This window comes from Lepisma saccharinum, chromosome 1, assembly GCF_977018435.1.
Source record: "Lepisma saccharinum chromosome 1, izLepSacc3.1, whole genome shotgun sequence".
Taxonomy (NCBI): Eukaryota; Metazoa; Arthropoda; class Insecta; order Zygentoma; family Lepismatidae; genus Lepisma; species Lepisma saccharinum.
Window position 1 is genome coordinate 41,074,453 of NC_139229.1, and position 70,809 is coordinate 41,145,261.

Here is a 70,809-nt window from a genome sequence, read left to right on the forward strand (position 1 = left end):
CCCCATGGAGTCGGCGCCTATACCTGCAGTAGAGGTGTGCGTATCCCGAAAAGTCGGGACCGGGATCGGGAAAGAAAATTTCCGTCCCGATCCTGACTTTCCGACGTTTTGGGATCCCAAGCAGTCTGGAAATTCCGAATAGTCATTTTAAAACGTCGTCAATTCTAGACATTCTCTGCATTGTGGTTTTGTACCAGAAGTGCAAAAACAAGCACTTAAGATGGAAATTACATGTAGAATTCGAGATTTCAAGAGCTTTGGGAAATTTCGAACACATCCCGTCCCGAAAATTTTCCGACTTTTTCGGGAAATTGAGAATTTTCCCCGTCCCGACCCAAAAAATTCTGTACCCCACACCCCTACCCTGCAGTATGGTAAACCTTATCTCCAAATGTAAATAAACTGTCCTTGTCGCCATTGTACTCATAAAAATGAGTATTTTTTCTCTTTAACGACTTTAACTATAATTTACTGGGAAAAGGGTGAATTTGTTTAAAACATGTTTTTTTAAACTCATGTTTAAAACTATGTTTAAAACAAAAAAAACATGTTTTAAACAAAAAAACAGTTTGTTTTGTTCTTTTTAAAAAAAACACAAATTTTGCCAACCCTGCTTCCAGTCCACGACTTGAAGACCGCACTCCAAGACCATACTCGGAAGATCCTCGCTTCAAGTACGGTCTTGCCACATACCAGGCGATGAGGGTCATGAAGAAGAAGAAGAAGCCTTTTATATATAATCCGTGATCAAGGGTTTGGCAACATTGTTAGGGAGGTTATTTAAAATGTTTGAAGTGAGGATTCCATATTTATGTCAATGTCATTTTCCCCATTGATAACGTAATTTTATAATCGTTGGAGAGAAATTTAGACAGGTAAATATTTTAACTTAGATACTTTTATATACATGTTTGTGCCCTGAAAACCTATTTTACCGATGAGGAATTTGAGTGGATAGAATATAGTGTTTGGAAAAGTTCGCCAATGTACTTTTTCTGTTTTCTTTGTATTGCTTTCACAGGCCATTGACCAAATACACGAACCATAGTCAATAACAGCTAGCTGTACAACATACGTTGTAAAATAGGTTTTCAGGGCACAAACATGTATATAAAAGTATCGGTAACAGTAGTATAAGCCGGAGACACATAAAACTCGGTTGTTTTCAAATAAAAATCATTGCTACTTACCTCATATGCATAGCGGAAGATTTTTCAAGCTGGCCATAACTTTTTCCCATGAAAAACACGTTACTTTTAACATTATTTATTGGTCGTTGCTAATTCGGCGGGCAAATCTTGACTCACGTTGTCTATCGTCAGCTGATGTGCAGTGTTTCCAAACTTATGAACCGATAAATGCCGCACAAACTATTCACAAAAGGTTTTTAAGCGAAAATTGAGGCTAGACTCTACTTTACGTCCTTATCTGCATGGTGATTGCTTCTTTGCGTTCGCGGTGCGCGATCGTGGTGCGGCACCCGGCATCTCTTCGGGTAAGTACCTTTTTCTTTTTACACTTTCTGTTCACGATAGCCCCACTATCCATTCACGGGGTCGAGGTATGCCTACGAGGTTAGGTTAGGCCTGTTAGGTTAGGTTCCATTAGCACTCATTTCACCCCTAAATATGTGCTTCATCATCTAAAAAATACCTCAGTATGTTCAATTGCGCATATCCGGACAACATCGGTTTTTCTCGATTTACTCCTTCAGGAAATTTTTGCTCGCTTTGGGATTTACGTTGTTGAATTCCTTATAAAATAAGCTTTCCAACAATATATGACACGTATTCCTTAGGAAAAGGACGTAAACTAGAATCTTACCTTTTATTGAAAAAAAAAAACCGCTCACACGTCATCTTGTCAAACTTCCGCGTGGTTGCTACACTGTGCTATTTCTTACATTTACAACTACTTACCGTTACTTGTTATTTCGATTCTGTAACACACATTATGGCGACAGTGTACTGGTTCATCGCACGTTGTGCCATTGTTTTGTCGATTTATGCAGTGTTGCATCCTCGTTCACTGGAAAATACCTACCTTCGTGACCGGATTTGAAATAATTCTAATACCTCGCAAACCATTGATGTTAGCCTCACAAACCATTGACGTTAGCCCCACAAACCATTGACGTTAGCCCCAAAAACCATTCACGTTAGCCCCAAAAACTATTTTCCGTAAGGTTAGGTTAGGGAAGCATAGTTAAAAAAGAAATTTAAAAAAAAAATAAAAATACTCGACATGTCATGTTCTAGTGAAAACACTGCGAGTTTGAAACACTGACTACGGGATTACGACCTCTAACACACGAAACATTGTGCTCTCGTGCAGAAAGCAAATGGCGGCAGCAGAAACAGCGTGTCGGACAGATTTCCGCAGAAAACAACATATATTCGCATTAAAATGGATCAAAACTACATTCACGAACTTCCACAACGCTGCAGAAAACTATTTCCGTAAATACTTTCTCCTGTAAATTTGAAGAGATCCGTCACCCCTATACTATAATGTTACCAACATTTCTTTTCAGAACCATGAATTCACAAGTTTTCACTAGCGAACTCTTGCCACTTGTTAATAGAATTCCAATAACAGCAAATGCAACAACTTCTTTTACATTAAACCTTCCGTGTTATGCATGCACGTGTCTTATTATTTGCTAGTTTCATTTCCTATTTTGATATCCTGATGATTTTTTTTCTGTATTCAGGCCTCGACTATTTTCACCAGGTGGTGATAATAGCATACAGGGTTATTTTCACGAGGTGGTGAGAGTAGCATGTAGGGCCTATTTTCACGAGATGCTAGGAACAGCTTATGTGGCTTTTTTGGTAAGAATTAAGATTCGTGTTTAGAAGGCCAAATTTAGTTAGTATACAAAAAATTAACGACATTGGAGACATTCTCTATATTCTTAATTCGCTCTGCTTTTTCCACCAGTAACAGTAATTACCTGAATCATAACATAGTACAACATTATAGTTTATCTTATTTTTATTATAATTTTAATGCTAATAACCCTAAACCTGACCTGCCTAAACTAACAACGAAAGCATTTAGGAATGTAATACGCCTTCTTACTTATGTACCGTAATGGCACATACTAGCACCACTAGTCCATATCAGAACATCTTGTGGTATTTTTTCAAGTACTTGGCCTGCAGGAAAAAAGTACTTGTCTCCTGCACAAAATAAAAAAATGCACACCGATGGAAACTTCATACACATCAACAACTAAAGAATACACACATATATGTCACAGGCCAGGCCAGGTTGTAGACCATGCACATGCAGTTTGAAATCTGGTGAAAATAGTCACTCCGATTAAGAAAAACAGCATGAATATGAGAATAAAATATGCCAGTTATTTATAATGCTCAGTTGCATAATTTAATTGTAATAGAGGCAAAAGTTGTTCCATTAGATGATTAATCATAAAATCGTGTTTAGTAATTTTGTATTTGCATTTTGGTTATATTTTGAAACCCATGCTGGTAACAGTTCCGAATGTTTATTGATATTTTTCAAGTCTAATAGAAGTATTAGGAAGTGCTTTAGAATACTGTAAACGAGTGTGGGAGTAAGTCCGTAGCTTGGAGAAACTAATTAGCACAGTTAAAATCTTCACTAACACTAAGTATTAGTTACTGGAGAAATGATGATTTAAAATTTAGCTTACACATTAGTTTACGATCGACTTTTTATCTGCGGAACGTTCTAGAATACATTTTGTAAAAAAAAATATAGCATCACTTCATTATTTTTGGTTTTCGTCATTTTGCTTTTGCATTTTCAGTTTTTTTATTGAGGTGCTGGTGCGATCTCGCACAAACACTTTTCACTCGTTTCTTTCATCATTTTTAATATTCGTACTTACCGATTATGCATTACAAAAGTTTCTTGAAGGTGAGATTTTGCTCTTGTGAAGAAAATAACTTCAATTTATCACATTAACAGTGATTATTGTTGTTTTTTTTTTTTTTGTAGCTAATCAGTAGTGATTTATTCATTCTAGTTTTTTGGACTTTTAACCACTGTTATTTAAAAGAGATTTACCTACGTTTCGGAGGCAACTTTGTATATAGAGGTCCTTGTGACCGACAGACGCGGTGGAGCCTAGGCCACCAAGAATAATCCTCCAAGGCAACCATTTAGACTCGCTACCCTGAAGACGGAGGCAGATGCAGCCTCCGAAACGTAGGTAAATCTATTTTAAATAACAGTGGTTAAAAGTCCAAAAAACTAGAATGAATAATTATTGTTCTTGCTTTTTTCGCTTGCGTACCACAAGATGGTGGTCAGATCTTGAGTAGCATAGTGAATCATCAGTTGGTAAGCAGTGTTTCCAACCTTGTTAATCGAAAAATGCCTACTTTGGTGTTCCTGATTTCGGATTTTTCCCAGGTTCGAACCTCAAGAATCATTCACGGATAGCCCCACGAACCATTTCTGGCAAGGTTCGGATAGGTTAGGCAAGCATAGTTAAAATTTTGTTCAAAACACAATGCGATGCAGCTTTAAAAAAATATAAAAAAATCTTGCAAAACAACCGCGTGGTTGGAAACACTTCAAGGGGTTTACGTCATGAAACGTATGTGACACCTGGTTACCGGAGAGTGTCGGAAAGATACTTTTCTTGCAAGATACATGAATTTGCGGTCAAATATATTGCACGATGGAAAAAATACATCCATGACCTTTAAACAATCTTATAGAAACTCAATTTTGTAAGTGCTTTCTCCTGTAAAATGAAGAAATTTGTTTGTGCGAGGTCGCACCATTACCTTTATTGATTACATTCAACTTGACGATTTATTTTCCTAACTGTTAATTAAAATACTACATATCTTGAATATATATTTATTATTTAAGCCATGGTTAAGTATATGAAGCACTTTGCAGAACTAATAAATTTAAAGTAAATTATGCTTGTGGCATGTACTCATGAAATATTAGAGTTTCACCCTGATAACAACCAACAAATTTGCTTAATAGCATTGGTGAATTTCTACTAAAACAGTTGTGATTTCCAATGTTACAGTTCATGATTCTGAGTGCTACCGTTACAGTACAGTTATTCTAATTACTTGTTAATATTAAAATGTGCACCATGGATAAATATTGTACACTAATTTGTTTTTGGCTTGCCACATTGTACATAGTTCTCTTATGGTAGTTACATATTTTACAAGTTAATTACAGTCTTAACAGATTTAATTCTATGCTATATGAAACAAAGAAATAAAAAACGTATGGATTAAGTAACTGCACAGGTTCTCAGAAAAAAAAGTTACAAAACACTGCAATTTTCAGCCATAAATTATTATTATTATTTTTTTTCAGTGAAAGTTAGAATTCTGTGAGATTTGTCCTTGTAGCCACTGTCGTTTTGTTTTCCAGCAGGGGCCATGGCCTCTGTGTATGTGGCAAGGGAGAGGGAATCATTCTGCCACAAGGAGCTGCTGTTGAAGGAGCTCGATGCAGAAGGCAGGAGGTTGCTGTGCTTGGTGGGAACGGAGGCCGAGGATTCCTGTGGACTGAGACTCAGAGAGTTTGCCCTGAGTCTCTGCAGGAGTTGCCACTTGCTGAGGAACGACAGGAGCTTACTTCTGAAGACTGAGGATGCATTGGTAGCCATGCAGTTGTGCATAGCTCAAAGGAACAAACAGGTACTTTCTCATAGCTTTTTTTCGTGTTATTTTGTACGATTTTTACACTCTTTTAAAACAAATCTGCATTTCTTCAGTGCTTTTCTGTGGCCTCGTGGCTCCAAATAACTTTTAATTTACTTTTTTCAACTAATTTTAGTGTAAATTACTAACATAACTTGTCTGCATCTTTATCCACAACAGAACATCAATCCAAGTTACGCTCTCAATGTTATTGTTATATACCTAACGTAATTGTTTCAGAGCACCATAAAATATTTTTTGTTTGAAGCAAAATTCATGCACCATATCATTTTTAACTCTTACATGCCCGGGGTGGATTTCCATGGTGTAAGCCTTAACGCTGAGAGCATTTCCAAGCAAGAAATTCACCAAGATTTGAATAATAACCATCCCCCCTACAGCCCTGACCTATCCCTATGCGACTTTCATGTGTTTTTAGCCCACTGCTCGAAACCGACCCACCCACTCATACATACACTTATGTTCGGGACATGCACTCACCACCATACACAGCAGTCATACGCTCATAAATGTTCCCTGGTCTGTTGCCTTCTGCTGGCAAAAACTGTATCACAGATCGCTGAACCTCCTTTGTGGCACCTGACACTGTGAACGCCATGACTCACCTCACTGAATGACTGACTGGCACCTTGGAGGCAAGTTGCACATACACAACCTTCCTTACCTGCCAGTGCTGCCACCTAGCAATGCGGTCTTGCAGACATGTGGCGTACCTCAGCCTGGCCTACATATCCCGTAATTTTCATCGCTATGTCACTTTATTTCACGGCATTATACCGGTTATTTATTGACCATACCAAATAGTTACAAATGGTATGTACCAACATTTTTATCCTATGTATGTTCCACTAATGCTGCAAACATTTGAAAAAATATGTTCCAAAGCAATACAATATGCGCGAGGTTTCATATGGCACTCAAAACATGTAACAATGTCTTCTCATATTTGTGAACAACATAGTTGTTGTTATGAGAAATGCTGAAAATATATTTTTTTTATTCCAAATTAATTTCAAATTGTTCAATAGGTTCTCATTTCTGTACGTTCTATCCTTATTCTTATTTCCTTCTGCATTGCCATACTGGTATATAATAAAAAAAAAAAGGTATCTCCCCCCCCAATATAGTCAGAATAAAATTTCACTTCGCTAATTACTAAGGACATGTAACAATCCAAACATGTATGTCTGAACTTTATCTGAGATGCAGTATCTGTTAGTTACAAATATGTACCAGCTGGACATTGGTGATTATAACTGCTTGGTACATATTTGTACCAGCTGAACATCTAAGAGTTAACATAAACCAGTTGGTGCTCGATGGGACAATTATTAGCTGGAGGTATGCTTGCGTAAGTTTTCCTAGCTGGAAGATACCACCCCCTTCATCTCCCTTCATTTCGAGCCCTGGTTAGGGTTGTTCATTCCACGCTAGTAACTAAAAGCAATGGCCAACATCTTGTCTCTTGGCTGCTACACCGTGGAAAATTATTTACTTATCTATAAACTAAACTACAAGTGAAGTAGGTCAGCTGCAATTGGTAAAATTAAATCAGAATTTTTTTCAACTCTGTGCAATGCAGAGTGTCAGAGGAATGACTGTTGTTTTTGTTTCAGAAAACAGGAGAATATGTTGCCCAGCTGAGTGAAGTGCTTGATCTGTACAAAGCAGTTGTGGAAGTGAAGGCGAAGGGAATTGCTCCCACGGACGAGGAACAGAAACAAGTGTGTGAAGATTACGGCGAGTTCCTGAGGAGTAACAATGTGATTGACGAATGGGACATGCTGACAATGTTGAAGCAGGAGCAAATGGACCAGAATTCAAAGCTGAAGCCTGTGCTGAATGGCTCTGTGTTCGTGCTCTTTGGTTGTCCACGTAAGCCAACGGAGAGGGAAATTCTGGAAGTGCTCTTCCAGCACTGTGATGTTTACGAGGCATGCGTCGCAACCCCCCTGAACTCGAGCCTTCTGGAGAAGGCCAGTGAATGTGCAGAGGGTGAGGTGCTGCTCTCTCTCTCGGAGTGGGGAGAGATCTTCTCCAAGGAAGAGGAGAGTCCACGAGGTACACGCAGAACTTCTTCCGTGTCTGGTGTCTTCTCGGAGAAGCTCTTTGTGGCATATCTTCGCCTGTTGGTGAACTCGAGGGACGAGCTGGCCCTGGCGGTTGCCGTCAGTGGCCCTGGGTGGGAGCTGGACCACGAGGCTTTCACGGCCATCAAGAGAGAGGCCAAGGGGAAGAGCATGCCCATGTTCCAAGTAAGTTCTTCATTTCTGTATTAGTTCATCATGTATACATTCCACTGACTAGAAGAGTATTTTCAAGTTGAGCTGCATGTTGTGATTGTGCAGCTCATAATTCCAGTCGCAACCACAAGGAGGTCCCTAGGAAGGACATGTCAATACTACTGGTAAAAGAGAAGTGAAACGTTTGTCAATGTTCTGCCAAATGATTGCAAATAGTCCATTCAATTCCCATTTCTGTAATTCTTAGATTATTTTAGATTGTTGCCAGTGTGTGATATTTCTACTAAGTTTTCAGAATAATAAAAAAATTGGTGGAATACCTCGTGTATGGGTCATGACAGAACCCTGTTACCAATATGATGTGAATGACTTTAGGTTGCCAGTTTTCTTCTTTTTGTCCATTATTGTTTCAACATCCTCAGGCTTGTATCCTCTTACGACCAGTGCTATTTTTTTTAGGAAGGAGAGATAACAACAGAGTTTGCACTAGTGTGCGCTTGTGAGTAATATACATCTAAATTTCAGACTGTGGTGCACAAAAGGAATACACTGGACGTGATGTAACATCTGCTTGTTACCATGGTTTCAATACTGTTTATTACAGACATTCTTATCTTTGTGCGTAAGAATTGTTACAATAGCAACCATTTTTTCTGGCAGTGTTTGAGGGGAAAATTTGCTGCACATTGTTCAGTTTGGCAGAGTTACTTACCCTGTTGCAGTAGGTTACTTGAAATTGAACATGATGAAGCGAACCAACTTATGTATCCAAGAAAATGGTGGACCCTTCGAACATTTGCTTTAATTTGTAGGGATACCCACATTTCAGGGGTGCAAGGTGTATGTAATTTATTGCATATGTTAGAGACTAACCAACTTTCTCCTCTGTCGTTAAAAGTGACTTAGTGTGATAGCTTGAGGTGAAACACGTCTGTTAGTGACACGTGACAGCAACTGTGTTGCCAGTGTTCCTCGTAATATTGTGAAAACATCGAAGTTGAGCTGCCTTGTGCAATGTTTTTGAAACTTCGTCAAAGTTTTTTGAATATGACTTTTTCTGTCATATTCAATAGATGGCCATCCAAATTGTTCGTTGGTATTGTGAAATGTTGCACTAATTTACTTCAGTGAGTTCTGTGCATCAATACACACGATTTGCAAAAAAAAATCTTGTACTATAGTTGTTAAATTAATGAAAAATATTTTTAATATTTTTTTTTTTTTCCAAGGACCTTACATTTTCCATTTTAATTATTTTTTTCAAAAATTGCAAAATTTAATGTTCATATATTTTGATCTTCATAGAAAACTGGACATAAAGATATTTTTTTACAAAAAAATATTGATATCTAAAACGTAAAAAAACACAGTAGTAATTTTTAGGAATGTTTTGTGACCATGTGACAACCAAAACAGTTTTGTAATCTAGGGTTAAGTTGATCCTTTCAGAACTTGTCCTTTCCCTTGATTCTGTGGTTTTTGCCAGACTGCAAGGTAACTTTCAGAATATTTATCCTAGTTATAATTGTCCTCCAGTTAGGAAGCAATATTGTTTTCTCCTCCCTCATTGACTATGATTAGAGGCATGCATACTTCGTTTTTGATGAAAACATGAAATAACTGACTGTAATGTTCATTTTTCATGTTTCTGAAAGGAGTGAGGTACATTTTCCTACCATGTTTTGTCACGTAATGATGCTAAATGAACTGCAAAATGCGAAATGAACTTGAGAGTTTATTTACAGACATGACACTTTCTGAAGTTTGAATTATCATGTGAGTTATGCAAGTCATGGAAAATTGATTAATTCTGCTGTAAATATTTGAGAGGCAAAGTTGGACCCCTTTATACAGGAATAAACTTAGTTATCTGGTGACTACATAGATGTGTTATTACAAGGGATATTTTTATTTTGTGTATTGAGTGCAGCTTTTAAATCAAATTTAGGATTATATTCACAATTTTAGAACCAAAATGTAATTTTATATACCACTTTGTTCTGCTTTTTCACCGCTATAACACTGCTATATATCCTGTGGTCAGAGTAATAGGGAGGGATTGCCCTCCTCCCTTCATCTTTAAAACATGCAATCAAGCTTCAGTTAGCATGGGAGCAAATCATGATTCCCCTTCAACTTGTCATTTATAATTAGCAGTAAATGTAGGGGAAGACAGCCGTGCTCCCATCTCCAACTGGGGGAATTCCACAGCTACACTTGTTTTCTGACACTTTGTGTGCAATAAACCTTAAACAAGGATACATGATTCATCAGGAACGTAAGTTTTCCTTTATATTGCATTCTTACTAAAAAATGCAAGAAAATAATTTACATCACAGATAATTTTTAACCATTATCTTCTACCTACTGACCTGCCAATTTTGTAAGGATGGTGATATTTAATACAATAGAGATGAGTGATCTTTTTGCATGATCCTTTGGATTTTACATGGTTGTCCTTTTTATTTAATGTTAATTGCATTTTAGCAGCAGTAAAAAAAACAGGGCATCCAGTCGCTATGGTGCCTGAATTTTCAAATTTGGTTCTAAAAGATTTTTTTTAAATTTTGAACACACTCCTGATTGATTATTTATTTATTTAATGTTTTGGAAATTTTAATTGTGGCTTTTCTGGATCATGTGTATCATTAAATCTGAATTATAAATGTGCCATTATAAATTTTTGCACTGTTGCTAGCTGAATTTGAAAATTGCAGTGATATGGTACAGCCTACCATATATGTATTAGAATGTTTTTCATGCTGTTACCAGTATAGAGTTCTTTAGGAAGGTCACATTTCAAAAGGTGTGGTTTTATCTTAACTGGATTCATGGCTTTCTTAGACCATATTTGCAAAAAATTATAATGAATGCTGGCTCTTGAGAAAAAGCATCTGGCGCCTAAATTATTTTCGAGTTTTATCTACCACTGATTTCAAGTGTCACACTTTACAAAATGTCAGGGATGGGGAAATGATAGTTTGTTACAATTCCTATCCTGAGACTAATGTAGTACATTGTGAAATGGTGTTACTTAGGATGGAATAAGGAAAATGGACACAATACGAAGCAGTTTTCACATAAGACACTAATGGATTATAGGGAGTGAACATTTTAATTGTTCATCGTTTCAACACAGTGCCCTGCATCTCTTTTAACATTCCTGCAAAATGCTCTTTAATAATATGTATGTACTCAGTCAAAACAATGAGTAATTAAAATTAAAATTTTATTCTTATTAGCTGTTCTATGAACCTCACTGCATGCTGCTGATATAAATGGTGCAGATGTGGACTATAAGTTGTCTTCCTCCTTTCAGAGCGTGCTATCTTATGTTCTGAAGAATCGACTGGGAGGAAAAGGCTATGCTCCAGATGCCGACTGTCCTCTCCTGCCATACACAAAGCCCCTGGGGGAGTTCGTGGATTTAATTCAGAAGTTGCAGGCTGTCATCGAGGAAGTCAATGACTCCTGGTGAGTCAAATTCTCTTAAACTCTTCTGCATGTAGGTTTCTATGGATGAGCACTTTCCAGGTGCACTTTTAAAACTTGCCATGAAATAAAAAAAAATCATAGCTCGAAGAACTAATTGTTGTAGCGAGATGGTTTTTTCCCCCAAAATGACAGAATTTTTAGCAGAGGTGAAAATGAAACATTGTACCTTCCAATAATGAAAGTTAAAGGAAGAACATGAAGAAAAATCAAACTTACAAAAAAAGAAAAATAAATTGCAGAATTTCAGGAAACTGTAATTTTCAGGTCATTTTGAAAATTGGACGTTTCCCACCAGGTCCCTAATTGTCGCACATTGTGAAAAAGTTCATTTGTTCCTGTTATTACGTGTAAAAGTAAAATATTTCATCAAAAAGCAGTGGCTGAAGTATGATACCCTATTTATAAGTTCTATCTCATGATGGTGGTGTGGAAAAATTATAATATATATTTTGTGATTCCAGTGTGTCATACCCTCGTATGTATAAAATTAACAAAAACGACAGAACTGAAATATTATGTGTAGTGGTGGGATATATCCAGATATACAGGGTGTCTACAAATGATTAAGCATTTTCAAATATTATTTGTAACTGTAGTATTAGATGTAAATTTGTTCGAATGTGATGTTAGAGGACAAGTACAAGGCACGTACTGAAAGTCATGAGCCTTTTTCGATTACTCTCAGGCTTGACCATTTCAGTTAAAACCATACTTCAGGCAGATACAGTCATCTGTATGAACCACATGCTGACACATGCGCACCTTCGCTGTCAGTAGGAGAAAAATGGCATCCACAGACAGTTCGTTTCGTCAACGTACTGTTGTGGAATTTCTTGTTAGTGAAAATGTTGGAGCTGCAGAAATTCATCAACTTTTACATAAATTCTATGGATATGCTTGCATGGGTTCCAGTACAGTGAAAAGGTGGGTAAAACATTTTAGAGATGGTAACACAGACATTGTTGATAAGCCTCACAGTAGGAGACCGAAAACAGCTTCCACGCCCAACAACAAAGACCGAATCCAAGGAGGATAACTGTTCGAGAAATTTCATATCATCTGAACATTGGACACAGTGCTATACAGGACATCATAAAGACTTGGTTATCACAAGATTTGTTCAAGATGGGTGCCACAGCTTCTGACAAATGACCATAAACAAACACGTTCGACCATCTGCTCCCCATACAGCTGGGTGCACAGTACAGAAAATTGAAAAAAGAGCTTGGAATTAATGTCCCACCCTCCCTACAGCCCCGTCCAACTTTTACTTGTTTGTTCCGTTGAAGAACAGCTTTTGGGGTACCAAGTTTGACGACAATGATGAGGTGAAGGATGAGGTTCACCTGTGGTTACATCGTGCTGAAACGCACTTCTATAAGAGTGGCATTTTTTAGCTGCCACTACGGTGGCGCAAATGAGTTGACCGATCTGGATGTTATGTGGAAAAGTAACAATAAGGTCCAAATTATGTATTATCATAGGTAGAATAAAAATAGTGATTTCTGACTTTGAGTAATAACACTTGTCTCATTACTTTCAGTTCATACCTTGTATTTCACAAAGTTTTGTTTCCTATTGCAAGTGTTGTACATTTCCACCTCCTGCCTCTAGAGTGCAGCAGTAGTTACGATGGCAACAAACAGCAAGAAAGCATACGCTCATCCTCCCAATTTCATGCAAGTCTCTCGGTGACAACTGTTCGATGACGATTTAGAACGAAGTTCAGTAATTATCCACCCAGTGCAAACTCCATATGGTGTATATCGATAGTGTGAACAGTTCACAGCTACACGATGTCTCTCTTAAAGCAAAATCAATGGATTATAAAGTTGATATTCGCAGAATTCCAAAGGGGGAACAAATCGAATACTTGTAGTGTGTCAAGAACTTGTTGAGTTTCTCTACAAAACTGTGAACTTACTTCTGATACATTCAATAATACACGCACGGTAACATCATGAAACGGCTCCAATCGTTTGTAGACACCCTGTATATCCCATTCATCTTAAGTGCAATACAAGTGGTGGCATGATTCATTCAATTAGGGACACACAGGAGATGTACTATAGAGAAGTTTCAGCGAAAAATGCAGGCTCAACCGGGACTCAAGCCAGTCTGGTCTCGCCTGATTTTTTGTGCCCTTGGGGTGAAGGGTAAACTCACCTGCCGCAGTGGGGATCTGGTGGGTTGGGGAGGTGATAAGTATGGGGCAGGTCTTGCACCTGGGTTTATTACAACTGTAAGCTGGGGTGTGGAAGTGTTTTGGACCAAGATGTTCTTAAGGTTGGGGGGGGGGGGGGCGATGGAAGACGACCCTAGGTTTATCCCGAAAGATGTCCCTGGTGTCAGAATCACTGTGTAGGATGGGAAGGAGGGAGTGGAGGGTATGTCTGATTTTCTTAATGTCGAGGTGGTATTGGGTGATCAGAGCTGGAGGGTTGGTTTTGGGTTGTTTGGTGCTGTAGTGGGAGGTGGCTCTTGTGATTTGTTTGTTGATGAGGGTAGAGGGGTAGCCACGTTTGGTTTCGGCTTGCTGGAGGCGTAGGTTGTAGTTTTGGCAGGATGAGTTAAGGCATTGGCCTCTGAGGGCTAGGGAAAATGGGATGGCTTTTTTGGTGTGGTAGGGGTGTGAGCTGGAATAGTGGAGATACTGGAGGTGGTTGGTTGGTTTGATGTATATGTATGTTTCCAAGTGGTGTCCCACGATGTGGATGTCCATATCTAGGAAGGTCACTTGGTCTTTGGAGTGCAACCAGGTGAATTTGAGGGTGGTGTAGTCGTTCAGTTGGTTTAGGAATGTAGTGTCCAGAGGAGGAAAATGTCATCTATGAATCTCAGTCAGAGGAGTGGTTTCAGTTGTTGGGAATCAAGGAATTCCTGTTCCAGCCTGCCCATGAACAAGTTGGCATAAGAGTTAGCCATACGGGTGCCCATTGCTGTGCCACGTATCTGCAGGTAATGCTGGTCTATAAAAATTGTGAACAAAAAAACACACACACACACTTAAACTGGAATCCAAACCACTGTGTGCCTCCACCAGGTATTAAACTGAGAATTCCTTGATTGCAAGGAGACAATGATACCATTATCCCATCAGGGAGGCCCTACTCAATTAATAACTTGCACGATGATGATAACATGTTCAGTGAGATGAAGGCTACCAAATGCAACTTTAAAATGTGATATATTAATATTCTTAAAACTTATCAATATGATTTGTATTTTGTAATAATAGGCTCTCTCAAATGTTTAATTTTTGCAATATTTACTCTTTTACATGCAAACTGGTAAAATTTGCAAGTTTGTATAGAAAGTGCATATTGTGCCACATTCATATTATTTGAAGAATTTACAAGCATGAAAAATGTGGTTGTGATGTGTCATTAAGTACAACAAAAATATTTTGTTGCATTAATTTATATTTTTGACATCACATTAGCGAAAAATCAAGGTTGCTGTTTATAGGATGTGCAAAGTACGTACAAGAATAGTTGAGTAGACCGGGTGTGATTTGGCCCGTACGAAACCAAATACGTTGTACATTCTGACTTGTACTTCCTTTAACAGTACAGCCGCTAAGAAAATCATCTCCATAGTGAAGAGGCAGCTGCTGAGTGCAAAGGAAACTCTGGTTAAAAGGGAGTCTGTGGAGCAAACAGCAGAAGGATTTGCTTCCATGGCAGAGGACGTGAGTAGCTCACTCAAGACAGAATCCTCTGGGAGCCCCAACAGAGATGTTTCGTCTGGCGGCACGATCTGTGGCCATTTCACAAAGAAGGTACGTGATGCGTTAGGTACATATGGTTAATTAGGTGAAAAATTGCTATGCTTGGGTCTTTTGGCTTTGAGTTGAAGAATGGCGATTCTTGATTCCAGAGTTTAAGACTGTTTAAGTCTAACCTAAGTAAGAGTCACTGCAGATGCTTCAAGTAATGCTGAATTAATCGTCTCATCCAAATAGGGAACTGAAGGGCTCATCCTTCTTGCTTGTATTGGGTGGAGAGGAGGGTGGTTTAAACTTACACAAGATGAAACTTACTTGTTTGTGCATGATCTTGTACTTATTGCCATTGCTGTTTTGGTCCTTCACTTCACAAGACATACTGACCTTGTTACCGAGACGTATTTGGTCATGGAGTATCCATTTCTAGCCAAGCAAGGGGAACGGTTTCATACTGCCACTTTTTTGGAGAACAGGCGAAAGCTACCAGAGAAACAAATTGTCCTCCAACTCCTTTCTTCAAAGGTAAGGCCTGACTGCTTCTGCTCTTCGATGGACTACAGTTTCGTAGATTGTGAAGAAAGAAGTGCAGCTGTGCAGAAACTGGTTATAAAAGTTAGGAACAGAGACCATCACATCAGTTCTCTTGAGGAGATTATATTCGTAGACATTTATTGTTATTTCAAGAGAGAACATCCAAGTATTTTAAGGCTTCTGCTGTCACTGTCAGTGTTAATTCTTTGTTTGAAGTTGAAGAAATGACTACGAATACAAGAATTGAATGGCAAGAAAGACTGTTTTTGTGCAGGAACTGAAAATTAAATATAGTATGTCCACATGAGGCCTCACTTCCAAAAGCTGAACTGATGACTAGAGACACATATTTTTGGTAAATAAAAGAGAAAAATTTTGGTACAAAAACTGTCAATTTCGGGTTCAAAAGCAGTAAATAAAATAAAATTTCAGTATTACAGCAGTGAAAAATCAGATCAAAAGTAACATATAAAATGACATTTTGGTTTTAAAATTGTGAATATAATCCTAAATTTAATTTAAAACTGCACTTATTACACAAAATAAACATGTTTTTTGTTTGTTGGTATGCATATCAAGGTATGACATACTGAAATTACTAAACAACATATCCATTGTTACTATTATTAACAAGTGGAGATTAAAGAAGGTTTTTGTTTGTTTGTTGCCACTCGTAATATTATGTAATAGATTTATAAAGAAAGGGCTATAAGTCTTGAACCACCACTTTCTTCTGAAAATTTTCAATTATAAATGTGAGGCAATCCATGTCAAAGTGCCCCTGAATCTCAATTTTTAAAAGTAAGTGCAATGCTGTGACTTCATCCTATCTTGTGAGTGAACAATCTAAAATTGCCATTGTATGAAAATTCAAGTATTATACATAATTAAGTTGGAAGGTATTTTACATTTTGTTAATTTATTTTAACTTTTTTATTTATTTTTGATTTATATTGTGCCCCACCCATGACACAACAATCAATTAATTTCTCATTTTAACTGTTACATTTCCCCCTCAACTCCACTAGAATATTCAAAGGTCAATTATCTTCTCTTTCACTGTCTTAAATAATTTATTTTTCATCATTTGGCAATTCAATTAAAATCAATATCTTATTAAGTAATCAAGCAGTGTTTCGTCTGTTCCACCTGTGACACAAAATTGTCCACTTGTAACTATAAATCCGGGAAAGTATTTTAAGGGTAGTTATGTTTAATCAACAGTGTTAGTTTCATATTTCATTACACAGAAACTGTAAGAAAATTGTTGCTGAAGTATCAGTAGAATAGTCACTTTAATATTAAATATATAAACAAATGAAAATTATATTAAAGAGGAAATAAAAAGTAGGCTTAATTCAGGAAATGCATGTTACTTCTCTCTTCATAAACTATTGTCTTCTCATTTAATATCTAAGAAACTAAAAGTTAAAATATACAAAACAGTAATTTTGCCTGTAGTATTATATGGGTGTGAAACTTGGTCCCTTACATTGAAAGAGGAACATAAATTGAGAGTATTTGAAAATAAGATCCTTAGGAAAATCTTTGGACCTAAAAGGGATGAGGAGACAGGTGAGTGGAGAAGGTTACATAATTTAGAACTACATAATTTGTATTCATGTCCAGATATTATTAGAATAATAAAATCAAGAAGACTTAGGTGGGCAGGCCATGTGGCACGAATGGGAGAGGAAAGAGGAGTTTACAGGATTCTTGTTGGGAAACCTGATGGTAAGAGACCTGTAGGAAGGCCAAGACGAAGATGGAGGGACAACGTTGAGATGGACCTAAGGGAAATCGGTAGAGATGGAAAAGAGTATATAGAACTTGCTCAAGATAGGGAAAGATGGAAGGCCTGTGTTGCTGCAGCCATGAACCTTCGGGTTTAAGAAGGCTAGGGAGTTAGTTAGTTAGTTAGTTAATATTAAAAATATTGAGTGCTTGTCCCACCTGTGCAATAATGAGTAAAAAGCAACACTTTAACAATGTGCAACAATGCACATTTCCGCTTAATGTTTTTACAGCAATTTTAAAAACTGCACCCTGGAAAAATGACCCCTGCAAGTTTTCACGCTTCTCTGCGTTCATTTTAAGGCAGAAACGAGGCGAGGCTTGCATTGCACTCAAAACACAATCCACCATGTTGATACATCATGTATGCGTAGCTAGGTTTATCATCTGGTCTTTGAGCGTTCAGTTTACGTGTAGCCTACGGAGAGACAACGTGTTCAACAGTTTAACGATCTGTGCAGATTAAAATAATGGAAGAAAGAACAATAGTGGATGGGAAATTATGTTATGAAATTATTATTCTTCTTTTATTCTCCCTGCTGCCCACGTTCAAGATAAATGAAAGAGGTCTCCCGAGTGTAGGTTCTCCGGTCATGCGAAAAATTTTCCTTCTGAAATTGGATGTTGAACAAATTTTCAAAAATAAATTTTAAGCTTATATTTATCGAAATTTAACCTGTAGTGCAAAATAAGAATGAGATAAAAATACTGTATTCATTTTTTTCATTTTCTTCACTTTATTTAAAAAGCCTGTTATACTTTTCTTTCCAGGCAATTTCAGTTTGTTTCCTATCTGTGTGGTCAGTCATTATAAATTGTGATAAAATATTTTTGTACAGATAAGAAAAAAATATAATATAGAAGATTACATCAGTTGCACAGAAAATGTCAATATTTAGAATATGTATGATGATTACAATGAAGTAATGTGTATGAGATCACATACTAAAATGGTACGATATATTTTCAATTTTTTACTGCGAAATAGCTGCTCATTTCATTAGCCGAGCTTGTTTGTTTGGTCGGCTCATAACTCCACCAGTAGGGATGGTTTCGAGACAAGACGAGACATGGCAGTCTCAATCTCATTGACAGTACTCTCAACATTGTTTCACAGAGCACCTGCAAGAGGAAATAAGACACCTACGCACAGCTTTCAGACAGAATGGATACAGTGAAGGCATTATCAACAAGACACTAAAGAAAGTAACACACAAGAACAACCAACAAACAAACCCGGATCCACCTGATGACCAAGAAGACATCAAGATAGCCATCGTCCCATACACCAGCAATCTCTCTGCAGTCATCAACCGCATTCTCTGAAAGCACAACATCAAGACCATCCACAAACCGCCATCGAAAGTCAGAAGCCGACTTCGAAACCCCAAGACGACCTAGGATAGAAGTCACCCGGGGTTACCGTATCGCCTGTGCCTGCGGTAAAGCCTACATTGGACAAACTGGGAGGACAATCGAACAGCGCTGCAAAGAACACGCCAGCTACGTAAAGAATTTTCATCTGGAAAAATCAGGGTTAGCAGAACATTCAATCCAGGAGGGCCATAGAATTGACTTCACAACCACCGAGATCATCAAATTACTGGGACCGTCTCATCAAAGAAGCAATAGCCATACACGGGGAAAAAGACAACCTCAACAGGGACACGGGACTTGAACTGGACCCAGCCTGGTTAGCGATAGTCGACTGGGAGCACGGACGTCAGAGAAACGCCACCTGATTGGCCGGCCACCTACACTGGACCCCTCCCACACCAAATACATATAACATCACCCTGACTTATCTCTGCACTTCATTTCCTGAAGGTGAGAGTGACGTTAGCTCTCGAAAGCCCGGAAGCCTTTCCGGAAATCACCTGGCTGATTGCCCGAGAAAACCTTTTCAAAATGATTAACAATGTTTTAAGTTTTTCATGCAGTTATCGGCTGTAATTTGCCTTCATCATCATGTAAAGAGTCCGTGTGTTGGCCAATTACGACATGACTGCTTTTATTTGAAGGAGCCAGCATATGGAGGCAATTTAGTCCAAAATAGATCAGTCAACATGGTAAAGCACTCTAGTGCATTGTTTCTCAACTGCCGGGCCGCGACCAGATACTGTGCCCTCGTATCAACTATACTGAATGATAGAGAGATGACAGGAAGAAGAAGAAGACTTTGCATTTATAGCATGTTATTGAGTTGTTGTCATAGTAACCGTGTGTTAGATGTATGAGAATGGCTTCCACGCATTAGAGTTATGTTGTTATAATTTAAACCTACGTGTTTTGTATGTCTTGTGTAAGTTTAGATAAGGAATTACACACACAACACAAGGCTAACATCTATGGTGCAGTCATACAGGATATTCTTGATGATTCTTTGTGAGTAGAAGTATGGATGAAGACCTCACGAAGAGTACGCGACGACCATCATTCAAGCATAGGTTTATGCAGTGAGAAATTGTATTGTCTTGATCAATTTCTATGGTAAGAAACCAAGATTACACAGTTTGTGTATCGTTTACAATAATTGTACAATGTGTATCTTTTACAATAATTGTACAAGAGCAAGGTTTTAAATCAATGCGATATGGCTTGTATCTACAATATTGTGATATTAAGTTTTCATAATGAATATATTTGGTATGAATTTTTTCTCTGAGTTCCAGTCAGGTTTGGAAGAATTTGAAGATTATTTAACGAGGTTTGAACAGTCTTGTTTGGCTCATGATGTTAATGAAGCTAGAAAAGTACCCATACTGATAGCAGTTATAGGGTCTGAAATTTTCAAAGTCCTTCCACCTGAACCAGTCAAACAGCAAATGTATTCAACCTTCAGGGATAATCTGCTTAAACATTATAGCCAGAGAATAAACAAATTTGTGGGACGTTTTAAGTTCAGGCAGTGCACACAAGAAAGTGGAGAGTGTGCAACACAATTTATGGTATGTGCAACAAGCACTTAAATGTAGTTTTGGCCAGTATTTACAGGAAGCGATTGTAGAGCAAATAATTCTAGGCGTTCGGTCTGAGGCCATTAGAAAGAAATTACTACTGTCTGAGCCTACATTGACTCCAGCAAAATGTCAAGATATTGTGCTTCAAATGGAATTAATTGAACAGGAAACACAAATGTTCGTACATTGTGAAAAGGAGTGTAGTCCTAACATAGTTGCATTTGCTGGGACACAGAAATTTAAACCAGGTTTCCAGTTCTCACAAGCACAGAAAAAGAACTTTGTTAATCCTCAGGATAGAAGTTATAAAAGCACCGAAGAATGTGATAGATGCTGCAGAAGGCATGATCCTGGACATTGTCCAGCAAGAAATTCTATATGTTCATTGTCATTCAAGGTCATTGGCATGTAAAATAAAAGTTTAGAAAAAATAATGGTGGAGTTATGAGTAAGACAATTACCTCAGATCAAACTTCTATGTCCAATATTAAACCTTTAGATGCTTATGTTGGTGAACAAAGCATACATAACGAATTTCATGGCTTGTCTTTATTACACTCTGAAGTTAGAGATTCTCATCCGCCAGAAGATAGCCCTTGCACTTTTTCATCAAGCACAGGTAATTCACAAGGTCAAGATGCAACACTCACTCCTACAGATGCAAGGAGAGTTAGTTGCAAGCCAAAAGCACAAGCTATAGCTGGCAGTAATGTTTTTGTGTCACCAGAACCGTGCGTAGTTCATCTGTGTATTGATAAACGAATTGTACAATGTAAAGACGTCCTTCAAACAATTGTTTCCACGTCGGCGAACACAATTTACATCACTAACATTACGAGGCGTAAATAATGATACGTTAAAGTTGAAAGGCCAAGCCTTGGTTGATTTATCATTGAATGATATATTGTATAAATTACCTGTTATTCTATGTGAAGAACTGTGTTATCTGTTGATTGGACGTTCATGGCTTGACAATATTCATTCAGGTTGGAGAAAATTGTTAACACAATGTAACACTGTGTCGGCAAACGCGGGCTCTGAATGAAACAATAACGCAGATATTAGTACTAAAATAACAGAAAGTGAAGGTTTGAGAATGTATAATTTATTATCTAGCAAATATGCTAAAGTTTTTGATGGTGATCTGTCAAAGCCGATCACACCATTTATAGTTGATATTAGGGATGGCCAAACGGATCCGGATCCGGATCCAAAATTTACTGATCTGGATCCGGATCCGAATCTGGATCCGGGTCTAAAAGTTTGGGATCTGGATCCAGATCCGAAAGTTCCAGATCCGGATCCGAGAGTTTCGTATCTCAATCCCATTATAATATTACCACACCTTAAAAGGTATTATGATCTTCGATTAGAAAGAAATTTTTCAAGTGTTGTTCCTAAAATACTTTGCTACGAAACGCCTAACACACTCGTACACAAAAATAATCTTACTTGTTTAACATTAAATGTCAGAGGTGATTTTGTAAATGCCATTGAAACGAATATGTATTCATTCGAATGCATTGGAAATGAAAACACACATAAATGTGAGACATTCCATTCCAGGATGAAACCTTTAACACATATAACAAGATAGAAATGTTATACAAAAATTATACAATTGTTCTACAGTTACAGTTTTACAAATTAAAATAAAACATTATAATATATGCAGTGTTATATAATTACAAAGTGTAAGACTAACAAGGGAGGTTATCTAAGTGTCCCCCTCCGATTTCCATGAAACTTGGCAGGCGTATAGTAGGGCCCAAAGGAAGAAATTCGTGTTTTTTTGTTTCAGCTAAAGAATGGTTTTAAGGGTCAAAAACCCCTCAAATGTCAAGATGACAAATTGAAGTGAGGATCTGACCCCTGTGTCCCTCCGATTTCCATGAAATTTGGCAGGTGTATAGTGGGGCCCAATGGAAGAAATACATGTTTTTTGTTTCAGCTAAAAAAACGGTTTTAGGGGGCAAGACACCCTGAAATGTCAAGATGAGGACAAATTGAAGTGAGCATCTGACCCCTGTGTCCCTCCGATTTCCATGAAACTTGGCAGGTGTATAATGGGGCCCAATGGAAGAAATACGTGTCTTTTTGTTTCTGCAAAAAAACGGTTTTAGGGGGCAAAACCCCCTCAAATGTCAAGATGAGGACAAATTGAAGTGAGTATCTGACCCCTGTGTCCCCCTCCGATTTCCATTATACTTGGCAGGTGTGTGTATAACGGGCCCAAAAAAGAAATAAGTGTTTTTCTTGTTTCAGCTAAAAAACTGTTTTAGGGGGCAAAACCCCCTCAAATGTCAAGATGAGGACAAATTGAAGTGAGGATCTGACCCCTGTGTCCCTCCGATTTCCATGATACTTGGCAGGTGTGTGTATAAACGGGCCCAAATGAAGAAATACGTGTTTTTTTGTTTCAGCTAAAAAAACTGTTTTAGGGGGCAACCCCCCTCAAATGTCAATATAAGGACAAATTTAAGTGTGCATTTGACGTATGTGTCCCCCTCCGATTTCCATGAAACTTGGCAGCTGTATAGTGGGGCCCAATGGAAGAAATACGTGTTTTTTTGTTTCTGCTAAAAACGGTTTTACAGGGCAAAATCCACTCAATTGTCAAGATGAGGACAAATTGAAGTGGGGATCTGACCCCTGAGGCCCCCTCCGATTTCCATGAAACTTGGCAGGTGTGTGTATAAACGGGCCCAAAGGAAGAAATACGCGTTTTTTTGTTTCAGCTAAAAACTGATTTAGGGGGCAAAATCCCCTCAAATGTCAAGATGAGGCAAATTGAAGTAAGGATCTGACCCCTCTGTACCCCTCCGATTTTCATCAAACTTCGCAGGTGTATAGAGGGGCCCAAAGGAAGAAATACGTGTTTTTTTTTTGTTTCGGCTAAAAAACTGTTTTAGGGGGCAAAACCCGCCTCAAATGTCAAGATGAGGACAAATTGACGTGGGGATCATCTGACCCCTGTGTCCCTCTCCGATTCCCATGAAATTTGACAGGTGTATAGAGAGGCCCTATGCCCCCTGTTTCTTCCTATGCCCTATTTACGTGGTTTCGGGGTCAGATCCCTACTTCAATTTCTCCTCTTCTTGACATTTGAAGGGGGGCTTATATACACCTGCCAAGTTTCATGGAAATCGGAGGGGGAGACTTAGAGCTCCCTTGTAAGTGTATTAATTAATTACAAATCGCGCACGCGCGCACACACACACACTATATATATTAGCAGGTAACAATATGTTATAAGCACATTCTTACTTACTTTCCAAAGAAGCGCATGTGGGATGGCAAAACGGATCCGAAAATTCCGAATCCGGATTCAAAAGTACCGGATCCAAAAGTACCGAATCCGGATCCGAAAAATTTTAGGATCCAGAAACAACCGGATCCAGATTTCGGATCCGCCAGGATCCGGATCTGGCCATCGCTAGTTGATATACCTTTGAGAAGGAATGCTTTGCCTGTTTTTAAACAACACTATGAAGTTCCATGTGGACTACAAGATAAAGTAGAAAGTGGAATACCGAAGTAAGTCGAAATAGGACTCTGGGAGCCTATTTTGTACTCTGATTGGGCATCACCTCTCGTGGTAGTTAAGAAAGAAGATGGTTCGTTACGCCTATATGTTCATTTTTTCTGGTACTGTCAATAAAATGACTGAGAACATGAAATTTAACATACCCAAACCAGAAGACATTTTTGTAAAATTAAGGGACTGTACACATTATAGTATTATAGACCTTCAGATGGGTTATTGTCAGTTGATGTTGACTGAAGAGGCGCAGCACATAGTCGTCAATACTCATGTTGGACTATTCCGGATCAAGCGCCTCTGCATTGGAATCTCTATTAACGGTGACATATCAGATGTGTCTTGCAAAGATATTAGGAGATACTCCTGATTCTTCCTTTTATTTTGATGATGTAATCATTGGTGGAACTTTGGAACATGAGTGTTAAAATAGAACATGTGCTGTACTGTCAAAGTTAGATGCACATAATGTAAAAGCAAGTTTGACGGAATGTGTGTTTGTTGACTCTCAGGTTGGGTATCTCTGACATTCTATTAGTAAAGATGGGATTATTCCAGCTGAGAAGAATTGGGATGCCGTGGTTAATTGTCCAGTACCACAGAATACTTCACAGCACGTTCATATTTGAGAATGTTGAACACCTTTAGAAAGTTCATCCCTAATCTTTCGTCCAATATACGCCATATTACAGGACTTTTGAAGAAAATTGTAGCTTGGGATTGGTCGAAAGAATCCTCTCAAAAATTTGCTGGCATATCACAAGAACTTAAATAACTACAATCTATAATATGTTATGATCCTTCAAAACCAGTAGTGTTAGTTTTCAATGGTTCACCTTACGGATGCAGAGCAAGACTTAGTCATCCAGTAGATGGACATCTTCAAATAGTTGCTTGCGCATCTACAAAGTTGTCAGAAGCCGAGCAGAATTATGCTTAAAATGAACGTGAAGCATTGAGTGTAATTTTTGGAATTAAGAAATTCCATAAGTTTTTACAGGGTTGACAATTTGAAATTGTGTCAGATGCAAGTGCTATTAAGTATATATTTAATCCCAAGAAAGGTATCTCGAAACACATTGAACTGACTATTAAGATGGGCATTATTCTTATCAGGTTATAATTACCGTGTAGTTTCCCCATCACATGTGCCTGTGTTGATACGGTTGCCACAACAAAGTGGAACTGCATTAACACATGTGATTCAACATTAGAAGACCAACTGTTAAACAAGGTAATTGTGTTTGTCAAACATGGTTGGCCAAATAGATTATCTGTAGAAGATATTCAATCCAGATCAGGTGTTTTCTTTGAGCGACAACACGCTGTCTTCTATCTGTGGAGAATGATTACATTAGCTGGATGGGAAAGATTGTTGTACCTCCCACATTACGTCAAATAGTAATGACATTACTACACTGTAATCACTCAGCATCTCGTGTTATGAAAGATACAGCTTCGTCAACATACTGGTGGCCAAAGATGCTGAAGGACATAGACCAATATGTCGATAATTGTAATATTTGTTAATCGGAAAAGTAAGAAAAGGCCCCATGAATGAGTGGCCAGAAGCTTCACACGTAGCAGAGAGAATATACTTAGACCACTTTTTCTTCTGAGGAAAGAAATTTCTTATTCTAGTCGATGCATTCAGTAAATGGGTTGACATATGGCCAGTTCATTCTCTGGATTCGGGGGAAACCATATGTTGGATATTACAGTGTTGTTCTTACTTAGGTCTACCAGACAATATTGTGTCAGATAATGGTCCTGTGTTCAGCAGCCTAACTTTCTAGAACTTCTGTTCACAATACCGAATAAGGCACTCAACCATACCTCCATACCATAGCCCGAGTAACGGAATGGCCGAAATATATATATATATATATATATATATATATATATATATATATATATATATATATATATATATGCACCGTTAAAGACCATTTGAGAAAATTGGTATTGGAACATCCTAATTTTGAGTTCATTACAAATGGACGCGAGGGCCTTGGAAGTTCTGTTTTTGGGGAATTCCAGATGAGGAGAAACTCAAAGTTTGCCTTCTGCTTCCTTGTTGGGATTTCAACCAAGACTCTGGTGGATGGTAACAGATATGACTGAGCGAGAAAGGCAAATGGATCGCCCACCATTTCTTGGATCACGGCAGGGCCAAGTAGAGAGGAAGGAACTTGACCAAACTACATATCTTCTAAATGATCCAGTCTGGGTGCAGACCCTGAACGTAAATTCACCAAAGCATGTACCAGGATTGGTCTTGTCTAGAGTTGGCAACAGCCTAATATATAAAGTTCAATTGTTGGATGGGTCAGCACGCATGGTACACGTCAGGTGGCTACAAAAACATGAGTGTGGACCAAACCCCTCATCAACAGATCTACCTGATCCAAACCTCAAATCGTCACCAGCAGGACAGCCTGAAGATGCAGAGGGAAGAGATAACAAAAACCAATCAAATACAGATGCTGGGCACGCTCCACTCAGAAGATCGAATAGACTTAGGAGATCCCCTGATAGATATGGTGAGACCAGCACTTAAAACAAACAATGAAGACTCCAGGAGGAGATGACAGGAAGGAGAAGACAACTTTGCATTTATAGCATGTTATCGATTGGTTGTCATAGTAACAGTGTGTTAGATGTACGAGAATGGCTTCCGCTCATTCAAGTTATGTTGTTATAATTTGAACCTAAGTGTTTTGTATGTCTTGTGTAAGTTTAGATAAAGAATTACACACACACAACACAAGGCTAACACTGAGCTGCGAAATATTCTGCTGAAAGTGGTTGGCAACTATCATAATTCCAATATCGTACTCGAGTTGTGAGTTTTCGTTTTGTAAGTCAATTTTATGCACAAATATAATTATCAGGACTTGATCTACAGTTTAAAGTGGGAAACGCGCTACTATCTGGCATCCACCGGTTATCGAACCCGGGATCACTTAATTACAAGGAGACGACGTTACCACTTCATCATCCATATTTTTATATTTTTCAACAATCCTACACACAAATCAAACTATTATTACTCTTTATGATTATGCTAGAATTTATTTATCAATATTTAATTTCATAGGTACATGTTGATTCATGCATAAAATCTTAAATACTGTAAAGGTAAAGATTTACGAGGAAAATTCTTGGGCTAAAGGCATTGACTTAAAAAATACCGGGACATGGTTTGACGAAGGTTCAGACCCTTTTCTCTAGTGTTTAGGTATTCGCTTTATTCAGGCTATACAGTTTGAGGTCAGTGCATATTATTTCTCAGTTTTCTCATGCACAACATGCCTCTCCTGGGTTTCAATAACTTGCACAAATTTTACAATGCGATTTAGATGTAACAATGTCTCTTGTTACTTTTTTTTTTGAGTGGCTAATAAACTGACTGATGCAATTATATCGATACCATCATGCAAACTGAGCAATTCCAAGGGGCTTTTTACACCCTTCGTTCTAACATTTTCAAGTTAGAATTTTAGGTAAGGGGAATATCCCATAAACATTGAAAGGTGCAAAATGGTATAAAGTGCTGACACACCCAAAACTTTTAATTCAATCAATCAGTAGACACAATATTTCAGTTCTGTCTTTTTTGTTCATTAGTATACCTCTGAAGATATTTCACACTTGAATTACAAAACAATATATCCATAACACAGCACGATGCCAATACAGAGTGTCCAGGTTAGATTCCATCTTAACTAAGGAATTTGGGGAAACAATTATTTTCCAATGTAGCTTAAATGACTGTGTGCGTGTGTATGTCGAAAATACATATGTGTACATGGCTCGCAGTGAATTACTTAATCCCCTTTCCCTCTTAAATTGTAACAAATATTTCACTTCCACATATTATGGTATGTAAATTAAAAAAAAAATCTCTCCTCCCAATAATTCAAAGTTAATGATGCTTATGTCACAAACACCTCCATTTTCACTATTTTCATCTTGATATAATTTTGACATATCTACGGAACATTGCTTCTTCAAGTTATGTCCACTTTTTTTATTAACAATAAATACATTGTTTTGTGATTCAAATATGCCATACCTTCATATGTATATAAATGAACAAAAACAACAGAACTGAATATGTGTAGTTTTGAAGAAATGATGGGGTAATTGCTGCCACTAGGAAGGTGGTATATGAGCTATATCACTTGTCCTTTGTGGAATATATGTGCTGGTAAACATGCTACAGCAGCTGCCAAATAAATGTCAATAAATTATTTTGTTTACAACATTGTTGAAAGTAACTTGGCCCTGTGTGATAGGATAAAAGCAAATTAACTAACAGCTGTTATACCCAGAATCTTAATTTCAATCAATTGGCCAGAAAAGATTTTGCTTATTATGCTGCTCCTCACAGATATTGTTAGATTGATATTCATGCTTAAAGGACTCTGGTCACCTTTTATGGGCATGATGGCATGAATTCTATTCCCTTACGTGTTTGCTCGTTGCCATTTCCAAACTCCACAATGGAAATTGCTTTTTCCTAGTTACAAAGCTTTCTTCGGCAGAACTTTCAGTTTTAGATACTTTAAATTCTGCATCATTGTTATAGTTTGTATTAAAACATTTCCAGTTCTTTCTGGAGAGATCTTTTGCATTGCATGTGTGAGATGATGTTGATCTGGATGTAATTGGTAGAGAGAAAAAAGGCAACCACGCTATCACAAATCTTTGTGTTCAAATATTCTGTACCTTTGTATGGACAAAGATCCATATCTTTTGTTCTTACCCGATTAATTTTCAAGGTTTGTTGCCTTCATTAGATAGCTACTGGAGACGTTTTGTGGAGGAAGTAAATTAATCACTATTCACTATGATCCATAGGCTGTTTCTTATGTGTGTAAGGGGTGACCTGGTAAGGCACCCAAATGTCAACCACGTTTCCACTTAGTACACCCCTGTAACTGCTTTTTGCAGGCCAATGAGGCTCTTTTGTCTGAATCTACAGCCAGTATAATCCTCTGTTTGTGCCGAGTGCTCCTTTACACCCTCAGCTGTTAACAGGGTATGGAGATTTTATCATAAGAGACAGTATATAGTTTTAGTTCTTGTTGAAGAATCTGACTGTATTAATTTTAAAAAATGATTGAGGCAGTTTTTAACAGAAATTTTTTCTTCTTCTTAAAGCCTTGTACTCAGTTTTGTTTTAGTTAAGGTGCTTGTCCATGAATTGTGTAATGGGCAAGAAGAGCGTACGTGCTGATGCGGCCACAAGGTAAAAAAATGAACAAGTCAGTGAATTATTTTCTTTTGTTGCAGGTGCTGAGAGGAATTGTGGACAGGGTTGCGTGCAAAGCATCTACCTTGTCTATTTTAGATGCCATGGGTGAGGCAACGGCCTCTCAGGGGACTCCAGTCAGATTGCCATCCTTAATGGCTCTCTTCAGGTAATCCCTTTGTCTAGGTTACAAAACGAATACATGGCACTGTATGTTGTCAAAGGCAAGAACATGAACAGAGCCCTGCACATGAACCAGTTTTGCTTACTATGACTGCCTGCCTGGGTATGATGCTTCAAACATCAAAAGCCAAGGGGTAACTGGCAGGCCTTGCATGCTTCCAAAGACCCACCTTGCTTAACTCTCTTTCCGGCTCCAGATACACGAGCCATGCAGTCACTGTTGCCAACGTTTAGATTCTAAACTGTTCAAGGAGCACGTGACATGTTCATCACGTGTAATCAATTTGAAATTTCAGAGATTTATTTCGTGGTAGACACTGGCGTATGCACACACGTATATATATTTGGGAATGGAAAACTTCATTTTAGAAGAGCACACATGGATATTTCCTGTTTTGTACATTAATACTTTTTATTTCTTTAATTATTTTTTTTACAATTTATGGTTATTTTAAAAACATAATTCTGAGATATATAAAGCTCTAGACCTCATTTTGGGTTCATTTGGAATGTGAGATAGAACGGAAAAATCAGAATTTTGTCATCTGAAAGTAGCAAACAAACATACATACGTATATCTGATGAATAAATTCTCTCGGGCTATCGACCAGGTCAATTCTGGAAAATCTTCAGGGCTTTTGAGAGCTAACACCACTCTCATCTTCAGGGTAGAAGTGCAGTGCTGAGCGTGAACCCCATGTATATGTATCTGCGTGTGGCTGTTTTTGGTGTCGATGGTGGACCAATCGGGAGCCATGTCTGCTCATATATAACATATCTGTTCATTGTAATGCAGGGTGCGATTTGAAGGGGCAATACAAGGGATTCTACTCCCACCCCTTCCCCCTTTTTCTTTTCTGTTTTGAAATATCAAATTTCTGGTTATGAATGACACATCTCAACCGGATCATTATTTCCAACCCACTTGTAAGCTTTATCGTACTTATAGTGTTCCAGTTGAATTAAATTATCGCACCATAGCTACATCCAAAAATTTTGTTATGCAATTTAAGACGACTGTGTACAGTGGCGCTCATTTATGTAGGTCCGTGTGGCCTGAGCCCATCCAATAATTTGTGGTTTTATGTGAACTTCAAGTGTTTGAGCCAATCCAATGTTTTTGAAAAATTGGCGTCTCTGGCTCTCTCTTTTAGATGCCATGTATTCAGTATTTTGTCAGACTTCTGGTGTTTCACAAGTAGTTTTGTATTGAATACTAAAACTTGGCTGCGTTTCTGATGCATGTTGGGTCGCTTTCTCATTTAATACAGTTCGAGAGCCTGTTGAGATCTGTAGTGTTTTGTTGTGTCTTGTAAAGATAAATCGAGATGGTCCCTGATTAAGGAAAACCATACGTTCGAAAGCAATTTTTTCAGTCTTTTCATATGAATAGCCGGTTTCAAGACTTAGGTTTATTTTCGCATGTAAACCTATTAAATTCACACACATGGCATTTAGGTGATTAAGAATGTGTGTTTTATGGGGCTATGTAAACATTGTCCTTAACTTACTCCCAAAGGAAGAAGCTGTACTGCAATAACAGATGAACACATCGCATATTCCAACACACAAGAACTGTTTTCCTGCATTGTCACTATTTTGTAATGGCACTTGTACTGCCACCTGGTGTATGTTACAGGAAAATGTGGTGACTTTCTGGTTCTTTTCACATATCAGCCATTATTCCATGTGAAACAATTTTAAAAATACAGTGTTTTGAAATCCGATGAATCATGTATAAGCCCTGTATTTTGATTCCATGAACTGTGTGTTGCTTTTCCTGTTATTGCCACTTGGTTTGCCAACATTGGTTACAAGTGCAGTAGAAATCTTGATGTAAGTTTTTCCTTACCTTGAATTACGTAGATTTCAGCAACAATATTACACAGGACTTGAATCAATATGCACATCTAGTATGATGATGCTATATATTTTGTCAATACAAGTTTTCTGTTCAAATTCATTTGACGAGGGAATAAACACGCACGCTCGCTCGCTCTTCATGTATTTATTACATGAATGATGCCACATACATATATGCTAGTTCGTATATTACAGAAACTTTACCATATATTGGGCTTTTTGTTTACCTTTAACCTTTAGACTCATTGATAGACGATTGATCGCTTGATTTGGTATTTTTAAGTCCACTTTATGCACAGTAAGTTTAATTGGGACTGAACCTACAGTTCAAAGTGGAATCCGAACCACTATGTACCTCCACCGGGTATCGATCATTGATAGACGAAGGTCTGCAACCTGAGAATGAATATTCCTGAAATAAGGAGGTGGTCCATATGGACTAGCACCATGTGCCAGTATTTAACACGTCTCAGAAACTACAGATTAAATTTCACTTCTTTTTATTTTTATTTTATATTATTTTATTTTTTTGTACATTTGTATATGTGTGTGGTGATACAACACACTCCCCATGCTGATCACATCACCCCCAGCTCGGCTGAGATCAAGAAAGTGTGGGGCCCTAACCCCACACCCCTATATGGCTTCTTGGCATGGTGCAAAGCACAGGGGAGCACTTTACTTTTTTACTTTACCTTTATGTACGCATAGAAAAAAGTACTGTTGCGTAACTATTCTTACATAGTTTATTGGCTCTAACAGTTATTTGAATTTATGTACCACAAGAAAACACTCTTTGAGAAACTAATTACTTCTTTTCATTGTTTTTTAAATTTGCCCAAAAAAATTTAAAAATCTTGATAAGTTCTCAGAAAAATGTATTTTTTTAAAACTTCTAACTTCTCCTGATAGACCCCTATTTAGTACGGTGCCAAAAACTGCTACCATATTCATATATGTCTACACATGATGCCTACAATAAAACTAGAGTGCTTATGGGAACTTGCATGCTTTATTATAGTTTTGTGTAATGTACTTTAAAAGAAGTTTTTGCAATGACCTATTGAACTATTCTATTATCAACAGAACTTGCCAGGGTTGCAGGATCCCAAGAATACAAGATTTTAGAATTTTTAAAATTCATTTCTGTTATTTCAGGGGCCTCTCCAAATAGGTGTTTAGGTTTAAAAATGTAAATTTTCTCCTTCTATCAACATATTCTTTCCCACAAAAGCGGGATTACTTAAGAGGAAAAATGAATTATCTATGGTAAATAGCTTTTCTTCTGTGAATTTTCTTTTTTCTGTGTGCAGCAGTACACCTTCCTGCACGAGAGACTACAGTCCACTAAACGTTCATGCTTCCCCAACTTTTTGTACCTACTTGAAGATTAAAATGGATATTAGATCTTTGTTTACATTCAGTTAGGTCTCTAATTAGAAACTATGTTGGATCATTTTTATGTTCTCTTCTAAAAATTATTTTCCATTCTTGAGTAATTTCTTGTGTTATAGAAATTACATGTAACTTGTGTCCATTGTTTACATCAAAACTGCCAATGTGAAGATTTCTATTTCTGAATAATAAACACTTTTATTGGATTTTATTACTGTAGGAGTTAATTTGGCATGTAAGGGATCTTTCAGAAGGTATCTGAATGCTAATATCTCTCTTGCACATAGTAAATCCTCAACTGCATTTTGCGAAAAGATTCTTTCGTCTAGATCCACACTCAGTATAATTCTCTGTGGGGTTTATGTTGTGTTCTGAATTGATCTTTCATCCTCATCACAACTAGCCATAAGTCACACAAGGATAAAGGTAACGTTCCATGTGCATATAGAACCATGCCATGAAGGTACATTTAGGGGATGCGGAGTAACGACCTCCACACATTCTCGAGTTTAGACATTGAAGGTGATGTGATCAGCACCATGCTCTGGCCACCTTTAACCCCCCCCCCCCCCCATGTACCCATCGATTTGAGTCTCCCACCTTACGAACTAGACCACCGCGGCTCTCACAAGTGACAGAAAAGCAAAGAAAAATGAAGTCAATTATAAATGTAAATGGCTTCCTACTCTTTTGCATCGTAATGCCTTTATTTGACTTGTCAATTTGAGTTTTGTTATTGTGTCTCTGTCCACATGATGCAATGCTCATTCATTCTCATCATTACAATTAGCCATAGGTAGGGAGGGACCTTGATTTTTTGCAATTCGATAACACCAAAAAACAAGTGTTTATAGGCAGTGGCAGGTTCTAAACACATTTTTCACAAATTTCATTTTGTTGTCATGTAAAGAGTAACCCAAATGTCAACCTTTCTTCCTTGTAGTACAGCCTGGACTACATTTTGCAGACTATCAAGGTTCTGGTATCTGGGCTCAGAGTCAGTATAAAACTTTAATGGGCTCGTGTTGTCCCTATATGTTTGTGATTAACCCTTCATCCATGTTATCTCATTACCAGTCTTCCTCACCTTCACGATTAGCCAAAAAAAGGCACGAAAGCAAAGTACAATAATAAATCAACACATTTTGTTCTTAAAAAATGAGGAATATCACTGAAATCCAGAGAGATATGAAATGGTCACGGACACGAACTGGCACAGGTCATATGACCTAGAAATTAAAATACTAGTTTAAAAGCACTATGAAGGTATCATTTCATATATTTAGCAGAAAACTGTGCTAAAAATAAAAACGTGAATTGTGGGAAAAATAACACACACACCAAAAAAAAAAAAAAAGAAACTGAAAAATAAAGGTCCCTATTTGTAAGTGACAGAACCTGTAACAAATCAAATGACAAGCTTCCTTGTGTAAGTTGTGCTTCTTCAGTTGCCCTATTGAATGAGCTTAGTTGAGAGATGTTTAACATTTGTTCCAGATCCCCTGATGTAGCTGCAGAAGCTGATGGTGTGGACATGAAGCCCCTAAAGGAAAGGATTATGGCTGATTCTATGGAAACTCCTAAGTTAAGGTAAACAAACAAATTATTTGTGTAAATGCTATTTATTCAGCCTTAACGGTGGAACGCGGATTGTACGTTCCCGGATTTTACGTTCCCCTTATTATACACATTCATTCTTCATGGTCACGGCTTAGCAAATTGTTATAAAATGTTTAAAATTTTCCTTGATTGTACACATTGGATGTAAGGGGTGACCCTTTCCGAAGCCACCCAAATGCCAACCTCACTTCCACATAGTACACCCTAGACTGCAATTGCATACTAACAAGGCACTGGCATCTGAACCCATGGGGTTGTGGGACTTGAGTTGTGTGCTGCTCCATTCGTTGTCATGTTCACAATTAGGCAAAAGTTGCAGGAACACAGAGTAAAATAAAACAATCGATTTTACATTTCCCAATTTAATTTTTTTTTCACGTTAATCCCCTGAAATATGTAAAATTGATGTTCGACTGCATTCAAAATAAAGCCACCTGTAAGATAATAAATTGTAATGGCTTTCTTCAAATACTTTGTACTCTTAATTGCACTCAATAATTGTGCACGGTTAAATTGACTCCTTCCCTGGACCTCGCCATGGTGAGGGAACACAAGCAGCATTCACCCTTACCCACCTGTATCTCACCTCTTGCATCATAAGAGGAAACTACTATCCATGTCAAAAATACTGAGCCTTTGTTTGTGTAGTTGTAAAATTGTACTCAGCGGAAGGAAAGAAAATCAAATATATCTCATGTGAAAGCTTCAAGTCTCTATTTTTTAATAAGCTTTATCTGAAAATTATATGCCACGGTAGCTCAGTCGTTAGGGCATCTCACTACAATGTGAGAGACCTGGGTTCGATCCCCAGCAGGGGAGAACCAGGATTTTATCCACCTGTTTAGCGGCTCCGGTGTCCACACAAGTAGTATAATTGATGATACAACCAGGACCACTTACAAGTGTAGAAAAGGAGAGGCTATTTGATTGAACAGCCCGATTTGCCTATACTTAAAACAAAGCCAAGAGGGGCTTATACCCTAATTCTTCTAGTGTGATATGCTCTGAATTTTTAAGAATTTTGAATTCTAGTGTAGAAAAGGAGAGCCTCAATAATCTGATTTGCCTATACTTAAAACTATGCCAAGTTCCCATATCATTTTATTGTTTATAGTATGTTTTTCTGTCAAAATCCCAGGAATTTTGAATTCAAGTGTAGCCCCCCCCCTCAGATTGATTCTGCCATGTATATATTAATGAGACCCAGTGGAGTATGGTGCATAGTCCCATGGTTTTTATTGTTTTGTAATCAGGAGGCCTCTGGGTTTGAGTCCTCATAAAATGTGAAGCCTCCCCTGATGGCAAAATGTTAATATTGTTTCCTTGTAAACAAAAGGCTCGGGTTTGAGTCCTGATAAAATGTGTAAGATTGAAATACATGTGGCAAAATAATATGTCCACACATGAGATTTTGAGAATAATTATTGCTAGTTGATATACAACTGATAGCTCCCAGATCTGAAACCTGGTAAAAAGTGTTTTACAACAGCATAAAAGAACAAAATTATTTTATATTGGGGATCACCCGAGCCTAGTTATTGCTGTTGTCTGGGTATAAAAGTATCAGCTCAGCCATTAACTGCTGTTATATTTTTATGCAGGCAAAACTGCCTGATCAATACAATGGGGGAGAAGTGGGTAAACATAATTAATTGGTTGCATGTTTTTTCTAATCTTTTGATCAGTTCTATGTCCCGGCAGGCAATTTATATGCGTGCATGCATGAGATAAAATCTACATTGTACTCTTTCAGGGAAAATTCTCCTCCCCCCCCCCCCCTGTACATGCCTTCATGTTATTGACTCCAAGGGAAATTCTCATTACTGAGAATATTGACCCCTTGCATGTTGTCAGACAAGCCGGAGCACAATTCTGGTCTTGTCTTGTTGTGTGAATATGTACCTGAGAGAGACTCTCCATATTCACTGCACATTTCAAAATCCCATTTTGAATTGTATTTGAGCTTGCCTGCTTGCCTGCAGAGGTGCTGACAATGAGCTTGCCTGCTATATGCAGAGGTGCTGACAATAAGTTTGCCTGCTATATGCAGAGGTGGTGTAGACATAATTCCATGTCTTATATGTTCTATAATCAAAAGGCCTCAGGTTCGAAACCTGGCAGAGTGTCTGAGCCTCTCTGATTGCAAAATGTTGGTATTATTGCCTTGTAATTAAGAGGCTTCTGTGTTTGAATCGGCCCTCTAGAATTATTCTGTGACTCTCTCATTTCTTACATCATAAACATATGATTTTTCACCTATGAGAATAACACTACATATGGTGTCATCAGGTAATGCCTCATGGAATTCACAGATAATTTTAATGTTTGTCCTGTCATTCACCACAACTTGTTTCCTTTTTGAAGTGTTGATGACAAACATGGGTCTCTGTGTTTTGAATTCATCTGGTGTGTAATACATGTCAGTATTGCCAGTAGTGACCCTTTTGTATGATGAAAATGCCTCATATAATTTGAGGAAATCATCCTTGCACATGTCTAAATTATAATTTTCTCTAGGAAATACCTCATTTCTGCCATTTTTAAGATATATGTTCTTGATGTTGCAGTTATCAAATTTACTTGAATTTTTTTCCTGATTATTGTGTCTTCCAGTCTGAAACAATACCACCACAAAATCCGGCATGTCATATTGTATACTGGAGAATGAATTTGTAGCATCAAACTCATAATAAGTACCAGTTGCGGGCTTCTGTACACATTGATATGTATAAAATTGTAAAGGAACCTGTGGATTTTTTATTATATCTGCTTTGTATTTAAGAGCATAACTGGCTTCATATTCAACAACTGGGATTCTTAGCTCCATAGTCTGAATAATGCATTTGCCTTCATCAGGTAGGGTATTAGGCATAGCTTCCCCTGTGGAGTTTATTGCACTGTACCTCATCAAAGCATTATTATCATTGGCAGCTCTTCTAAATGTGATTCTTAAACCACCCTTCCACATAATATCTTTGTAATCTGAGAAGAATCCTGGCAACAGGCGCATAGGGAGCAGTACAGTGTGGCTCTTAGATATAATTTTATCACCAGCCTCAAATCCACCTATTTTGTAGTAAGAAGCCTCGGTTTTGGATAATTTTAATGTGGCCAAAGCTGTGGAGGTAATGCCGGGATAATCTATTCTGTTTATAACAACGCCATGCTTTCTGATCTCAATTTCAGAGAACAGATGCGGCACAAAATTGTCCACCAATCTTATATTTGAATTTGCCGGATAATCTGTTCCATCGAGCTTTACAACATCAAATTTGATGTATAGATCTGCTCTGTGGGGGTGTATAAAGCCACTCTGTGTTGGGTTGATTTAAATTTGCAAATGTCCTCCTGTTTGGGGGGAATGATTGTAGCTCATAACTCTCAATATTTTCCATTTTCTTCTTGTATGTATTTTTATTTAAATATTAATTTCTATGATTGCAGTTGTTGTGGCTCCAGCAAAATCAACTAATTCTTCTTTTTCATTAGTGACCATCAATTCAATATAATCTATTCTATTATGACACACAGGAAAATATAATGTTGGGGATGGAGTGTAGATGATGGGCTCCATAAATTCAGAATTAGGTTTAAATGTTGCAATGATGCCAGTTTGTTTGTTAGTGCCTATGCCATTTGATTTGGTGATCATACCCTCAGCCACATTACAGTGAATATTCAGAGTCTCTATGGCTAAGAATTTAGGTATATTAATAGCAGTGTGTTTGATGGCTGCTTCAAGTTTTGTGTTGTTCTCAAATCCTAACAGCTCTCCTATAGTACCCAGATCCACTGTTTCTGTAGCAGATACAATCTCTACTCTGTGAGTGACAGAATTTTGACTTAACACTACACCTCTGGGTAATTGAGCATTTAGAGTGGAGAGATTATACTGCCCTGGAGTGATGACAATTTTTTGATCCCCTACTGCAATTTTGTTGTTGTGGTGTGTAATATTAGGGATCAAGTACATGCCATAAAATGCTCTGAGAGCTATTGTTTTGGGATACACTATGTCATCATGTAATTTGAGTTTCAATATTGAATTTTGGCTGGTGAGATGGAATACCCCATGATGTTTCAGATACCACAAGGCTTTTTGAAAATCTTCAATTGATGGTTTATTTATTTGAGACATATATCTAAGAACAGATAAACACAAATGTCCACAATTAACATCTTTGAAGTTTTGAACACGGGCATTATTGTAATAAAGATTAGGTGATTTTAGATATTTTATTAAATTTTCAGGTGGAACACCTCCAAATGAATCAAACACAAATGCCTTATTGTTTAAATATTTAAGATAACAGATCCAGTGAGTGCCCTGATTTTTGTACTTATCCAAATTAACAATGCCACACTCTTTGTTGAGTGGTTGTTCCGGTAAAGAATCAGACATGTACACACCTCTAAAATGTTTGATGCCCAGTGGCTTGATTAAAGCTTCAATATCTTGGTTTGTAAGAGGCTCTTGTTTTTTTAAAACTTATTCATGGCTCTCTTAACACCTTTGCCTTGTTTCTCAATGGCCAGGTTATGGCGCTTCAATTCATCTAATTCTGCCCTATTCTTCTTGGCATCTATTACTGTTTTTGCTATGGCAGCTGATCCCCCAGCCAAGCTCCCAACAGCCCCAAGTGCTGCTAAGATGGCAGGGATAGTAAATATGAATCCCCCTACATGTGATTTTTTTCTTGATTGCTGTAATTTTTTTAATTGGGGGTACTAAGCAACAATTTCATACCATGCCCCTTTGCAAGACAAGAATTTTTTTTCTTGCGCTGCTTTTTGGTTAAAAGACTGTCAATAGTTTTAAGAGATTTGAGACCTGCATATTTGATACATAACACCCTTGGCCTTCATTGTAGGTTTATTATATACATATTCACAACCCCCACCCCAATTTTTGTTTGGTGTTCATAGCAATGGTGGTCCCCAATGCTGCTATTTTTTCACTCAAAGAAGCATTTTTGCTTACAAATCTACCAAATGCAGCCTCTTCTAATTTCTTGTCTGCAACATGTCTCTTGTCAAGATCAGAATGTGTGTTGTATGCTATGTCATGGTCTCTACAAGCAGCATCTAGGGGATTAACACCAGGATCACCTCTGTTTAATCTATGGTCCAATTTTGTGCCAGGACCACAATACTGATAGCCTGGAATGTGTAGTTCAAATGGCAGCTTGTTTATAATGTCATTAACAAGGCCCCGACCCTCAGAAATATTCCAAAATTTAGGTGGTAGAGTATTAATAATTTTTATGAGATATCCAATCCCCTTAGTGTCATTCACTATAAAATTAGACAATTTGGTGCTTATCATGTCCATAATTCCAACTTTTTCATTGTAAAAATTGTGGTTCCCTGCATTTTCCTCCCCAGCTATCACCAATAACCTATCTACAAGTTTCCTGACATCATCAACCCAGACAAATTCTTTAGGCAGGGTGTTGTATTGTTTGATCCCACTGCCTGTCTTAATTTGTGACCATATGGGCTTGATTAAATTATTGTATTTTGCCCCACTGCTAGACTTGACTCTTTTTTGTGTGGGATCATTGTTCTGGTATAGAGCATCTGATTTTATTAATATTTCTTTGTAATATTCATAATCTTGATCTGTATAGCTGCCAGGCCTTTTCCTAGTCATCAGTTCCCACAATCCAGGTGTGCCGGGGTACTTAACAAAAGCACCCTTTTCTCCGAGACGAGATTCTGAATAAACAATCAGATCATCCCCCATAAATGTTACTCTGAAATTGCCAATTCTATGTATGATGCTACCATCAAGCTCTGTGTCAGCATATAAGCCAAAAACCTCATCTTTATTGTCTTTAGGTGTAGTTAAATATTTTTGAGCAAGAAGACCCAATTCAATAGGATCCTGAGTAGCTTCAATTCTTCTAGGAGCAATAGGACTAGGTGTATGAATGCTGGAAAGTGGGGTGAATGGATAATCTAATATGTTCCTGGCAGCTACAGGTACAAGCTCTGTGATCAAATTTTGATTTTGCTCTGTAACAGTTTTGATATTTTTACCTAATTCACTAATAGCATCAATTACAGGCTGTTCTGTTTGTTTGTTTTTTTCATAAATTCCTCGGTTCTCTGATTTCCATCCCCTAAATCTTTTTACAAGATAATCTCTTAATTTAAGATCATCAATAATTGGCCTTTTCATGTTTATTTATATATGTTTCAATGTCTAGAAAATTGTTGATTTTATTTCTATATTTGCCACTATTGGGTGTTCTTGTCATATCAATTGTGACAAACCCATAACTGTCCTGGTTCCAGCACCTGCTGCAAAACTTAGAAAAATCATTGTAGCTCAAGTCCCCACCTACATATTCATCATGTATGTGTTTGAGGTTGGTATGGTCTTGATGAAACACACATATAAAATTGCTGTTGTCTCGGATCAGTTGCTTCGGTATTTTTGAAAAAGTCTGTGCCAGGTAGAAGCAATCAATGTTTTTGTGCCGGCCCTGTGTAAAGAAATTTCTAACCTTGTTTTGATTATCCAGTATAATGTCATCAAACACAATAACAGAATTATCGAGACATTCATGAAGTGGCTTAACATCTGGTTCAAAAGTGGCTATATCCAATCCATCATATAGCTTCATCAGCTGCTGATATTTTAATTGTTCCAAGCTCTTAGAGAAGATATACAAGTGCCTGTTTTTCCAGTCTAACCAGTTGGGTGCCAATAAAAAATTATCAACCATTAGTGTAGTTTTACCACAAGCAGATGGCCCAACAATAAGACACCTAATATTATCAGGTAGCAATTTGCCATTTCTCTTATTCTGCTGTTCAGGTTCTGGCAGCCTTTTTATAACATCCCAGGTGCTCATATTATTATTTTGTTTGCATCGATCCAGCTGTGTTCTGGGAGTCCTAGCCATTTGACAAATAACTTGTTGCCTTTTCTGCGGATAATTTTTTCTATGAGATATGTGTCAGGCTGTTTAGTTTTGCTGAGCTCTTGTTCATAGAACCTGCCTTTGAGAATTTCTCCTCGGTGATCCTTTATTATATATGTGTTAAGGGTCCCAGGTTTAACTTGAACCACTGTAAATAATTCAGTGCTCCAGTTTCTTGTAAAGCCTCTTTTGAATAAGTGCTTATATTTGCTGATTCTTACTTGATCACCCACCCTGTATTTGGCCTTTCTTGTTGTTGGCCGATATTTAGGATAATAAACAGTGCTGATCAATTTTTGCTCATCAGATGGAGTTACTTCAGAGGGTTTCATGTTGATTGTGGAATGGACCGAGTTGTTATATTTATGTAGAAGTTCTGGAAGAATATTAATCCATTTATAATTACCTTGAAGTGTAAATTGTTTATACATAAGATTTTTTAGGGTTTTGTTGAATCTCTCTACAATTGAGGCCTTGAGGTCACTGTAACTCGAGTAATGTTTTATTGCCTGGCTTTTAATAAATTGTTGAAACACTGAATTATAAAATTCTTTGCCATTATCTGTTTGCAAATAGCGCGGTGATCTTCCACTCTGATTGATGATTGTTCTGATGGCTTCTGTAACACATGCCCCAGTCTTGGATTTGAGTGGCACAGCCCAGGCAAATTTTGAAAATGTGTCTATTACAGTGAGTAGATACTTGTAGCCCTTGTTGATTTTGTCTAAGTTTTTCAACTGTCCACTTGCCATTTCAATCAAGTCGCTCTGCCATAAATCATCTATGCCCTTTGTGACTACTGGGAGTCTCTTAAAATTATGTCTGGCTTGTCTGTGTAATTCATCAACAATAATTTGTCTAGACATAATATGTAAACAAGAATATTGCAACTATGGGGTGTTCAGCAGCTGATACTACAGGATTTTCTAAATATAATTTGTCCCCTATTTGTATTTTAAATTCCAAAGAGCCATCATCTTCAGCATAGGCTGTTTCTAATGTATTGGGGTCTGTAAAATCCTCTAACTCTACACTGGTGATTTTTGCTTTGTTATCAGCATTTGTTATTGATAGGGTGGGGTAGTGGTGTGCCTGTGGTTGAAGCCAATATTTGATCTTGATTGGTCTCAATGTGCCCCCAACAAAAAACTGGTAATAAAATTGTGCAGGGGACAGCATATATATTTTGCCACCTGGTGTAAATGGAGAATCATATTCTTTGTTGGGGATGCTGTACAATTCAAGAATTACTGTATGTTTTGGATTCTCGATTATGCCTGTTATTTCTTTTTCTGCTGTGAGCAATCTGCTTGTTACAGATTCAAGATGCTCATTGATGGTCCTAACAACATCATCATGGCCTGGCTTGATTTTTATGTCCACAACAAGTTTCTTGTATTGTTGCACAATCTCTTGAAGCAGGGTGGCAAAAACAGACAGAGCATTTGCTTGATTGGATTCCATGGTCCCTAGCTGTTGCTTGATATTAGCTACAATTTGTTGCAAATTTTCAACAACTGCCAATTTTGAATTTTGAGCAGTAAGATCATGGACCTGTCTTCTGATATCCTCAAACAGGGCATGCAGTTCATTAATATGTTGATTGGTTGGTAGAGTGGCCACTGTCTGAGTGAGTTGTTTGATCTCTGTCTGGATATTCTTGATATCTTCTGATTTCAATATGCGATTCACTGCCCTCTTTATATTTTTAAGTTCTTGTGATGTAGGCAGATTTGATACTGTATTTTGCAAAAATTCAAGTGCCAATTTCACATTGTTTAATTCAGATGCATCAGCCACATTTTGCATAGCATTTTGGAGCAGGGCTATATCTGCCTGAGAGGGTGTGGATTGTTGTAAAATTTCAAGTTTTGTTTGGATATCATCAATCAAGTGATGAAAATGAGATAGCTCAGATTCAGTGTTGAGGTTTTCAAGCTTTGTGATTTGTTGCTGGACACTAACAAGGGTATCTACAATCCCAGGCAATCGGGATTCTAGTACATTTGCCAAATCACTTTGCACTGCTGCTATTGTACCTTCAAGATGGGTTATGGAACTTTGAATTTTTCCAAAATCTTCATATGTTTCAAGTTGCAGCTTAATATTTGCTACACTCCGAGTTATTGCACTCAAAGCATCAGAAGATGGCAAATTGTTCATAAAATTTTCAAGTGTCTCAATTTTTTCTTTAACCTCGGCTATGGCATTGTTCAGAGGGTCCAGATTAGGTATTTGGAGTGACTGAATCTGTTCCTTTAGAGTGGAAATCACTAGATCAAAATCTTCTTGTGATTTTATGCTTTTGACAATTGTTTGGAGTTGTGTCTGGACATTATTTATTTGCTCTTCTAATTGTTGTTTCAATTGCTCAGAGTTGGTGGCCTGGCTCTTAAATTTGGCTTGAAGAGCTGCTACAGCTTCTTCTAAATTTTGAAAATTATCTAATGTGGCCAGGTCAGTATATTTCTGAAGCAATAATTTAAGTTCTGAGTCAATTTTAAGAAGAGGGTCCATGCATTGTGATTGCAAATTTGTAATTTCTAATTGAAGACTGGCATTGAGTGTGGTTTGTAAAGCTTGTAAATCACTTCTTAATTTCTTGACTCTGACATCAAGCATCAGAATCTCATCACTGTGATCTTCATGCCTTGTATGGCCAAATATATCATTAGGCATTTTTGTTTTAGCGGTTATTTATTATTGAATATCTGATTCTTAATTCTATAAAAAAAGGTATAAGCTTGTCATATGACCCAGGGACCTCAATATATAAGCAGTCACCAGCAGAAACAGTATATACAGTGCCAGAAATCATGTTTGAGTGCTTAATTCTATAAATATTTCTCCCTATTGAAATTTTGACATCACCCTCAGGGGTTGTAATAAATTGCAATTGACCACCTACAGGTAATTGGTAATGATTTAAATTATTGTTAAATATGTACAATGTTTTACCTGTTTTATCATCAACATCTGTAAGTATGCTGTTCAGATGAATAATTAACAAAGCACTTAGTTTAGATATCATATCAGAAGAGGGTTGTGGTGTTGGCAGCTCCATAATAGCCTGTTTTTTGAACCCAAATAAGTTCATAGGCATGTTTATTTATTTCAAATCATGCTCTGTAATTGGGCATTGATTGCCATTTTTCAAATCACAATGCCCCCATGGTAGAGTATGTATGCCACATGACAAAATACATCTCTTATCATCATGTGGGTCCAGAGCCACTTTTCTTACAATATTTGAAGTCAACAAGTGATCCATACTCTGAATTCTGGATTCTGATGTTCTGATTGTGCTACATGATTTGAGGCAATTTTTGTAATCCTCAAATTCAAGCTCTTTTTCAACAGTTACTTTGCCAATGCTCTTGGCTTTTTTGGCAACAACACCACTACATGTTTCAAAACTGTACATCTTGGCTCTTAACCCAGCAAATGCCACAATAACATCACCAAGTGTCTCATCTTTTAACTTGCCAGGCACCTTTTTGTTGTGGGGTTTAATTTTTGAATGTTCAGTGGTATCAAAATATTCAAGCAATTCAGGCTGTGACATATCTTGAAAAACATCTTCTGTTTGAATGTCAAGAACAAAACTATCTGTATCCATGTACATCAGTTTTACACAATTACCATAAAAAGGTTTCAGCACATCATAATACAATTTTAACATATGTAATTTTGCCAATTCCAATATCACAGCCCCTACATAAATAGGTTTATCAAACTTAATATTTGTTTTTTTCATGTTGAAAAGTGCCATATTTTCATCATAAATTCTTCTATAATTGAAATTAGGCTTTGCAACCAATTTTTTGCTCCGGCTGGGGTCAGTAATTATTTTAACATCAATATGTTTTCTGACATTTTCAATTGTTTTGCCATACACTGAATTGACCATCAATTTAAACAAAACCTTATCAAATTGGCTTTTTGCAGATGTTCGAAGCTCTGTATTTGTATCAATATATGATTTCAACCATGTTGAGTGCCTGAACCTCAAAACTTTTCCAAGTTTGGTCACTTGAACACCATGATGCATCAGGAACTGGAGGTTTTTGTAATATATGACATAACCCTGTTTTGGTTCCAGTGTCATCATCAATTTCTTCTGTTTAGAGCCAGGTGAGCACTGAACCTCAGGAATTGGGGGCAGATCAGAAAATTTGTTGTGTAAATTATCTGGAATTGTCAGATCAACCTCTAAGAAGAGGCCATAGTCACTGTCATCAAAATCCTGAAGATTTTCAATATTGAAATCTTCAACCCATTCAAGCCCTGAATATGGCAATTTATCCATCATGGCATAACCATACAGGCTGTTTGCATCTACATACAGTATATAATTTGATGGCAGTGCTGGATCATAATCGGGCATATATTTGTTATTTGCTCTGGCATATCTCTGAGAGCATTGCACCATCCCCCCTCTTATACATTGTTCCATAAACAAGTACATATCTTGATCTTGGATCAGATCCAATTGCTTTTTGGTGTTTAAAAACATTGCAGACCATGCTAGGCCCGGGGCACTGTAAAAATACACTGGGTCCAGCTCATAATTTTGCATGGAAGATTTTCTGAATGCCTGCAATATATCAGCTAAGAGGGTCACATCAAGTTTTAAATATGCCTTGTGATAATCACCAAATGTCTTGCATTTTAAATTGTTCCACATCAATTGGGCATGGTGATAATCATCATCAGTGATTCCAGATGCTCTGATTTTGCTGTAAAATGCTTGTTGTGGTGGCAGAGCACACTCATCAAATTTAGAAAAATCTGTAACATAATCATATGGATATACACCCTTCCGCCTAATTAATTTCAGGTCCTGATTTGGAAACAAGGCACATGTGATTTTGAATTGATCATCAGATAATTGAGTGGCCAGTGTAGCCAGGCTAGCAGATAAAATTCTGTATGAATCAAGAAATCTTAAGTGAATAGAAACACCATTAACTTTAATTATTTTGCTAATAGATATATATTTCTCATCATTTTCAGCTAAAATATTTAAATTCTGCTTGTCAAACCCCTCGTACCTGATCAAATGATGAAAATCATAATTGGATGCACCATGGCAAAATATAGGGACAAATTTTGGTCTCTGGATCTGAAAATTGCAGCTATTACACAGGGCCATTAAGAATTTACCATCTGTATGAGAATGGTGATGAACCTTGATATTTGTATCTGAAAATTCAGAATCACATACCGGGCATTTTTCTGCATTGTTGAAATCTTCAATCTGTTTCTCTGTTAAAGGCAACATGGGTTTTGATTTTAATGAAATATTAGATGCTATGTCATGGCACTCATTTTCTATTCTATGTGCAAATTTTTTGATGGCATCTGCCCCCATGTATAAATATTCTTTACTAACCACACCACCCTGTACAACCACATAATAAAAGCTGGAAGGTTCATGTAACTGGTATGGTGTAATTGAAGATTCCTCAGGGTCTGGGCTACAGAATGCAAGAGGTTTGAGATTTGATTCAAAATCACACACTATATATGCTGGGTGTTCCAACAAGGCTTCAAACTTATTGAATTTTGCATTTTCACTTGGCATTGGCATCACCATATGAACAGGTTTATGGTTGCCACAGTATTTCAGATGCTCAATTAACTTGTTTTTAGCAATTTCTGCATTCTCTTCCCGAACCCCTTTCACCATTTTTTGACCATCAAATACAGACAAACATCTTCTGCACAACTTGAATATTCTATGAGTTTTGTCTAGTTGTGTTCTAACTAAAGCTTCAAGATTATGTATCAGAGTGTAATGATTTGTGCCATCCCCTTTAATTAAGAGCAGATCAATCGGAATTGCAGATTCATCATCAAGTGTACTGATTCTGAGAGGATCTATCAAGCAATTGTCACGGCCAGTGGAACAAATAAATACATTAATAGATAATTGTTTACCATTAATATCCCTGGCCTTTTTTTTCAAATTTATCAATATTCTGAACAGACATTGGATATTCTAAACCCTCCATTGCCTCATCGAAATTGTGTTCATATTGTTCATAATAAGTTATTCTCTCAGGATGCCTTGAAACTGGATACAAAGCAGCTAAAATACACCACAAAAAGCATTTCTCATCATTATTTTTTATATTAACCACGGCTGTTTTGTTTTTAATATTGGCAGGTAATGGCAGATATGTAGATCCTTGTAATGGGCTGAATTCAGAAATATTAACATATAACTTGTGTGGAGATCCGCATAGGCTCCATCCAGACTCTTTTGCTGCAAATTCAGAGTGTTTAATATTCAATTGATCTATTAAACTGCTTATTATTTTGTCTGAATTTGCATTTGAATATACAGGTACAGTTTCTGTTATGTGGGGCTGTGTAAATTTTGTGCCATTTGGCTTCTTATATTGTGTAAACAATTTGAGGGACAGCTTATAAGAGCCATTTTGTGTATTTAGAATTGCCTGCACATCAGAATTTATACTCTTCAAAAAATTCTTAATACCACATTTTTGCTCTGATTCAAACAGGTAATCCCTTAATTGTCTATTAAAACTGCTATGGATGGGTTCATAGCGTGGCTGCTTTGCCGGTGAAGCATTAACAGGTGTTTCATGCTTCCTTTTCAGACCAGATGTAGATGGTTGTGGGGGCAATGTTGATGACTGTACATAAGAATTACACTTATGCCATTTGTAATATGCCTTACTTAATATTTTGTGGCATCTTGGACACATTTTTGTGGCCTTTCTGCATTTCTTACGGTCGCAAATATGCCGGTGCCTGGCCCAATGAGAACTAGATATATTTTTATTACACTGATTGCAATATTTTTGTTTTGGCATTTTTGTTGTTTATTTATATAAAATTTCTTGGTCAAAAAAAAAACAGAACTATGCCAAAACAATTATAACAGCAATAACTAGGCTCGGGTGATCCCCAATATAAAATAATTTTGCTCTTTTTATGCTGTTGTACAACACTTTTTACCAGGTTTCAGATCTGGGAGCTATCAGTTGTATATCAACTAGCAATAATTATTCTCAAAATCTCATGTGTGGACATATTATTTTGCCACATGTATTTCAATCTTACACATTTTATCAGGACTCAAACCCGAGCCTTTTGTTTACAAGGCAACAATATTAACATTTTGCCATCAGGGGAGGCTTCACATTTTATGAGGACTCAAACCCAGAGGCCTCCTGATTACAAAACAATAAAAACCATGGGACTATGCACCATACTCCACTGGGTCTCATTAATATATACATGGCAGAATCAATCTGAGGGGGGGGGGGGCTACACTTGAATTCAAAATTCCTGGGATTTTGACAGAAAAACATACTATAAACAATAAAATGATATGGGAACTTGGCATAGTTTTAAGTATAGGCAAATCAGATTATTGAGGCTCTCCTTTTCTACACTAGAATTCAAAATTCTTAAAAATTCAGAGCATATCACACTAGAAGAATTAGGGTATAAGCCCCTCTTGGCTTTGTTTTAAGTATAGGCAAATCGGGCTGTTCAATCAAATAGCCTCTCCTTTTCTACACTTGTAAGTGGTCCTGGTTGTATCATCAATTATACTACTCACACAGCATCATAAGTGAATACCTGGAGGAAACTGGGGGGTAATGCCAGCCAGAGGCATGGTGCTGATCACATCACCCCCACCTTCGGCCGTGATGAAGAAAGTGTGGGGGGATCCTAACTCCACACCCCTGTACACCTTCATGGCATGGTGCAAAGCACAGAGGAACACTTTACTTTATCTACAAATTATTCTTAACTCCATTTTCTTATGATGAAAATTTCACTAAAAAGTGTAGGTCTGTCTTCCATTTTGGAATAAGGGGTAACTCAACACCCTACAGTCCATAATGAACTTTAGATACAGGGTGGCAACGAACCAACTGACACATTTCAAATTTTGAATTCTGTGCTGGCACGATAGTTTGTCGTTGTTGGTGGGAAGAGTGAAAAGAGGAGAGGATGCTATTTCAAATAGTCAGTTGCAATGGAGTGTTGTAAAATGCAACAACGTGTTACCTGTGTTCGTAGTTATTATGAAACAATGTCTGTGACAGGAGTGCAGCGTGACAGTTCAATGTTGGTTGGTGGCTATGGACATGTACCATCTTGGAATTCCATATTGGCTTGGGTGAAGAAATTTGAAGAAACGTATCATTACTATTAAAATCCAAATCAAGCCATTGTTGACGAAGCTTGTGCTATTGATGAGGACCTATGGAGGAGCGTCTACAGCAACTTCCAGACATGCTTGATGTAAACAGAGGCCATCTTTCTGTTGTGGTTTTCAAAAGAATAAGCTTGTAATATGTAAGTAATAAATAGCATACTTGGATGTATTTGTAGATGGTTTCGCGTATCTTTCCCTGTTTCCATGTATTATCTGCGACAATTTGAAATGTGCCAGTCTGCTCTGTACCACCCTGTATTACATGAAGATTTTGCACACTTGAAGTTGGATTATTTTTACACCTGTCTGGATGCAGATCTTTACTAGGGAAATGTGCAAACTTGAAATTGTAAAAACCATTTACATAAGAAATCCAGAAATTTGACATTTTTATCTCAAGTATGGCCAGTGATATTAAGTATTATTTAGCCCTCCTAATATGGTAAATGCATACATAACGAATGACGGGATGGAGCTAATCTCAGACTGCGTGGGCTGCCACCACAGTGTTGCCACCTTGCTACGTGCCTTGCGGGATTCTTGGAGGTACTTTCTGTTAGTCCAATCCAATCCAAGGTATTATGGTAGTGTAAAATTATGAATAAACAATTTGTCATATTATGTATGAAAGCCATTTTCTTTGTGTACTGTAGTTGTTACATTTTCTAGCTTTTATCCAATCTTTACAGAAATGTAATTTTCTCAGTTCTCTGTGTTATGTCGCTCATTTAAACAGTAAGTGTAACGATGAGCATGATTTGATGAAGTCGATGAAAGATCTTACCAAACATTCACACCCATGATTTCTGTTTTCGCAGTCTCCTTTCTATGCAAAAATTACGTGCCTACAATGTACAGCAACTTCATAACAAAGGAAAGCAGGGAAAAGAAAGTGTACGTAAGGGTTGCTGTGAATGTTTGCGAGTTCAGGCAATAATTCACGGCAGTAACATGGGAGTAATAGAGAAAATTACGGCATGACTCAATTACAGCATCTCAACAATGCTTCCCTCCACATAACAATTTGCTTACTAACCAAAACTTTCGGCTCACTTTCCATGTGAAAGCTGTTGGCTGGACGCAGAGTTTAAAGGGCTGGTGCTGGCGTGTGGCAACAAAGTGCATTCACTCCACATGCATTTGTAGGAACAAGGTGAAAGACACATGAGCTAGTTGCCAAGAAGAACAATTCTGTCTGTTGTTTTCAATTTGTACATGAAAAGAGAAGATATGGACATTTGATTTGTATTTATCCTTGTTCATCATTTGGATATGCATTATGTCACCATTGGTCAGACCATTACTAACATTGCAACATTGTAATTAAGCACTAATTGTGATTGTTCCATAAACGATAGGTACATTGGACATGACAGACATATTTCAACATAAACAAACTTCAATTACAAAAAATTCATATTTGTACAACAGTATACAAGACGTTAAGAAAAATTAAATTTTTAGAAACATTTTTCTTTGAATAGAGGATGCACAGAGTTAAAATAAATCGCATGTCGCATTGTCTTACTTTTCTCTAATGAGGTATAATTGACTTTTCTTCCCATGAAGTGCAGTTTTACAGTCATGTAAACAGAGGACTCAATAATTTTCACATGGATAGTAATGTATTTGAAATGTGATAAATGAAATGTGACACAGTTGTCTGTTCACAGGTACAAGTCCTGCATGTCATGGGCTCCAGAAACTCCGATGTTCAAGAAAGAGGAATCGCCTGTAGCTGCCATCAGTTACCACAATCCCCCTCGAAGTCCAGTGAGAGATAAGGAGAACTTGATCATTCTGAAGGTAAGCACTTTCACATTATTTTCAGATGTCTTTCTGGAAATTACACACACACACAATAGATTTTAACTTTATGCATTTCTGTTACCTGTACTTAGATTTTCTCAAATCCCCATTATTCAACAGGCTCTTGAAATAGGCAAATAAAATTTGCTCTTTCCTTCCATATACAAGGGTTGGATAAAAAGTAATGGCAACACTGGTATAATTGGTACTTGACTGTATTGGCAGAGGAGCACGTGTTACATTTCTTCAAAGTAATCACCCCTCATCTCTACGACCTTCTGTCACACGTATGGAAGGCGTCGTACACCGTCAGCGCGTCCATCTCTGTCGATATACCGCAGTGACCGCCCTATAGCACGTACGATGGCTTCGCGTGTGTCGAAGTGCTTCCCGCCCAGTGGTTCCTTCATTTTGACAAAACGGTCGTAATCACACGGTCTCATACCGGTGAATACGGCGGATGTTCCAGTACCTCCCACTACCAGTTATGCAGGAGCGCCGTCACAGTGTTCGCAGTGTGACACTTTGCATTGTCAAGCAGGATGATGGGACACCGTGCCGTCGCTTCCTTCTTAATGCGAGATGAACATGGTGGCAGAAGTAGGCTGCGTTGCTTCTTGCCTAAACATATTGTTAGGGCACTTGCACTCTCGTCCTCTGCTTCAGAGCACTGCTGTTATTGACTGAATAACATACAATCGCTCCCACTCACTATACTTCCTCATCTGACATTCCTTTATCAGCCACGAAACGCTTGTGGCGCTGTGATTCACCCCTTTCACGGGACAGCAGTGTTGCCATTACTTTTTATCCAACCCTTGTATATTACACATTTTAGCAGCACATAACATTTTGCTTGTTTGAGTAAAAACATCTGTCCTAGTCTTTAAATTTCTCATGTTACCAGTTTAATTCAATGTATTAGAGTCCAGCACAGTTAATTCTGCCGTGCGATGCGCGAAACAACTAAAGAAGCAGTGTTGCTAATGGAGCAGATAGAAAAATCGCTGCAGTGCTCCGATGCACAGCTGTTACGTACAACAATAAAATTAGAGAATTCAGGTCTATCTAACGTTGAGTTTTAAACGTCATGCATTATACCAGGACTAGGATTAATATGTACTAACAAGTGGCTTTGTATGTAGCTACATACATATGAACTAAAAATTCGCAAAATATGAACTAACACATAAGTAAAATTACCAAAAATGCTGCAAAGAAGACTTCTTCATACGATTCCTTATTTGAGTGATTTCAAACAAAATTAAAAAAATATATACGTATATATTATTTTTCATTGCATTAATGCACTGGTGGCGTTCTAACTTTTCACTCCCAAAACCCGTATACACTGGTATGGAACTGCAACGGCAGATAATAACATGCCAACGTGTTAAACCGCTACAATTGCACCATAACACTCCTCCTCAAACAGTATTATTATTTCCTCTCTGAGATCTGCGACAGTCTGTTGCCTTTGTTGTACATTTACAAAGGATGCCGGCTTCGACAACAATAACAAGTACATATACTGCCACTAGATGATAAGCTGCGCGGCTTTTTCTTTTGTTATGAACCAGGGCCGGCGCTAGTCATTTTGCCTCCCTGGGAGGTGGCGGCAGATGCCGCTCTATTTCGACCCCCCCCCCCCCCCGGTCATTACGCAGCAACGGAAAATTGAAAATCAATATATTCCTAACTAAAACATCAAAATATAAAATAAATAATGAGACTTCTTATGCTATTTCAATACTATTCAGCGCAAAAGAATATCTCGCTCGATCACAGTTTTCAATAGGCTTATTTTTTTCTTCTCTTCAAATTTTGCCGCTCGGTTCGCCCTCCCCTTCCGCCGGCCCTGCTATGAACTTGGTCACCCATCAAAGCATGGCAATTTTAACACAGAAAACAATATGTATCGCATTAAGGAGCAAAAATGACAGCCTCCTCTATGCAATTTCTACAAGAACACGTGCCAGAGCCAGAGTTGAAATGATGTTGGAGTCACATAATTTATTTATTTTGAATAATTCCAAAATTATGAAATATGAACAATTTGTTGCTGCTGTTCGCTGCTATCTTGCCAAAATGCTTTATTGGGATGCTAACACCATGACTGGCTTCCTCCTTCATGAACTCGTGCACGTTGCTTATAATTTCCCGAGCTTGGCTATGCAAGGTTTTTGATTTCAACTTCGACAGAACTGGAGGCATTATGGAATTTAACGTTCATTAGCAAACACACACTTTTACATACACACACAACGTCAAACCGGTCAAATACTTAGTATAAAATAAAAATATGGTGCTTCCAATCCAACAAAACTCACCGCCACTTTACCTGCCTTTTCTCCTTCCGTGACAGAAATAGTGCTTCATTATTACAGTTGGCAACACTAGTTACTAGCTAGCCAATGAACATGCACTGCATAAAAGAAGCAAGCACTACGCCGTGCTATATTGCCACATTAGCGTCCCTACCGAACGGTGGGAACCGCGAGCTGGAGCGCTATTCAATTGTTTTCAATGATGTTTGCGCGAGTGTGTCCAGGAATGGAATGACAATGTGGCAACAATAGCGAAGGTTTTCGAGCAGGGTAGAACACATGATGCTAAGAGAGAGGGAGACGAAACGAAAATTCGTTTCTACGCAACGGCAAATTTACGTGTGTGGCACTCTACTAGGCCAGTTCTGATTAATTTCTTGGGTTGAGATCAAGGTGGATAGATTTAGATGATTTAAGTCAGGTGTTTTTTTTTTAAAAAAAAAAATCACTTTAAATGAATAATTAATAGATAGAGGCATGCAAATTTCATTGTTGACGAAAACACGAAATGTGAAATAACACATTGTAATGTTAATTTTCATGTTTCTGAAAGGTGCAAGGTGCATTTTCCTACCCTGTTTATTCACGAAATGATGCGAAAAAGATTCCTAAACCTGAAATTTAGAGTTTATTTACGGACGCGACCCTATCTGAAGTTTGAATTATCCTATGAGTTATCCAATTCATGGAAAATTGATTAATTCTGCTGTAAATATTTGAGAAGCAAAAATGGACCCCTTTATACAGGAATAAACTTATTACTCTGGTAACTACATAAATGTGCTATTAGAAGGGATATGTTTATTTTGTGTAATAAATTTGATTTTTAAATCAAATTTAGGATTATAGTCACAATTTTAAAACCAAAATATCATTTTATATTCTGCTATTGATCCGAATTTTCACCTCTATAACAACAACATTTAATTGATGGGGTGAAGCTCATACGAAAGGAAATGTAATATATAAACTATAAGCACACTTAATTAAAATTTATCTTTATTTAATATCAATTTTTATAGGCAAACAGAGCAAACATTTGTGTAGAAAATTATACAAAATACTAATTACGTTAAACCATAAATACTGTCAATATCAATATACTGTAAATAAACATGACAGCTTATATTTTAGAAACTACCATTAAAGAAATTATCAAAATTCAGCTATATTTAAGTTTAATTATAGAGTACATCCAGAATGTTTTATTTTCACTGGTAGAAAAGTTACTGAAATTATTATAGTTTCATTAACACACTCAACAAACATTTCCATAGTACAGGTTCATATATGTGTGTGTATGGTGCCAAAAACCACTAAAGCAATTTTAAGCGTGCTCTTTTTTAAAAAAATAAGAAATCTGACAAATAAAAAAGGTCATCAAAATTATATTTTTAAATACAAATCATGAATATTTTATCCAGCCTGTTAGAGATTCTGTGGAAAGGACATGCTAAGCCTTATTGATAGGACCTCCTCCTTTTCATTGGTATTTTATGAATATAAATATTTTTTAAGATTTAGCTGTTGTGCTAAAATATTAAAAATAACCTGTAAAACTTATCAGCATGACAAAAATTCTGTAAAGAAAAGGGAGAGGAAATATGTGATGTAAGGTGAAGAGGCAGACTATAACACACACATATGAAATACTGAAGCAAGAGGAGTCCTCTCCTGTTTTGTCCTTGTGGAATTCCATGCCTGCTAGATGACTTGTAATCAAGACATATTTTTCGCCGACCTCCATGGCAGATTGGTTGCCACAGCATGTTACGACACTGTTCGAATCCTGACCTGTACTGGGTGTTCTTTGTGAGTGCCCCTGTTTCAAGTTCATCACATCCTCATCATCATTATTAGCCAAGTGGCAAAAAAATGACACTAAATAGCAATAATCAAATTAAATCTAGCCACTTTGTTTTATATTGTAAGATCTATCCTATGTTTCATTGTTTTTAAGAGTTTTGTTGCTGTTTGATATGTTAAGTGAAAATAACCAAACAAATAATAAACCATTAATAGTTTTCTTTCATTTTTCATATTTTCTGTACATGTTTCTCAAGTGGGCCTCCTCTGTGGTGCAGTGGTAGCATCGTAGCCTTTGTAATCAAGGTGTCCTGGGTTCGATTTCCAGTGGAGGCACATAGTGGTTCGGATCCCAGTTTAAACTGTACGTCCAGTCCCAATTATCCGTACTGTGCATAAAGTGGACTTACAACACCAACTCATTCAATCAATGTTTTTCAAGCTCAACATTAAATATTTTGAGAATTGCAAATTTGATATTGATCAGATTTGTAATTCTTATTATCAGATTTAGAGGATTATCCAGGAAAAAAAAGAACATTTTGGTGTAAAATGCAAACGTAAAATGTGTGCCAAAAATTTGTGGTACGGAAACCATATACCTTACTCTACTTGTCCACATAATCCCCATACTCATTGAAGCACTTATCATAGCATTATACCAGTTTGTTGATACCGTCATTGTACTCAGTTGCCACCAACGTATTCAAACATGTGCGTCAGCATCTTTGATTTTATCAGCCATGGCAAAAGGGCTTTCTGGAATTAAGGAACATTCGACTGTAGCACAGTTGCTCCCCAAGTTTGAGTCAAGCATTGAGTCAATGGAGTGGCATCATACCTGGTCATATTCCAAGACAAGAAACACCAAACAAGCACTCGGCACTCGCAAGGTTCTGGCAATTGTCTTTTGGAACAGGAATGATGAATTATTCATTGATTTTCTGGCATGGGGAGCAACAATAAATGCCGAGGCCTACTGACAAATGCTTCAAAGGCTCTATCGTGCCATACAAAATGGGGTGGTTGAATGCATTGGCGGCAATCAAGTATTATGACATTATCAACAAACTGGTGTCATTCTATAAGTGCTTGAATGGATATGTCGAATATTCAGAAAAGTAGAGTAAGGTATGTACTTTCTGTACCATAATTTTTTTTCACACATTATTTGTGATTTCTGTTTTACACCAAAACGTTCCTTTTTTTCTGGAAGACCTTCATATTATTCTGGAAATGTATATACCGTGGTACAAGCATTAATTCTTTATTCTGTTGTACAGGTCCGGCAGAATGAATAGTAGGATATAAAAAAGACAGAAAATCGAAACAAAGCGAATAATTTATTGAAACACACATTGAAAACAAAGAATAATAGATGCCATTACATACCATATATGCCATTTTACTTGGTTTTGAAGATAACGCACGACAGATGGTCGCCATCACATTCAGCGCATTCCTCCAGGCGGCAAACGAAAGTTCGCATCACCCGCTCCAGCATGTCCAATTGGATCGCCTCCACAGCTGTACGTATCCTTGCCTTCAGTACAGCATACACTTGACTTTTCAGGTAGCCCCACAAGAAGAAGTCAGGGCTAGACAAATCGGGTGACCGTGATGGCCAATGAATGTCCCCAAACCGGGAAATCAATCGACGAGAAAAATGACGCCGCAAGACAGTCATGGGCCGTGTGGGCTGTTGCCCCATCCTGTTGGAACCATATGTCATTGTTCACCCTTGGAAGGAGGAAGTCCTGTAACATTTGGACATAGCGATCGCTATTAACTGTTAACGCACATCCATGAAGATCCTCAAAAAAATATGGACCGATGATGCAAAACGATGACAACCCGCACCACACCGTCACACGTTCACTGTGCAGGGTGGTTGCTCATGCAGCCAACGAGGATTAAATGGTGCCTAGTATCTGTAATTCTCTTTATTGACACCACCGTGCAGATCAAAATGAGCCTCATCCGACATCAGTATGTTGTTTTGCATCTGCAGCTCTGCTACTAAAAGTTCCAGCAACGCAACATAAAGGTTCGTCGGGCATGTTCATCTTGTTTGGTTAGTTTCTGTCCCACCTGCATTTTGTAGGGGTGGAAGTGGAGGTCTTTATAGATGATGTGCCGCAGAGAACGATCTGACATTCCTAGCGCCAAGGCATGTCTGGCAGCTTGCTTGATGGGCCTCCTCCACTCATTCCTGGGTCCGTTGTGTCTTTGGTTGCCCCGGGCTTTTCTTTTTTGCACACGATGCAGTAGTCCTGAATTGTTGCACCCACTGTACAATCGTCCTATGATCCGGGACGTTCTGATGTCGTCCCACCTGGAAATGGCGACGAAAGAGTCGCTGCACGGTAATTGAAGACTCGTTATTTTTTAAATATGCCTCAACGGCGAATGCTCGATGTTCCGAACTCCACAAGGCCATACTTAGAAATGGCAGTCCCTCCGCAGCACGCGCACATGTCATTGCGCAGGCGCAACTGCGACACCGTACTACGTGGCTCAAATCAGGCTATTCATTCCGCCAGACCCTGTATTTTAAGAGTTTGGTACATGTGTTTTACACTAAAAAAAATATGAAAAATGTATACCCTTTATTGAAAAGAAACCATTCATGGTTTATTACCCATTGATTTTTAGTTATTTCAATTCTCTTATTAGGAAAGGATTGAAAATTATAGACATTTTATGATCTACGATTCCACACCAATGTGATTTTTCTCGTAGGTATATGCTTTGTAGTTGGAATTGTAGAATCTCTTTATTCCGGAGAGTGTAAGAGAAAATTGTCTTTGCAGGGGACAGAGAGCAAGAAGGTGGAGGAGCAGCCAGTTAAGAAATCAAAGAGATCGCTGCTGAGTGACATTTCCAACACAGAAGCTGCAAAGAAGAAAGTGAAGTGTGAAAGAGTGCCACTAAGACAGAAAAAGAAAGAGAAGCCCTTACTGAAGGGACAAAGGATGCTTACTTCATACTTTAGGTTGTAGCTGCAGTAAAAATTGACTTTCGACATTCATGAAAGAGGAAACAGGGTTCCCACACACTTGGAGAATCTGGAAACCTCTGGGGAATTTAAAAAAAAAAAAAGAACCCTCCAGAAAAATGTTCTAACTGATTATGAATCCCACTTAAGTCCAGCTGAAGGACTACCTGTTCATAATAATAATAATTACAACTTCAGTAATTTACGATACAGTAGCTACTTTCAAGATATGGGAATGAGATATATTTATTTATTTTGCATTACAGATTAATTGATATTGTGTCTATTTGAACACTTGTCAAAAGTGTGCAAATATTTCTTCTATATATTTTATGCGCTGTAATTCAGTTTGAAAAAGTGTTTAACTCTCTCAAAAAAATATATGACCTTAGTCCTCAATAAGGACAGTAATGTAATTTTATTCTTGAATTAGTTTTTTTGTTGTATCAGAAAGTGAATTGATGTGAATTTTTTGCCAATACTGATAAACCATTGATATAAAATTTACTGATGCCAATATCCAAACTTATACTGATAAAATATAAAATTACTCATCTTCCTTAATAATTCATTCGCCTCCTTAATCAATTTTTGCAACTTTTCACCTTTGAAAAACAAACTTCGAACATTACTTTATAAAACTATGACAAATGAATTGTATGTTTTTATTCATAAAAATAACAACAAAATGGCAGAATATTTCACTGAATTACCAGCTATTTATAAATATATTTGATTATTAATTTTACTGATACATTGATATACCACAACCCCTAGAGTACTAATTAACCTGTCACATCTCTAATAATAAAGTATAGAAGATCAGGATGGTGTGACTGGGTGGAAGTGAAGGATGCCATTGCAAAATAAATTTAAAATAGTAATGTACTGTGAAAAAAATTAATGATCCTGGAAGACTCAGGGAAATCTCAGTTCATGTGGGAACCCTAGGAAAGATCATTTGTTGGTGAATTGTAGAGTCAAATAAAGTTATTTGTGTGCGAGTTGAAGGGAGATTTTTCATGTGAAGGCTAAAGAATGGATTCTCACAGTCAAAGGAAAGAGTGGACATCTAAAAAATAGAAATAGGAAAGAAGTACATTATTTATTACTTGAAGAAGGGTTACATGTAAACTTACTGTATACTGATTCTGTAACTATAAAAAACTTTTTTTCCTCTTCATGAGTTAATTTGTTGAACTACACAATTGTGGTAATTGTTTATAAATATTCAGAATATGGAAAAGTGTATATAATTGAAAAACGTAAGAAAGAACTTTGCAACTTGCATATGTAGAGGAGGCAATGTCTCAATATCCTTAGATTAAATTTGGCCAAGTTTCTCTCCTTTCTGCAAAGTACAGGCAGTTCATTCCATGCTTTACTTGTTGGAGGTGAAAAGGAATTTTGATCCATATCTTTCCTCATTACATTACAGTACGCAGATACTATTAGTAATGTTCAATAGCAAACTGGGCTAATGTATGTTTTTGTCACTTAGTAGGTGGTTGTGTGTGCATTATTATTTATTATTATTATTACACTTAAGCGTACAGTTTATTATATACAGATCACCTTATTATAAAAAACAGCTTTTAAAATCAGCTTGACTTATGAATGCTTATTTTCACCTGGATTCAAGTGTGGGTAGTTGCACCTCTTCTCTGTTCACATGTGAAGTGATGTATGCTGTATTTCTTATACTACAAATAGCCTAATTTTGCATTCCTCCCCTAATTTCTTGTTGTTATTTCTGTTATAACCTTTTGGAGCCCAAGGCCATTTTCACATGTAACCCCCTTGATGCCCAAGCCAATTTGAGCAAAATGCAGAGTTTCAATTAAATGAGTGTAGATCGAAGGCTAATTGCCCTAGAGAGATGAGTGATAGATATACCGTTGTACGGGGAATGAACCAGAGATTCAGACTATATAAAATTTATGCAATTAAAGGAATGTGGAATAATTTAAAAGAAATAAGAAAGAGCGGAACTACTGTTGCTCTACTTTAAAAATTGTTGTTCTTCGTCTAACATTGCACAGATTTGGTAGTTCGCAAACGGTGTAATTATTTTGTGTTACCTTACACAACAGCAAATACATTTCATAAGACTGTTCTGAGCATCAGACTTGCGTCAGTAAACAAGCATTTCGTCTGTTGCAGTATCACAGGAAAAGAACATCGTCCTGCAATGTTCAAGCCTCTAGATATTTTCCATTAATAATGTCTAATCACAATAATAAGTTAGAAGAAATAACTCGCATTTTCACAACTATCAATATTCTCGTTTTTCTTCATCACTTCGAAAATTATTTCTCAAAGTTAACTGCTATACTACAAGAAAGCAATCCAAAATTAAAGTAAAAGTTCAACTACATGTATACCCAACTTCATTTACAATATTGACGCGACAGAATAATTAAGAACTGTTGCTCCAAGGGAAGCAAAGGGCGTAGTGTATTGGTTAGAGTTCTTGAAAGCATTGATTGCGGTCCCAGGTTCGATCCTCCTCAGGAGGTGTTCTTTTTTTAATTCAACTTTTATTACAAACAAGAGCATGGTAACATTATTTGTAATAGCAGTGTATAGTAGCTACATTGTTATGCAAATGGAATTTTTAAAAAAATAAACAAATAAATGAATTGACAACACATTCAAAGGGATATTTTCATGTATAAGATCCGGAATAATGATACTCTAACGATAATTGTGTACTGCTTCAAAGACATTGACAAATATTAATGAAATAACTATTTATATTTGTGGCAATTCAGGACATACTAATTTTACCCCTTTTCCCACTCGAGTTCAATGCAAGGAAACCTCCGCAAATATCGATTGAAAAGTTCTCATCATGTGCAATTCTCCATTAAATGTTTTTGCCGAGTCATGCTACCTTCGTTTTCTTTGTTACAAACAAGTATTGTTTGCACATTACATGTAGGAGGAGAGTTGCATCTACATTTCACATTGGTCAGCTCCTTCTTATGTCAGGACACGCGCGTTCTGCAGGAGGAAAAGCTGTGCAACATAAGTCTGGAAAGTGTGTTCGATTCAATCGTAGTGCAAAGGAACGTGGAACTATTGGAAAAAGTGGGAGTATATTTACAAACAGTTAGGGGGAAAAGAAGTGTTGCACAAAGACGGGATAAAGAAGAGGAATAAGTGTTAGTTTAAATGAGAACAGTTAAAACTACCAGAACTGCTATTTAACACCCATACGGAATGTAATGGAAAGTGTAGTCTGTAAGGAAAATCATAGTTGTGTAATACGAGTAGATGTAGTGCGCACAGCCGATGGCTCGCACATGAGATGAGCAATAAATACTTACTTACTTACTTTCAGGAACGAAAGCTTGTAGGATAGTGTTTAACGTTCAGGACTGTCAATCTGATGGTCGTAGGTTCAAACCCTTCCGGTGGCAGAAAATTTTCCCAAGTTTTAGACCAATCCCATTGTGTTCATTGTTCACCCCGTGTGAAACGGAATGATTCAGTTTGGAATTAACGATGAGGTGACGGGAAATATTAAATTACAAAAACTAAAGTTCAACGAACCGAGAAGTGGACAAAAATTGGATAATTCTTATAAATATTAAAATTACATTAATGTTTTTAGTGGTATATTCGCAGGTAAAATCAAAGATCTTAGATTTAAGATTATACCTTGCTCTGAACTAAGCCAAAAAGGCATTTCGCACTGATTTAATACATTCTCCAATACACTTCAAAATGTTATTGAATGTTTCATGTCGATAATTTGACCAATGCATCAATTCTTGACGCTGAGACGATATTTTCTGCAACTACCTCTTCTCTTCAGTCCCTTCTGTTCTTCTCTTCTCCTTCTTCTTTCCCCTGCTCTGCTTTTATCTCATGGAGGCCATACTTTCCTCGCATCTTATCTCCATCCCACTCATCTCCACTCCTCGTATCTCCTTTCCTGTCTTAGATTTCAGACTCCACGCACTTTTCTCCTCTTCTTTTCATTCTTCTCTCCTTTACTCTACTCTCCACTCCCCTCTTCTCGTCTTCTCTTCTCTCCTCTCATCTCATCATCATCTCTTTGCTCCATTTTCCTCATCTCTCCTAGAATCTTTTTCCATTGTCCTCACTACATCTTCTCTCCTCGTCTATCCTCTCTTTCTTCTCTCCTCTACTTTTCCTCTTCTCCTTTCGCTTTCTCTTTCTCCTGTCCTTTGTCACCTCTCGTTTTCTCTCACCTCTTTTCCTTTCTGTAGACTCATCAGCGATGAAATACTAGAAAACCTATTATTTTTCTTTCAGAAAGAATTTTGTCACTTGCGATATAATAGTGATATTTTTAATACTTTTATACACTAATACTTGTTTTTATTTCTTTCGCGTATTTTATAAATATTTATTGTGCATGTGGCAACCCTGAAATTGAGCCTAACTCTACACGCAACCCACCAACACCTTGTGTAAATTGGGTTGCCTAGTTTAAAATGTCGTTGTCCTAAAACTTTTGAGAGACACTGTACATGCACGACGAACTGAACACGTACGAATGTTTAGATATATTCAATTATTTTGTAAATGGAAAAGCGAGGGAAAAAGAATTCTATAAAACTAGTGATATTATCAATTAAGTATGCATGAATCTTTGCCAACAAATCTGCAGAAGTAATGAAATGACACATATCAATTGCTAGTACATATATGTGCTTTCAACGTCGCCTTTCCACCTGAGGGATTTAGGGAAAACCTATGATATGGCATGCCAATTTCACTGGCACGAATTTACTTCAAACAACAAGGGAGTTTTCAGACTGAAGCGACAAGCGATATCGAGATTTCGCACAGGAGCGTTCGATCTAAAGCAAACCATTCACCATGCTTGCGCAAATAACAGGCCGGGGCAACGCAATGCATAGTATTGATAAAACGGTCCAGTCCAAGAGACATGAAAGCGAGAAGCAACACCTGCAATTTGTCGTGTCGTTTTAATTCGGAAGGTGTTGTTAATTTTTTTATGTTGGTTTCCAAGAGACACGTATCGCTTCAATCTGAAAGCTTACTTTCGAACCAATTCACCACGAGAAAATGCACGTGTCGCTTGGACTGGTCTGTTTTCTCAGTACTATGCATCGTGTCGCTTCGGTCTGTTGTACTCGTATGAAAGGTGGATTGTTTTCTTTAGAATAAGGGGCCGTTGCTTGTCACTTCGGTGTGTAATCTCCGTGCCACTTGAAAGTGAATCCTCAGTGCCTCAGTGATCAACGAAATGTATCGAACCGAAGGGACGCGGCAAGCTGCACGTGTCGCTCTGATTCTCAATGGCGTGTATTGTGCCGCCTGAGACTTGATTTCCCATTGTTATTTATAGACTAAATGGGCCTGTATCGCTTGTCACTTTGGTGTGAACCACTGCTGTCACGTGTCACTTCGGTTTGAAACCTTACTAAGAGCCGTTCTTTTCACCACAACACAATACGCAGATAAGTGATCTACATGCTTGTAACAAAATGCAAGTCGTACAGATCCTTTCCGGGTACCAATCCTTTTTTTGTTCTGCTTGTATGCACAGGTTTCGTCTCTCTACGTCCTTCGGAAACCTACGAAGTGATACTCTATGGTGATACTTGACTCAATAAATTTGTTCCCGATCGAACTGTGCAACCATATGCTATGCAGCTGACACGCTATTTCCTTGAAAACGAATCTCCACTTTGCCCTTTCATATTAACGTCCATAACACCGTAAGCCTAACCGGATGGTCCAGGGGAGCCAGACGAGTGTGCATGCTCCGCAGTAGCTCCGCCTTTAACACCGTCTATACTAATGACCATGACGTCAACTACCTGGACAGAGCTTTTACAATTGTCTAATTGCATACCAAAGATAACTAAAGTGTACTGCCAACATCAGACCACAATACTTGTGTATTACGAGTCTTATATTTTATCATGTGTTGGATCAATCAATATAGTTGTAATGGGTGTATTAGTGATTCGAATGATCATAACTGTCAGGACATGACTAATATAAATGATTATGTAGAGCGGCAGAAAGTGCCGCCATTTCTTAGGGAGAATTCACACCGAAGAGACAAGATGCACGCAGCAAGTGACACTTGGTTTCTTTGCTCAGTTTGCATGATGGTACCGATATAATTGCATTAATCAGTTTATTAGTCACCCGAAAATAAAGTAACAAGAGACAATGTTACATGTAAACTGCATTGTAAAATTTGTGCAAGTTATTGAACCTCGGAAGAGGCATGTTGTGCACGAGAAAACTGAGAAATAATATGTACTGAAATCAAACTGAATACGCTAGACTTTTCAGCCTGAATAAAGCGAATACCTAAACACTAGAGAAATGGTTCTCAACCTTCTTGAAACCATGTCACAGTATTCTTTTTAAGTCAATGCCCTTAGCCGAAGAATTTTCCTCGTAAATCTTTACAGTATTGAATATTTTATGTATGAATTAACATGTACCTATGAAATTAAATATTGATAAATAAATTCTAGCACAATTGTGTACTGCTTCAAAGACATTGGCAAATATTAATGAAATATCTAATTATATTTGTGGCAATTTAGGACATACTAATTTTACCCATTTTCTCACTCGAGTTCAATGCAAAGATACCTCCACAAATATCGACTGAAAAGTTTTCATCATGTGCATTTCTCCATTAAATGTTTTTGCCGATTTGTGCTAACTTTGTTTTTTTTTTTTTTTTGTTACAAACAAGTATTTTTTGCACATTACAAGTAGAAGGAGAGTTGCATCTACATTTCATATTGGTCAGCTGCTTCTACCTGCTGTCAGGAGCGAAATCTTGTAGGGTAGTGGTTACCATTAAGGATTGTCAACCTGATGGTCGTGGGTTCAAACCCATCCCGTGGCAAAAAAATTTCATAAGTGTTAGACATATGCCAGTATGTTCATTGTCCACGCCGTGTGAAACGGAGTGATTCAGTTTGGAATTAACGATGGGGGGAAAGGAAATATTAAATTACAAAAATCTCCATTTCAACGAACTGAGAAGTGGAGAAAAATTGGATAATTCTTATAAATATTAAAATTACATTCATGTTTTTAGTGATATAATCGCAGGTAAAATCAAAGATCTTACGTGGAAGATTTTATCTTGCTCTGTATTCAACCAAAAGACATTTCGCACCGATCGAATACATTCTCCAATACATTTCAAAATGTTATTGAATGTTTCATGCCGATAGTTTGATCAATGCATCAATTCTTGACGCTGAGACGTTATTTTCTGTAACTACCTCTTCTCTCCTTTCGTCTCCAGTCCCTTCTGTTCTTCTCTTCTCCTCCTTGTCCCCCTCCTTCTCCTCTGCTTTTATCTCATATCGTCTTCCCTACTTTTCTCGCATCTTGTCTCCATCTTATTCTTCTCCTCTCCTGACTTCGATTTATGATTCCACTGCACTCTTCTCCTTTTCTTTTCGTTCTTCTCTTTTTCTCTACTCTCCACTCCCCTCTTCTCGTCTCCTCCACTCCTCCTTTCTCTCCTCTCCAAACTCTTCTCTCATCTCGTTTTCCTCCTTGTATCTCCTCTTGCTCAATTTTCCTCATCTATCCTCGAATTTTTTACCTTTCACCTCATTACGTCTCCTATCCACTACTGTCCTCTATTTATTTCCCTCCTTTACTTTTCCTCGTTTCTCTCCTCTCCTCTCTTTTGTCCCCTTCCGTTTCTTCTCTCCTCTTTTCTTTGTGTAGACTCATCAGCAATTAAGAGGGAGGTGGAGTTTGGCGAAGGTCGCCGTGAAAAGTGCTTAAATTTAACATGGGCTTTTTTGCATTTTGTTGAATATAACGTTTTAGGACAAAAATTTGCCGGAAAACACGCAGTAGATGTGAACTTACTTTATGAAACTTTGAGTACATGACACATTTATGCAATTTCAGTTCGATAAATGTGCACAAATTCCATTTTTTTTTTCAATTTCCCATAAGGAAATACGTAAATAAGCACAGAATGGTTATAGGATTTGTGGGTAGCACCAACGAAAATGGCCATTATGATGCATACTAACGTAATGCTCAATCCTTCTATGACTAAGCTAGGGAGGGCTTTTCTTTCAAAAGTCACTTGCACAGCCCAAAATGATTGTTTAGAAATGTCATGTATTATCGACGGCGAAAGATACGGCAGCTTCAGCCGAATTTCATTCATGATAGTTCGCCACTTGGCCACTAGATATCTCTGTTCGAAAATTGCCCCAGGCTGACGGGAGGGCTAGTTCGCGCGGGTGTTTTAATTCTCTGCACAGCTGGGTTCCGTCCCCTCGTCAGAAGGTCCCGTAGCTGTCACAGCTTGATTTATTGCCTCTTTCCCAGGCAAGAAACCAAGAAAGCAGGAAGGCCATGAGTTTGTGTATGTTTGAGTGTAGAGAAGCAGAGCATATTTACCGTGAATTGCAACCAGTGACACAGTAACTTTATCTCGACCCCTACCGCAAAGGACGTATTTAGGGGGTCCAGGTGTCCCAACCTCCCCCCGAAAGACTTACCAAGTACAAAAATTAAATAATGAAAATAATGAGATTATAAAATAACTTCAATTAAGTAATGAAAATAAGGTTGTGGTTTATTTCCGCAAGAATATTGGAAAGCAATTCGATTTTGAATGACAGTACCAAAGAAGATTTATGCAAGAATTATTACTACTTATAATAATATGCAAACAAAATATTACCAGGAATTTTACTTTCGTCAACTGGATCTAACATCATTTTTTCATACTCAATAAATATTATATTCTTTATCTATTTGACATTAATTTCCTTGCCAGGGCAGTTTCTATTTATTTACAAATTTTGCCGACCTTAACTACACGTAAGCTAGATAATGAATACGTGATGTTATACTGTACTGTTGTTATACCGCCTTCTTACCTATTCATGTAATAAAAATATATTAATTAATTTAATATAATTATACTTATTTTAATTTAACATTATTAATATTATTATTTTGAGACATTACGTTAGGACGCCCCTCCGAAATATATATCTAGATACGTGCCTCGTGTTCGATTTGAATAAAATGCAGAAAAGGCGGGGAGGGTGGTAGCGCTTCCTCTTTTTACATTTCGATAGTTTTACCTCACATGTAGTACTTTGTGCAGATAGGAAATACGTGTACACACACACACACACACAATTGATGATTCGCAAAGGAACTTCGTTAAATTCCCATGCTTGTTCCGCTCACAAATCACATCCTCTCCAAATTACAATAGCCTACTATTGTTGTTGCTTACATATATGTGTGTGTGTGTGTGTGGTTCCTAGAACTTCACTACTTCCAATCATAAACTTGATGTGACACTTACAAAATATTTGTTTTTGGAGTGGAAAGATCATGAAAAGGTCTACTGTTTCTTTGCAAATCTTCAATTAATGTAAAATTTAGTATAAAAACATAATTTTGGCTGACTTGCTAACTTGAGATTTAAAGAAATTATTAATTTGAATTCTTCATTAACAATAACAAAAGCGAGATAAAATGTAGAAGGACAAGATTCTTGGCTTGGTTGAGAATTACATTAGAGATGTACAGGTTAGGAAAGGGGAGGGAGAATTCCCTGTCTTCTTCCTCTTCAGCGCGAACCCTGCCTCCTACATTCTACATGTCCATTCAAAATGTCTTCTTAGTTTCGGATATATTTTGCCTCCCCTATAGGGTAATGGTAAAGATGAACCTCATAATGTCAAAAGGTCCCGAGTTTGGTACCTGGGACTCCAGCTACGGGACGCGCGCAGGTTCGAGTCTCCTGGGAGAAGCGTAACAACTTTTCTCCTGATATTTCGGCCAGTCAAACTCGCGGGCCGCATGTAGGCCCCAGCATACGTTAATGCGGCCCGCCTTGGCCCCACTTAACACTTCATGCTTGAAATTATCTATACATTTGTAGTTATCCCGTTTTCTCTTTTCTCGTGATACAAGACCAGACTCATCCAAACTTCAACACATTGACCAATTTTCCCTACACAGGTATACATTCCATTATAGAGTAGGTGTTGTGTCAACTAAGCAAGGTGATTGACAGGTTACTTCTGAAGTACGAAAATATCTTGCCAGCTGGGGGAGGGCAGCGTGCATACTTTCTGTCGCCTATGAGTCTGTTTCTTGATTTTCAAGGATTTACCTGGAAGAAAAGCCAGTTTCTGTAAAAGTTTCAGAGAACCATATCGCTGCCCAAACTTCGTTGGAGTAAGAAAAGGACTATAGAAGAGGAATGTAGATTCTTCAAGTGAAATGCTTACTTTTGTTGTAAAGTGAATACTGAAAAGCGTAGAACTTTTGTACCCTGATAAAATAAATCCATTCAGAAGTATTTCTTTATCACGAAATAAATTTGCCATAATCTGTGGCGGAGTGGTTAGCACAACCCGTTGCGACACCAGAGGTTGCGGGTTCGAATCCTGGCCTGAGCATGGGTTTTCATTGTATGTGTCCCTTCATCAATTTCATCATATCATTACTCATCCTCATCGTCATTAGGCAAACGTGGCAGAAAAGCAACGCTAATAAAAACATCAGAAATACAGTTGAGGAGAGGATTTATGACTTAGTGAATGAACAATTGAAAGCGAAATTTGTTCGTGTTGTTGCCTTTTCCCTCACAATATGCGAAATTACGCACGTCTGTGAGCTAGCTCGGTTAGCTCCCTTCATTCGTGGATGCGATTCTTATCTCGACAGTAAAACTACTTGAATTCCTCCCCGTGACACAAGAGTTGATATTTTGAAGGAAGTGGAGGTCATTTTGCAAAGTTACAGTCTTCCGTTATATTAAAACTTTTTAATAAAGTTATAATTTGTCCTTCCCAACTTCTCAGGAATACTAGGAATGACAGGAATATTTGTCCACAGTAAAAATACTACGTGATGAAGTTGGAAACAGGTTTCAAGACTTCAGAGGGTGCGAAGGGCAATAATCTTGTTCTGCTCTGCTCCCTTTTCTTTTGATGATGCGTGTGCAAGTCCTGACTTCGAATGGAACTTATTTAATTGCAGTGCAACTCGTATAGGTGGGCTATCCTTGATTTTTCTTATATCTCCCATAGCAGGATCCTCGAATAAGCTATTTTGCTGTAGAAATTTTATTAATTTTGGTTGCACTTGCCTTGGTGAAAAGTTGTTTTCCATAATGAAGATTAATGAAACAGCCGAATGATCAAGAATGACTGACAAAACATTAGTTGTCTGCATTAAGAGTTTCATGCTAACAAAAAACTTATTTCACACTTTTGAGAAGCTTGTTAAAAAAAACAGTGAAATCTGTGCGAAACGAAACTATAATTGCAAACAAACAGTTACAATTGTAACCAATTTATACTCGAAAGTAACGTGTAAAATACTATAACCATGAAAAAATATGGGGGGAGGTCTATATAATTTACATATCGATGCTGCAATAATAATCACTGGAATCCCCCCTCCCTTCGGCCCCCTTGGGTCGAACCACTTAGTTCTGGATTTTAAGGTGTTGGGGTTCTAGATGTTTGGCCCGGATAGTTTTGACATTATCGTTATGCGGCCCTACTCACGAATTGAGTTTGACATTGCTGGTCTATAGGACCTGTTGAGGAGATATATGTGTGTGTGTGTGTGTGTCATAGAACATCACTACTTCCAAAACAAACTTGATGTGGCTCTTACAGAAACATCTGTTTTTGGAGTGGAACGATTACGAAAAGGTTTACACTGGCCTCCCCGATGGTGCAGTCGTAGTGTCGACGCCTTGTAATCAAGGGGTTCAAGGTTCGATACCCGGTGGAGGCACATAGTGGTTCGGATTCAACTTTAAACTGTAGGTCCATTCTCTCTTAGCCTTACTGTGCATAAAGTGGACTTAAAACACTAAATCAATCAACCAACAAAAAGGTTTACTGTTTCTTTGCAAATCTTCAATTAATGTAAAATTTAGTATAAAAACATAATTTTTGCTGACTTTCTAACTTGACATTCTTCATAACACGTATAGTGCTGACCTTGAAGATCATACTATCATTAGTTGGACTGAAATTTCACTTGGGAAGCAATCAATTAACATTGGGAAAAATCACAATAGGAGAAAGCAACTAATGTGATGCAGGAACTGGTCATATGTTTCCACAGGGGATTCCCATCACCACTGAGAGTTTGTCCCCACCCTAGGCCGATTAGCCGGCCCCGTGGCGGAGTATTTATCTCATTTCGCCACGACGCCAGTGGTTCCGGGTTCGAATCCGGTCTGGGCATATGTGTCCTTCGTGAGCGTCTCTTCATCGATTACATCATATCATCATTAGCCAAGAGTGGCAGAAAGGCGAAGTAAAATAAACAAAATCAATCAATATTGGCCGATTAAAGCTGCTGTGAACTCCAACGATGAGATCTGTGCAAAGGGACTTAATTCAGATCATA

General features: G+C 37.6%; 1 protein-coding gene across 1 annotated transcript; it reads left to right on the forward strand.

Annotated features, from left to right (window-relative positions):
• The first annotated feature begins 706 nt into the window (after nucleotides 1-706).
• On the forward strand, nucleotides 707-59,899 carry LOC145990360 (PCNA-interacting partner-like). Its single transcript, XM_083126079.1, has 9 exons — nucleotides 707-875; nucleotides 5,404-5,672; nucleotides 7,313-7,951; nucleotides 11,259-11,413; nucleotides 15,005-15,215; nucleotides 29,289-29,416; nucleotides 34,186-34,278; nucleotides 51,120-51,252; nucleotides 58,202-59,899. The coding sequence occupies exons 2-9, from the start codon at nucleotides 5,412-5,414 to the stop codon at nucleotides 58,388-58,390; spliced, it is 1,809 nt and encodes a 602-aa protein (XP_082982205.1). The 5' UTR covers nucleotides 707-875; nucleotides 5,404-5,411; the 3' UTR covers nucleotides 58,391-59,899.
• Nucleotides 59,900-70,809: the final 10,910 nt, after the last annotated feature.

Bases quoted from the DNA above. Each gene is read 5' to 3' on its own strand.
- LOC145990360 (XM_083126079.1), top strand. From the start codon at position 5,412: ATGGCCTCTGTGTATGTGGCAAGGGAGAGGGAATCATTCTGCCACAAG. The intron at 5,673-7,312 runs GTACTTTCTCAT...TTTTTGTTTCAG, and splicing joins TAGCTCAAAGGAACAAACAG to AAAACAGGAGAATATGTTGC. The intron at 29,417-34,185 runs GTAATCCCTTTG...CATTTGTTCCAG, and splicing joins TCCTTAATGGCTCTCTTCAG to ATCCCCTGATGTAGCTGCAG.